Source organism: Dipodomys merriami, unplaced genomic scaffold, assembly GCF_024711535.1.
Source record: "Dipodomys merriami isolate MVZ:Mamm:240054 unplaced genomic scaffold, mDipMer1.0.p SCAF_84, whole genome shotgun sequence".
In the NCBI taxonomy this organism is placed as follows: Eukaryota; Metazoa; Chordata; class Mammalia; order Rodentia; family Heteromyidae; genus Dipodomys; species Dipodomys merriami.
In genome coordinates this window covers 5,858,189-5,928,314 of record NW_027206446.1, presented here as the reverse complement: position 1 = coordinate 5,928,314, position 70,126 = coordinate 5,858,189, and the positions used below count along the sequence as shown (strand labels likewise).

Below are 70,126 nucleotides of genomic sequence, written 5' to 3'. Positions count from 1 at the left end.
CTTCTATTTCCTTGAAGAATGAGGGTGGAATTTTGATAGGTATCGCGTTGAATTTGTAGATAGCCTTGGGAAGTATTGCCATTTTCACGATGTTAATCTTGCCAATCCAGGAGCATGGGAGGTTTTGCCATTTTTTAAGTTCTGTGTTGATTTCCTTTTTCAAGATTTTAAAGTTTTCATCATAGAGGTCCTTTACTCCTTTGGTTAAGTTAATTCCTAGGTATTTTATTTTTTGTGGGGCTATTACAAATGGAGTTGCTTTCCTAATTTCAGCCACACTTTTCTCATTATTGGCATATAGAAAAGCCATTGATTTTGGGGGGTTAATTTTATAACCTGCTACTTTGCCAAAGTTTTGAATCAGCTTGAGTAATTTGGGAGTGGAGTCTATGGGATTCTTTAAATACAAGATCATGTCATCTGCAAAGAGGGAGAGTTTTATTTCTTCTTTCCCTATTTGGATCCCCTTTATGTCTGCATCTTGTCTTATTGCTGTAGCTAGGCATTCTAATACTAGATTGAAGAGAAGTGGAGAGAGTGGGCATCCTTGTCTTGTTCCTGAGTTAAGAGGAAATGGCTTTAGTTTTTCACCATTGAGTATAATGCTGGCTGTAGGTTTGTCATATACAGCCTTTATTGTATTGAGGAATGATCCATGGATTCCTAATTTTTCCAGAACCTTCATCATAAAGGGGTGTTGGATCTTGTCAAATGCTTTTTCTGCATCTATTGAGATAAGCATGTGGTTCTTATTCTTGCTCCTGTTGATGTGATGAATAATATTAATTGATTTGCGTATATTGAACCAGCTTTGCATCCCTGAAATGAATCCTGTTTGATCATGGTGTACGATTTTTTGGATGAATTTTTGAAGTCGATTGGCCAAAATTTTGTTGAGAAGTTTTGCATCAATGTTCATCAAAGAAATGGGTCTATAGTTCTCTTTCTTTGATGAGTCCCTGCCTGGTTTGGGGATGAGGGTTATGATGGCTTCATAGAATGTGTTCGGTAGTGAGCTTTCTCTTTCAATTTCATCGAAGAGTTGGAGGAGTATTGGTGTGAGCTCTGCTTTGAAGGCCTTGTAAAATTCCACTGTAAAACCATCTGGTCCTGGACTTTTCTTAGCTGGGAGGTCTCTTATTGCTGTTTCTATTTCAATGCTTGATATGGGCCTGTTAAGCTGGTTTAACTCATCTTGGTTTAGTTTTGGCATGTCAATATTTGCTAGGAAAAGGTCCATTTCTGTCAAGTTCTCAAACTTATTAGCATAAAGTTTTGAGAAGTATTCCCTTATAATGTTCGGAATCTTGGTTGTTTCCGTGGTGATGTTTCCATTCTCATCTCTGAGTTTATTAATTTGGGTGTGTTCTCTCCTTTTTCTGATAAGGTTTGCTAAGGGTCTGTCAATTTTGTTAAGATTTTTGAAGAACCAACTCTTTGTTTTGTTGATTCTTTCTATAGTTTTTTTGGATTCTAATTCATTTAATTCTGATTTAATTTTGATTATTTCTTTCCGTCTACTGGATTGGGGTTTATCTTGCTGCTCTTTTTCAAGGAGGTTTAGATGTGTCATTAAATTGTTAGTTTCCGATCTCTCCAATTTGTTGATGTAGGAGCTCAGAGCTATAAACTTGCCTCTGAGTACTGCCTTTGCTGTGTCCCAGAGGAGCTGGTAATTTGTGTGTTCATTTTTGTTGAATAGCATGAACATTTGAATTTCCATTCTAATCTCTTCCATGACCCACTCATGATTCAGCAGTGTGTTGTTCAGCCTCCATGTGATACCGGACTTTCTTTGGTGGCTTTTGGTGTTGAGTTCTAATTTTATTCCCTTGTGGTCAGAGAGAATGCAAGGTATAACTTCAATGTTTCTGAATTTAGACAAGTTTGCTTTGTGGCCTAAAATGTGGTCTATTTTAGAAAACGTTCCATGTGCTGCTGAGAAGAACGTGTATTCTGATGCTGCTGGGTGAAATGTTTGGTAAATGTCTGTTAACTCTAGTTGATCTATGCAGCTGTTTAGATCTACGGTTTCTCTGTTGAGTTTTTGCCGAGTTGATCTATCTTGTGGGGAGAGTGGTGTGTTAAAATCCCCAACAATTAGTGTCTGCAGAGCATCTGCAGGGCAAATGACATAGCTAGCAAGATCAATAGAAAGCCCACCGATTGGGAGAAGATCTTTACTAGCCATACAACGGACAAGGGTCTCATATCTAAAATATAGTTGGAACTCAAAAAATTAAACCACCCAACAACAAATCCTCAAAGAAACAACTGCCCAATAAATAAGTGGTCGAAAGACTTAAAGAGAAACTTCTCTGAAGAAGAAAGAAGGATGGCCAATAGACACATGAAGAAATGTTCAACATCCCTAGCCATAAAAGAAATGCAAATCAAAACAACATTGAGATATCACCTCACTCCAGTTAGAACAGCAAAAATCAAGAACTCTAACAACAACAGATGCTGGAGGGGATGTGGACAGAAAGGAACCTTACTTCATTGTTGGTGGGAATGTAAACTTGTTCAACCACTTTGGAAAGCAGTATGGAGGTTCCTCAAAAGACTTCACATAGATCTCCCCTATGATCCAGCAATCCCACTTTTGGGCATTTACCCAAATGTTTACAAACAAGACCACACTAAAGCTACCAGCACAACTATGTTTATTGCAGCATTATTTACCATAGCTAAGATATGGAACCAACCCAGATGCCCCTCAGTAGATGAATGGATCAAGAAAATGTGGTATATATACACAATGGAATTCTATGCCTCCATCAGAAAGAATGACATTTCCCCATTTGTTAGGAAATGGAAAGGCTTGGAAAAAATTATATTAAGTGAAGTAAGCCAGGCCCAAAGAAGCATAGGTCCCATGGTTTCCCTTATTTGCAATATCTAGTATACGTATGAGTCAAGCAGAAAAGGTCAGATAATGTGATGTTAGGAAAACGAACCCTTAAATATGTATTTTAATGTTTTCGTTTCTTTCATGCATGTGTTTCTAACGCATTTATAAGATTATTTCTTTGTTGCTTTGTATGTCCCTCCCCCACAGTGTAACCCCCGCTTTCGCTATATTTGATGTCAGTATAACATGTGGAGTAGATGGGGACAAACAAGTCGTTTAAGGATTCAGGTGGACCTGTTACAACAATGAGAAGTACAAAATGTCATGTCAAAACCAACTTTACAATGTCGGTGTGGGGGGGGGTGGGGGGTATAATTGGGTGGGGGGAGGGGGGAGGCTGGGAAGGGAGGTGAAGGGTAAACAAAGGAGGAGGCTGCAATGCTTGGTAAGAAATGTATGCATTATCCTGCCCATGTAATTGTAGCCCCTCTGTACAGTATGTTCTCAAATAAAATAAAATACAATTAAAAAAAAATATCAAAGCCTGTCAGCTCACCAATGCCCCCAATCAACCGGTTCCAAAAGAGCTTGCCTCGGTGGAGATAGGCCAGGTGTGTAATGGGAAGTAGACTTCACAGAAATTAAAACTGGAAAATTTGGATATAAATATTTGCTAGTTTTTGTAGACACCTTTTCAGTATGGGTTGAAGCTTACCCAACAAAGCATGAGACCACGAACATCATGGCTAAGAAGATCCTGGAAAAAATCCTACCCAGGTATGGCTTCCCATCCACCATCGGGTCAGACAATGTACTGGCTCAAAAGTAAGTCAGGGAATAGCCGCAGCACTGGGGATGGATTTGAAATTGCTCTGTGCTTATAGACCCCAGAGTTCAGGGCAGGTATGAATGGGATTCTAAAAGAGACCTTAACTAAATTGGCCTTAGAGACTGGCGCAGACTGGGTATCACTCCTTCCTTTCACCTTGTTTAGAATAAGAAATTCACCCTATCGGCTTGGCTTTACTCCTTTTGAAATAATGAATGGACAGCCTCCACCCATTATCCCTAGCCTTCAGACTGAATTGCTTGCTGATTTGGATGATACTGAATTTCTGTGTAAGCTTGACTATTTACAGCTGGGGCATATGTGGCCCCAGCTTAGAGCATTATAATGTTCTGCTTCTATTCCTACCCCCCCCCATTTGTTTAAACCAGGGGACTGGGTGTTTGTTCGAAGGCACAACTTGAAATCTCTGGAACCATGGTGGAAGGGACCTTACATGGTGCTACTGGCTAGACCCACTGCTCTTAAGGTGGATGGCATTGCTGCTTGGATCCACTGCTCCCATGCCAGACCGGCTGACCCCTTTGCCCTGGACGACCATGGAGAAACATGGGAAGTCTCCAAGCATCCTACCCAACCACTCCGCATACGCCTCAAGAAAAGAAAAATGGACTGATTGTTATTGGTATACTCATTCAAGATCAAGAGCTGTTGGAGTTTAGTTTCGGGCCAGAGCTACAAGATTGTGGCTCAGGACCATAAGTCAAGGAGGGGAATGAAAGGTTAAAGTTTGAGGCAGTGACCACTTGTTGCTTGTTTCTATCTAGCAAAGCAACATATGGTGGTAATCAAAATACCTCGTTGATTGTGTGCCTTTATAAGACCTGCAAATCCTTAGCTCGGGGCTCTCCTCCTAGGCTCCGCTGTGTCGGAGTGTAGGAAGAGGCCTGAGCTGCAGCCCATTTAGATAAAACAGCTATAGAGTCTGACTCTTGGTGGTCTTCTTGGAGGGGGGCCTGTGACCTTGGCATAACACCTTCAGAAGACATGAAGTCAGAGACAAGGTCTTCAAAGGCGGCAGGCTCCTGATGATGGTGGGTATATTTGCATTAAGCAAGACACTGTGATGCACATGAACCTCCTGGAGATGCTGCAGCTGTCCTAGATGCTCCCTGATCATCCAGGGATACTGGAACTCCTTGTGAGGGTGAGGGTCCAAGTCGCCACCCGTATTGGGACAGTTGAGGATGTGAAGGTTCTTCATTCCACCCAAGTTAGGAGCAAGTTCTTTCCTAATTCCTGGATGCCAAAATTCACTCCCCACCAGTTCCTGGATGGAGTCCAGCCTCACCACAAGCAGAGCCTTCTGGATTTCAGAGATGGAGTCAGACCAAATCTGCAGCTTCCTGGAGCACAGCTGGACTCATTCTCTCCTCTCCCTGACCCAGTGTAGCAGGTGTGTTTGGAGAGCATCCTGGGCGCCATCTTCGATGAGCAGATGCATAATTTTCACCAAGGGTTTCTCTGCAGTCTTTGCTGAGCAGTGATTTACAGCTCGCCTGTCAGTCAGAACATCTGGAGGAGCGATGCGGGCATGGAGACATACCCCCATGTCCATATCTCCACAGATTGATAACTTGTAGTTTACATTGCCTGGGAGCTCCTTCTTGGCAAGTAGCAGATCCAGCCCATCCAGGACAGCCTTGAAGGTCTCCAGGTCGGGAGACTCTGCCAGATCCCTCAGGGGGAGGCAGGGGAAGGGCCAGGCCTGCCCCAGGTCCTTCAGCACCTCTGTGTGGCCCTGGGCATAGATCTCTATGAACAGTGAAGGGAACAGCAGCAGAGGAAGATCGTCTACAGCAAAGATGGCCAGGGCCTGGTTGCTCAGCAGACTCTGCATGGCTAGATGCTGGAGCGAGGGTGGGGCTCCAATGCTCATCTTGATGGACCAGATGTGGGCCAGGTGTGCAGGGCTCTCTGAATCCCAACAGGGCCAGGCACTCACTGTGCAATCCAGAATTCTTCTTCTGTTCTCTGATCCCTAGATATCCTTCACGCCCAACCCCAGCCTCACCATTGCATACCTGCCAATGAGAGAGCAGCTTCTGATGGAATTTTTGAGACACACCATGCACACCTTGGTTGGCTTTTGCACTTGAGATTAATTCAAATATTGATTTTAACCAAAAAGGGATAGGTTTAAAGGCCTGTCCCACACAGCCCAGCTTCTCTCTGTATTGTAAATCACACTTTATCAAAATGACCTCCACTTTTATTCCTTAATCCCTCCAGACATTCCCACAGATATTCCACTGCAAAGCCTGCAAGGAGAGAAGTCATCCGAATTGATAACATCCACAAAGCCTGCAGGAAATCTTTTCTCTGGAGTTCTTTCCCTCTCTGAATCCCTTCCTATTCTTCTTCATCCTTCCTTCCTTCCCTCCCTCCCTCCCTCTCTCCGTATATCCTTCCCTCCCTTCCTTTCTTGCAAGTTTCTTTTTAATCCCCATTCTAGACCTTGGGTAAGGGTTTATTTGTTTGTGTATTTGTGCCAGTTCTTGCATCTAGGTGCTATCTCTGAGCTTTGGTTCACAATGCCCGAACTCTACTACTTGAGCCACAGCTCCACTTCTTGCCACTTTTGGAGGTTCACTAGAGATAAGAGTCTCAAAGATGTCTGTGCCCAGGCTGCCTATGTATTGAAACGCTCAGATCTCCGACTTGCAGAGTTAAGGTTCTAGGTATGCACACTCCTCATTCTTTGGTGCTGAAAAATGATATCTTTCTACTCATGCTTTTTCATTTTTTTATTTTTGATCGATACAGAAAATTATAGATGGTAAGGGATTATTCTACAACTTAGGGGTTTTCTTACAACCATTCAGAAAAACAAAATCATGATCCAGTTCTTTCCAGGCAGAATTGACTCCAGATTCCTGCTGCTGTGTGCACAGGACACATGGAACCCCAAAGCACTCACAAACTCCTGGGGTTCCAGAGTTACAATTGAACTGACAAACTCAGGACCAGATGCCCTGTCTCTTCCATCTACACTGAACACGGGGGTCTGTGCCCCCTGGAGAATGCTCTTCCTGGCTTTCATTTCTGCTGCTAGGAAGCAATTCTAGAAGAGAGGTGCACAACTACAAAGACAGAGTACAAAGGCCAGAAAGATGCTCTTCTGTGAGCAGCCAGGAGCCATTTGACTCCAGGGTACAGAATCGGTATTTGTTCAGGTAATGACTGAATTTGGTACAGATCTGGACTTTATGGCTTGGTCCCATGTCCCTCAAAGTCTGTGCCAAGACAGCAAGAACCTGAGCAAATCTCTCCGGGTGGATGTCCCATGGCCACTGATTTTGAGGGTAGTAGCTCTCCAGAGGGGCAGGATAGAGCCCTCGTCTCAAATGACCCATCTGGGCCGTGTGGCACAGGAGGATCTTCAGGGCGGCCATGGAGATGTGGTTTCCATAGAAGCTGAAGAACATGAGCTGGAAACACTGGCTCAGGGCGGGCAGGATGGCCGAGAGCTGGACATCCGTGAAGGCTAAGTCCTCCAGGGCCAGGGTCTCCAGGGTGCCGGCCACTCCATGCAGCAGGTCTAGCAGGGTCTCAAGACTGAAGCAGACCGTGGACAGGCTCCTCAGACGCAGGTGCTTGAGCTGTTTGGTGCAGGGACACTGGAACAGGAACCTCAGGTGAGCTTCGGTCAGCAGACACGAACTCAGAGACAAGGTCTTTAAGGACGTCAGCATCCTGAGGATGGAGGGCGGCTGTTCGTAGTGGAAGCAGACATCGTGTACATAAAGCTCCTGCAGATGCTGCAGCTGCCCCAGCTGTGCCCCAAATTTGCAGGAACACCAGCCATTCCTGGAGCTGGAAGTGAAGAAGCTGCCACACATCTTGGAGAAGTTGAGGATGTGAAGGTTCTTCATGTGGCCCAGGTAAGGGGCAAATGTTTTCAGAAGTTCTTGACATGGGAAATTACTCACCAGCAGCTCCTGGATGGAGTCCAGTCTCACCACACGCAGAGCCTTCTGGATTTTATAGATGGAGCCAGACAGAATCCGCAGGTTCCTGGAGCACAGCTGGACTCGTTCTTTCCTCTTCCTGGCCCACTGGAGCAGGTAGGCTTGGAGAGCTTTCTGGGAGCCATCTTTGATGGTGAGATCCCTGATGACCATCAAGGGCTGCTCTTCAGTCATCATTGAACCACAGCTCTCTGTTGGTTTGTCAGTCAGGACATCTGGATAAGAGATTTGGGCCATTGAAGGGTAGCCCTGTATCCAGATGTTGGGGTGATCATTCCGCAGGAAGAGGACTTGCAGTTTCCACCGACTGGGGCGCTCCTTCTTGGCCAGTAGCAGATCGAGCCCATCCAGGACAGCCTTGAAGGTTTCCAGGTCTGGAGACTCTGCCAGGTCCCCCAGGGGGAGGCAGGGAAAGGGCCAGGCCTGCACCAGGGCCTTCAGCATCTCTGTGTGGGCCCTGGCATAGACCTCCACGAACAGCAAAGGGAACAGCAACACCGGTAGATCCTCCAGGGCAGAGATGGCCAGAGCCTGGTTGCTCAGCAGACTCTGCATGGCCAGATACTGGAGCGAGGGTAGGGTTCTGCGGCTCATCTTCACGGGCCAGAAGTGGAGTAGATATGGACCAGGTGTGCAGGACACTCTGAATCTCAGTAGGGCCAGGCAATCACAGCAGACTCCAGGCTTCTGCTCTTTTCTGGCTGTTTGGTATCTTTATATCCTAGCCCCACCCTCCCCTCTGTGTATCTACCAATGGGAGAGCAGATCCTGATGGGATTTCTGAGTAACACCCACCACACCCTGTCTGGGTCTAACCATCTAGATTAATTTAAACAGAGATTCTACCCAGACTGATAGGATTAAAGGCAGGACCCACTGAGCCCAGCTTCCATTTCAAATGTGTAACACACACACACACACACACACACACACACACACACACACACACACACACACACACACATCCGGCCTTTATTTGTTAACCCTTTGAGAAAGTTCCACAGATATTTCACTGCCTTGAGCCTGCAAATGTTCCAAGAACATCAGCCAGCCCAATCTGATAGCATCCACAAACACTTTTCTAGAAAATTCTTTCACTTCCTTCCTTCCTGTCCTCCTTTGCTTACGTTGCCCCTCCCTCTTTCCCTTTCTCTCTTTTCTCTCTTTCTCTCCCTCTTTCTTGCTCTTGCTTTTTCTCTCACCCTCTCTCTCTGTCCCTTTTTTCTTTTTCTATCCCTTTTTCTGCTCTCTCTCACCTTCTCTCTCACCATCCCTCCCTCCCTCCTGCCCCCTCTCTCTTTGTATGCAAATACTCAGGGCCTCTTGTTTTGATTTGGCTTTTTCCCTCAAGGCTGATGGCCGAGCACTCAAGCCACAGCTCTACTTCTGTTTTTTGTGGGTTTACTGGAGACAAGAATCCCTTGAACTCATCTGCCTCACTGGCTTTGAACCATGAACCTCAGAGCTCAGCCTCCTCTTTGCCCGGGATTACAAGAGTGATACACTAGGTGCCAGCAGCTAGTTTCTTTTGTAGAACAGGACAGAGGCCCTCTCTCTTTCTAAGGTCTCAACCTGTTGTGTTCAGTACATGCTGGGCCCAGCTGATATCACCAACCCTGCGGTTCAGCATCAGATTTGGAAGATAAGAAAGGGCATTTGACTGCTCTTTGTAAGTACCATCCACATAGCAGGACACACATATTCATTAATTCAGTTATTTTATTGATTCATTCAAAAAATGCTTTCAGTCTCTAAGAAGGCAAGATTATTTCTTCTTTTCATGCTTTCTGGTTTTCTCTTCTTTGTTCTTTCAGTGTGTGTGTGTGTGTGTGTGTGTGTGTGTGTGTGTGTGTGTGTGTGTGTGTGTGTATGTGCGTGTGTGTGTGTCTGTGTGTGTGTCTGTGTGTCTGTGTGTGTGTGTGTGTGTGTGTGTGTGTGTGTGTGTGTGTGCTTCTAGTGGGATTTGAACTCATGGTCTGGCACTGTCTGTCCCCCAGCTCTTTCCATTCAAAGCTGGCAATCTACCACATGACCCACAGATTCCACTTCCAGCTTTTGGTGGCTAATTGGAGATAAGAGTCTAAGAGGCTCTTGCCCAGATTGAAGGTGAACTGTGATCCTCAGATTGTGATCCCCAGACTAGTTATAATTACAGGTGTGAGCCACCAGCCTGAGCCTGAGGGGTGACTTATTCTCTTTGGGTTGTTGTTACTGATCTTGACTTTGAATGCAGAGCTCTTTTGCTCAAGGCCAGTACTCTACCACATTGACCCACAGCTCCACTTCTGGTTTTCTGGTGGTTCACTAGAGATGAGAGTCTCGTGGACTTTCCTGACCAGCTGTCTTTGAACTGTGATTCTCAGATTTCTAAGTGGTTTAGGGGCTAGAATTCTGGGCAGAAGCAGTACTCTGATTTTTGGATTCTGAGAAATGACATCCTTCTGCTTACTGTTCTTTTTTCTTTGGAAATGAATTAATTGATGTGTAGACATAGAAAACTGTACACAGTCAGAAGTTTGCTTACAACGATTTAGAAAGACAAGATCGTATTTGAGTTCTTTCTAGGCAGAATTCATTTGAGATTTCTGATGGTGGGTGCACAGGACACATGTACCCCGAAAGTACCCAGAAACACCTGGGGCTCCAGAGCTACAATTGACCTGAAAATCTCAGGATCATAAGGTAAAGCTGGATTCGGAAATCCTTACCCAAAAGACCACCAGAGACTGTCACCAATGTAAAAGCAAAGGAGTCTTTATTGCAAACTGAAGCTTGGTCTCCCTATTGCCCTCCCCCTCTCAACCCCTCTCCCCCCTCCCGCTGTGTACAAGTCAGCAGCCTACAATGCTGAGAGGCGGCCCCAAGCCCAGGGTTACAGCACCTGTTGTACACTTTTTAGGGAAGGCAGGGGCTTTGCATACATCATAGCATCTTGTAACAAATCACTACACACCATGGGAAAATCATAAAACAACTCCATAGTATGATTGGCGCACTACACAGAGAGAAAGGACCAGAAACAGGTTGTTGGTTAGATCCAGACATAATTTGCACTGGTTGGCTTGCACAGGGGAGTCTTCAAGAGGATGCATGCTAAACTGCAGGGTGTCCAGTTCAGAGAATGGTCAGCAGACTCCAGGAAGGCTGTTCTGGAATTTCAGATACCTTGACATCCTAGCATCTCTGGTTCCCAGGATAGTCTGTGCAAGGCTATTTCAGATACTTCGAGATCCTGGCATCCAGGGTTCCCAGGACTGTCTGTGGCTGGCTTAGGTCAAGGGCTAAGTTGCAGAACTGAGCTGGGGTCTTAAGTAAAAAGAGAGTTGCTCAGGTTGCTCAATAAGCCCTGTCTCTTCCACCCACGCTGAACATTTGGGTCTGTGGCCCTGGAGAATGCTCTTATGTCCTGGCTTTTACTCTGATGCTGAGAAGAGATTCCAGAAGAGAGGAGCCCAACTACACAGACAGAGCAGAAAGGCTGGGAAGCCCCTCCTCTGTGAGCACCCAGGAACCATCCGGGCCCAGGCTGTAGAACTGGCACTTGTTCTGGTGATGACAGAAATCAGTACAGATTTGGACCCTCTGGGTTGGCCCCAGGTCTCTCAATACCTGCCCCAAGCTTGCCAGAACCAGGGCAAGTCTCTCAGGGTCGATGTTCTCTAGCCCCCACTCCTGAGGGTGGTAGCTCTCCAGAGGGGCAGGATAGAGGCCTCGGCTTAAGTGGCCCAACCTGGCCGTGTGGCTCAGGAGGTTGTACAGGGCAGCCATGGAGATGTGGTTCCCATAAACACTGAAGACGCGGAGCTGGGAGCACTGGCTCAGGCCCGGCAGGATGGCCGAGAGATGGGCATCCGTGAAGGCACAGTCCTCCAGGGCCAGGGTCTCCAGGGTGCTGGCCATGTGCTCCAGCAGGTCTCGCAGGGACTCAGGACTCGAGTTATCCATGAACAAACTGGTCAGTTGCAGGTGCTGGAGCTGCCTGGTGCAGGGAGCCTGGGACAGACACCTCAAGTCGGCCTCCTGCAGTGCACAGGCGCTCAGAGACAAGGCCTTCAAAGGCCCCAGGCTCCTGAGGACGGCGGGCAGCTTTCCATAAAGGAAGAGGACTTCGTGCACATGAAGCTCCTGGAGATGCTGCAGCTGGCCCAGATGGGCCCCAATTTTCCAGGAATACCAAGAGTTCTTTTGGCTGGCAGTGTAGAAGTCGGCACGCATCTTGGAGAGCTTCAGGAGGTGAAGGTTCTTCATCTGGCTGAGATAAGGGGCAAAGATCTTCATAGTCTCTCGATTCCAGAATTCACTCACCACCAGTTCCTGGATGGAGTCCAGCCTCACCACATGCAGAGCCTTCTGGATTTCAGAGATGGAGTCAGATGAAATCTGCAGCTTCCTGGAGCACAGCTGAACTCTTTCTCTCCTCTCCCTGGCCCAGTTGAGCAGGTGGGCTTGGAGAGCATCCTGGGTGCCATGTTTGATGGTCAGATCCATGGTGATCATCAAGGGCTGCTCTTCAGTCATCCCTGAGCAGTGGCTCTCTGTTGGCTTGTCAGTCAGGATGTCTGGAGAAGAGATACGGGCCATTGAAGGGTACCCCCATGTCCAGATGTTGGGGTGCTCCTTCTGCAGACTGAGCACTTGCAGTTTCCACTGACTGGGGCGCTCCTTCTTGGCCAGTAGCAGATCGAGCCCATCCAGGACAGCCTTGAAGGTTTCCAGGTCTGGAGACTCTGCCAGGTCCCCCAGGGGGAGGCAGCGGAAGGGCCAGGCCTGGACCAGGGCCTTCAGCACCTCTGTGTGGGCCCTGGCATAGACCTCCATGAAGAGTGAAGGGAAGACCAGTACTGGCAGAGTCTCCATGGCAGAGATGGCCCAGGATGGGTTGCTCAGTAGGCTTTGCATGGCCAGATGCTGGAAAGAGGGTGGGTTCCTGAGGCTCATCTTGATGGATGAGATGTGGATCAGAAGTGGGCCAGTTGTGAGGGGCTCTCTGCCTCCCAGCACGGCCAGGCACCCACTGCAGACTCCAGAGCACTCTGCTTCTTTCTGGACCCTGGGCATCTTTATAATCCAACCCCACCCTCAGCACTGCAGATCCACCAATCAGAGGGCAGCCTCTGATGGGATTTCTGAGACACACCCAGCACACCTGGAAAGGTGCCACCTTGCAGATTAATTCAAACTAGGATTCCGGGACAAAACCAATGGCCCTATAGACTGGACCCACTCAGTCAAGCTTCTCTTTCAAATCTGAAATAAAATGGACACAGAGACTTCCCTCCCTTATATCTTGTTCCCTCCAGACATTTCCAATGTTACTCTGCCCTGAGCCAGCAAAAGGCTCAAAGAATATCACTCAGTCCAACCTTATAGCATTCACAACGAGTTCTACAAATTTCTTATTTCTTTCCCTTTTTTCTTTCCCTCTTTCCCTCCTTCCTTCTTTTTATTCTGTCTTTTTCCCTTTTTCTTTCTTTCCTTTCCATCCTCCTTTCTTCACTTCCTTCCTTCCTTTCTTCCTGTCTGCCTTCTCTTATGTCACCCTCCGTCCTCCTTCCCTCCCTCCCTCTCTCTCCTCTCTCTCTCTTTTTTCTCTGTCTCCCCCCCCTCTCCCTCCCTGTCTCTCTCCTTATATGAAGGTACTCAGGGCCTCTTGTTTTGACTTGGCTTTTTCCCTCAGGGCTGAGGCATACCACTCAAGCCACAGCTCCACGTCTATTTCTTGGTGGGTTTACTGGAGGCAAGAATCCCTTGGACTCATCTGTGTTGCTGGCTTTGAATCATGAACCTCAGAGTTCAGCCTCCTGAGTGCGTATGAGTACAGGTGTGATACACGCGACAGCAGCAGCTAATTTTCTTTTGAGTGACAAGACAAAGAGGCCCTCCCTCTTTCTAAGATTTTAACAGACAACCACAACTGGCACAAAAAAAACCTGAAACAAGCCAGCATCAAGGTCCAACATACATAGATCTAATTTTGCTGAAAAGATGTTGTGTAGGGGAATTGCCATCAAATACTGAATACTCCCTCATGAGAACATTAAATCTATTTCTTAAGCTCATGTGTACTCTTGGATGAGAATTCTCAGTAGTTAAACTGTAGTCACTGCGATTTGATGAAACATGACTTGAGAATAAGAAATATTCACCTCCTGTTCACCTAGCACACCAAAAAGAAGGAAGGCAGGAAGGAAAGAAAGGAGAGGAGGGGTGTAGGAGGGACGGAGGGAGGGAAGAAGGAAGGAAGGAAGGAAGGAAAGAAGGAAGGAAGGAAAGAAGGAAGGAAGGAAGGAAAGAAGGAAGGAAGGAAAGAAGGAAGGAAGGAAGGAAGTGAGGGAGGGATGAAGGGAGGGAGACAGGGAGGGAGAGAGGGAGAGAGAGGGAGGGAGGGAGGGAGAGAGGAAAGGAGGGAAAAAGAAAGAATATTGACTTAAACAGGACTTTGGTGGCTCACACCTTTAATTCTCCTAGTCAGGAAGACTAGATGTCAGGATGGCAGTTCAAAGCCAGTCTGACCAGAAGGTCGTTGAGAAGCTTTCTGTTAACCTTTAAATTTAATTGTGAAGATGATATACAGAAGGATTACAATTTGAGTACATTTCCTTTAAAACGGTGTCCTTCATTCCTTCCACTTTTTCTCCTTCCCACTGACCTCCCCTCCAAAGTGTAAAGTTCATTTCCCACCATTTCCACGCTTCCCCATCCTCTCCCAAATGAGATAAATGTGCATACAAGACAAAGGCACAGAAATAAAAAACAACAAAAAGAGGCAAAAAAGAAAAGAAAAATGAAATAAAAGGAACAGAGAATGCAATAAAATCGGGCTAGCTTCCATTTCTTAGAGTTCATTTTGATTAGCATCATTTTATATGATCCCATCATGCAAATTGAACCCTTGTGATCCTTTTCTAAGCATATCCTCCTTTCTTCTCACTGTGTGAGTATTTACAAGGCTGTTTGATTAATCATGTCCAAGTCTTTTACTATCCTTTGGATTTACCATAGATTTATATGCACATTTGAATGATAACAAATGAGGGAAACCGTGCATTCTGTTTCTTTGGGTCTGGCTTACTTTACTTAGTGTAATTTTCTCAAAGTCTTCCATTTCCACATGAGTAGGGAAATAAAATTCTTTCTAATGGAAGCATAAAGTTCCATGGGATATATATACCACATTTCCCTCATTCATTTATCCACTGAGGGACAACTGGATTGGCTCCATATCTTAGCTAGGGTATCAGTGCCGCAGAAATCAGGGTTGTGCTGTTTTAATGTGGCCTGATTTGGGCCATTTGCATAAGAATGAAGTTTTATGGATGGTTAGTTGGGGAACCTCCATACTGCCTTCCTTAGTAGTTACACAAGTCTACATTCCCCACCAACATTTGTAGTATTGTTCCCTTTTGGCCATATCCTCAACATCATCTTTTATTGATAGGGATTTTTGGATGTTTTTTTTTGTTTGTTTGTTTTTTGATAGTAGCCATTCTAATTGGGATGAGGTAGAATCTCAAAGTTGATTTGATTTGTATTCCTTTTATAGCTAGGAATGTGGAACACTTCTTCATGTGTCTATGGGCCATTCATGTTTGTTTTTCATAGAAATCACTCTTTAAATCTCTAGCGGGCTAGTCATTACTTTGAGATTTTGTTTTTGGTAGGGTTAATTTGTTTAGCTGTACTTACATTTTAGATAGGAGGCTCTAGTCAGATGAAATGCAAGTAAAGATGTTATCCCATTCTGTGGGCTATTTGTCTTGCTACTGTGTCCTTTGCCATGCAGAAGCTCTTCAGCTTTTTCAGTTCCATTCATCTAGTTATTATTTAACTTGTGGTGATTCTGGGTCTTTATTTAGGAGTTTTGGCCTATACCAAGGAGCCTTCCTGCTTCTCCTATCCCTTCCAGTAATATTTCCAGGGGGTCTGGTGTTCCATTGATGTCTGTGATCTAATGGGAACTGACTCTTGTGCGATGTGTTATGGAAGGATCTAACTTCAGTTTTCTGCATGTGGATAGCCAAAACTGCCAGCACTATTTGTGGCACAGGCTGTCTATCTTCCATCCTGTGTTTCTACTTCCATTCTGATCTTTTCAATGAACCACTTCTTCTGCAACAATATATTATTCACTCTCCATGAGTTATAGAGATTTTATGATGACTGGTTGGTGTGTGAGTGTGTGTGTGTGTGTGTGTTTGGTCAATAATGGTGGGGTGAACTCTGGGCCTGGGCACCGTCCCTCACCTCTTCAGGTCAAGGCTAGCACCCTACCACTTGAGCCACAGAGCTACTTATGGCTTTTTTCTGTTTATGTGGTGCTGAGGAATGGAACCCAGGGCCTCATGCATGCAAGGTAAGTGCTCTACCACTGAGCCACCTTCCCAGCCCATGATGACTGTTTATATTGAACTATAATAATACAGCATGTGGTCTGACAGAATGCTGGGAATAATTTTAATATTTCAGAACTTGTGCAGACTTTCTGCACAGACTTATATGTTATTTGTTTTGGAAAATATTCCATGTGCTTCTCAGAAAAATATGTATTCTGATGATGCCTGGTCAAATATTCTGTAGATGTCTGTGAAGTCTAGTCAGTCAATGCAGATATTTAGGGGATTTAGTTCTGAGGTTTTTCTGTTACACTTTATGGGTTCATTTATCCAGTGAAACAGTGGTATGTTAAAATCACCAACAATTACTATTTTTGATTCTATGGGGTTTTTTTAGGTCATATAGTATTAGTTTGATGAAGTTGGGTGCTCTGGTATTGGTGAATAGATATTTAGAATTGTTAGAAACTTCTAGAAGAGATCCCTTTATTAGTTTGTAATGCCCTTTGTCTCTTCTAATTTTAAATTGAAATCTATTTTTTCTGATATTATTATTGCTACTCCAACCTGTTTATGGGAGCAATATTCTTGAAAGGATTTATTCCAGTCTTTCACATTCAAAATGTTTGTTTTTCTTGGCAAGATGTGTCTTGCACATGGATAGATCTTGCTCTTTTATCCTACTAGTGAATCTATGTCATTGAATTAAAGAGTTAAGTCTATTAACATTGAGAGTGAGGACTAGGAAGTGTTGGGTAATCCTGCCATGTTATCCACCTTTTTAGGGACTCTGCCTTGACATTTCTCACTGTATTTCTCTGGTTTTCTGATCAACAGCCATATCTCTGCCATGACTTAGATTCCTATCTTCAATAAACTTCACAGAAAAAAAGAGGAAAGTACTGTTTTGGTTCAAATGTTGGAGCAAAAGCATTGAGGAAAAGAAGCTCAAAGACACTGGCCATGCCCTCAATTCAAGTTGTGAGATGAACAATAAAAAAAAGACAGGAAGGAAGGAAGTAAGGAATGAAGGAACGAACCAACGAACAAATGAATGAATGAAGAAAGGAAGGAACAAAGGAAGGAAGGAAAGAAAGAATGAGGGAAAAAGGAAGGAAGGAAGGAGGAAGGGAGGGAGGGAAATAATTTTCTAGAGAAAAGTTTGTGCATGCTATAAGATTGGGCTGGCTGACGTTCTTGGAACTTTTGCAGGCTCAAGGCAGTGAAATATCTGTGGAAATTTCTCAAAGGGATAAAAAATAAGCACAGAAAATGTGTGTGTAGGTTTGTGTGTGTGTGTGTATGTGTGTGTGTGTTACACATTTGAAATGGAAGTTGGGCCCAGTGGGTCCTGCCTATAATCCTATCAGTCTGAGTAGAATCTCTGTTTAAATTAATCTAGACCATTAGACTCAGCAGAGGTGTCGTGGGTGTTACTCAGAAATCCCATCAGAATCTGCTCTCCCATTGGTAGATACACAGAGGGGAGGGTGGGACTGGGGTATAAAGATGCCAAAGGGCCAGAGAAGAGCAGAAGCCTGGAGTCTGCCTTGAGTGCCTAGCCCTGCTGGGATTCAGAGAGTCCTGCACACCTGGTCCACATCTGCTCCACTTCTGGCCTTGAAGATGAGCCACAGGACCCCACCCTCGCTCCAGTATCTGGCCATGCAGAGCCTGCTCAGCAATCAGGCCCTGGCCATCTCTGCCCTGGAGGATCTACCGGTGTTGCTGTTCCCTTCGCTGTTCGTGGAGCTCTATGCCAGGGCCCACACAGATGTGCTGAAGGCCCTGGTGCAGGCCTGGCCCTTCTCCTGCCTCCCCCTGGGTGACCTGGCAGAGTCTCCAGACCTGGAAACCTTCAAGGCTGTCCTGGATGGGCTCAATCTGCTTCTGGCCAAGAAGGAGCGCCCCAGTCAGTGGATACTGCAAGTTCTCGACCTGTGGAATGAGCACCCAAAGATCTGGATACAGGGCTACCCTTCAATGGCCCAAATCTCTTATCCAGATGTCCTGACTGACAAACCAACAGAGAGCTGTGGTTCAATGATGACTGAAGAGCAGCCCTTGATTTTATTCATGGACCTGACCATCAAACATGGCACCCAGGATGCTCTCCAAGCCCACCTGCTCCAGTGGGCCAGGGAGAGGGGAGAACGAGTCCAGCTGTGCTCCAGGAAGCTGCGAATTCTGTCTGGCTCCATCTCTGAAATCCAGAAGGCTCTGCGTGTGGTGAGGCTGGACTCCATCCAGGAGCTAAAGGTGAATAAATTCTGGCATCGAGAAACCATGAAAAAAGTTGTCCCTTGCCTAAGTCAGATGAAGAACCTTCGCATCCTCCAATTCTCCAGGATGAGACTGACTGTCACTTGCAGACACAAGAATTTCTCATATTCCTACAAATATGCTGTACATCTGGGACAGCTGTATCATCTGCAGGAGCTGTATGTGCACGACGTCTTCTTCCTTTATGGACGACTGCCCACCATCCTCAGGAACCTCACCCTTTTGAAGACCTTGTCTCTGAGTTCGTGTCCACTGAACGAGGCTGACTTGTGGTTCCTGTCCCAGTGTCCCTGCTCCAGGCAACTCAAGCACCTGCGTCTGAGGAATTCGCCCCTGGACAACTTCAGTCCTGAGCCCCTGAGAGCCCTACTGGAGCATGAGGCCGGCACCCTGGAAACCCTGGCCCTGGAGGACTGTGCCATCACAGATTCCCAGCTCTTGTGCATGCTGCCGGCCCTGAGCCAATGCTCCCAGCTCAGCTTCTTCAGTTTCTATGGAAACCACATCTCCATTTCTATCCTGCAGAGCCTCCTGAGCCACACAGCCAGACTGGACTGTTTGAGACAAGGGATCTATCCTGCCCCTCTGGAGTGCTACCCCCATCATGAACGGTGGGTAGGGGACTTCGAACCTGAGAGATTTGCCCAGGTTCAGGTTCAGTTGGAGCAGTCATTGAGAGACATGGAGACTACTCAGAAGGTCCAGATCTGTATCGATTTCTGTCATCATCACAAATACTGGACCTTTTACACCCTGGGGTCTGATGGCTAATGGGTGGTCACCATCAAGAATCATCCTGGCCTTTCTGCTCTGCCTCTGTAGTCAGGAGCCTCTCCTGGGCTCTCATCTGAGCACTCCAAAATGAAAGTTGGGGTTGGGATTGTGGCTCAGTGATAGAGCGCTCACCTGCCTTGCAGGAAGCCCTTGTTTGATTCATCAGTACCACATACACAGAAAAAGTTGGAAGTGGAACTGTTGTTCATGTGGCAGAGTATTAACCTTAAGAAAAGAAGCTCAGAGACAGTGTCTAGGTCCTTCAAGTCATAGGACTGGCAAAAATAAGAAATAAAAAACAAAATGAAAGATCTGACATAAGAGCATTCTCCTGGAGCACCGACCCCAACACTCAGAATGGATGGAAGAGAGAGAACCTCTGTTTCTGGACTTTTCATTTCAAGCATAACTATGTTGGGCTACATGGGCACACATTATCAGGAATCTGTAGTGGATTCAGCCTGGAAAGAACTGGACCATGACCTTGTTTTTCTAAATGATTGTGACCAACTGGCTCATGTTCTAGGGCAGTCCTTGACTGTTCACAATTTGCTGTATTAATGAATCAATAAAGTCATTTCCAAAATAATACAGATAATGTTATTATTTCTCAGCACCAAAGTGTACAGTTTTCTGAGAGGAGACTGCCACGTGGTTCAGGAAGAAGGGAGTTCATTGGGGAGAGCCCATCTTGTGGCTTTCATGATCTGTTGGTGTGCACAGAGCCAACTGAGGGCAGGCACGAGGGGCTATGGCTACCAATGTAGAAGTGACCTATTAGCATAGGGTCCTCCCAGTACTCCCAGGTACATCAGTTACCTGGGTTTATAGTGGTGGGCAGGGACTTCTAGGTTGGTCTGCCTGCTGTCCCTTGGGGATAACAAAGGGTTGGAGAAGAGAGAAGAGAAGGGTCCATTGTTCCCTGAGCAGGCTTATCATTCCAAACTTTTGATAGTTAAAAAGGAGCACCAAATCTCTATAGCTACTTCCTGCTAGCAGGTGGAGTTAAGCTTGGGGATAGAAGGCAGAGGTGTCATGTGGTCCAGGAGGAGGCAGCAGTAACCCTTCCTGGGTGGTGAACACATGTAAGCATCCTTGGCTGAAATCTGAAAGAAGTCTTATGAGGCAGAGACTGAACAGTAAGTTAAAACATTACTGGAGGGCACACAAACACAGAGGGACCGGCAGCCATCCAGTCACAGTGGAAAGGGCAAACGGTGGATGATCTGGCAAGTCCCTTTCTCTTGAAATCCAGGTGGCCCTGTGACTGGTGGATCAGTCCCCTGACTACTTCTGACTGATTAATATCCAGCAACTGCATAGGGGAGAGCTAAATGGACTGGTTATAATAACCACTCCGAAGCTAGGGCTGGATTGCAGTGGTTAAGATCCCAGTGGGAGGCCTTGATCTTACTGTAACTGGACTATAGATACCTGGACTACAGATGTTTGCATGACAGAGTATGTATGGGAGACCCCTTATAAGTAGACATAGAAGGTATCAAGGTCAAGAGTGTAAGTTCCTGTCCACTTACAAGAAAGACGGGTATGGGCATTAAATAGGCATACTTATAAATATTTTCTTTTGACCTCCTGCCTCTGGTGAGTTTTGAAGGGCAAGCACAGAGTGACTCCATTTAGCATCTCGCACCATCCACCCTCATCTGTGCAGTTTTTTCCAAGTGTCTCGGGGTAGACCTCATCACCAGGACTAGCTCTGTCCTGGGGGTCTAGCAGATCTTTTCTGGCTAGGTGCTGAGATGGCATGTCCCATGGTGTTCTGTGCTCATCCTGGGCCGAGCTATCTTCCCTGCAGTCCAGTTGCAAAGCATTGAGGGGGAAAAAACCCCACAATCATCATGTCTCCATCCACCCAGACCAGGGCTTTCATTCTGGAGAAGGAACTGGAATTGAGCGATGAAATTCCAGGCACGGAAAGGCAGAAGAGGAGGAAGAAGATCATTGAAGCTTCAGCTCAGCGGGGACTCCGGCTGGCAGCTTACATGACAATAGTGCAGGCAGATGATGTGTTGTGGGTGACAAGCCTTATTATGCCGCAGTGGCCACTGTGTCCCTCTCCTTCTTTCAGACTCCCCTGGAGGTCTGGGGAGCATGCCCACAGACTCTGCAGCTGTGGTTCTCATCAGCAGAAAAACACGAGCTGTAAAACATGTTTGGTTATCTGCCCGTCCACATCCAGTGCTGTGACCTCATCCAGGAGAATGAGGCTCCAGGGAGGGAATCTTCCCGTTACTTTTAGAAACTTCACTGCAGCAAAAGGATGAATCAGTGAATGCAGCCCCAGGGTTGGGCCAGTAAAGGGGAACCAGTCTGCCAGCCCAGTAGCAAGGACTCCACCAGAGTCACCGGGACCTCACACCCTCCAAATTCCACATGGGGGGGAGGTCCCACAACTCCAGTCTGGCTGACCCACCCAGAACTTCAGTCGCCAAAGGCTGTATGAGAAATGAAAGGAACTTCCAAGAGCTGGTGGCTCATGTCTGTAATCCTAGCTACTCAGGAAACTGAGAGATGAGGATCTCAGTTCCAAGCCAGCCTGGGCGGCAAAGTCCATGAGACTCTTATCTTCAACAAACCACTAGATTACTGCAAGTGGTCCTGTGGCTCAAGAGGCGGAATGGGAGCCTTGAGCAATAGAGCTCAGGGACTGCACCCAGGCCCTGTGATAAAGTCTTATTGAAGGAATGAGCTCCAGTGTATTATCTCAGGTGCATCCAGATGTCAGGCTAGACCCCAGGTGTGCATGGACATGCTTGACACAGGCTGGAAAATGGGACCTCAGCCTGGCCATCCACATTCTATTGTAGGCCTAACCTGTAGGGGGCACTGAGGCTGAGCTGTGAGGCAGGAAAGGGTTAGGAGGTTGGAATGCCAGAAGGCTGAGAATTGGACCCCCAGAAAGTCAGCCAAGACAAGACAGATGGAGAGCTGTGTGAACCGTACAAAGCTTGAGACTTTGGAAGTAAGATCACTCCCTTCTGCTCCCTAAAGATAAGGCAGCCAATATTCTCTATGCGCACCTACCTTATCTTCTGTCCACATCTGCAATCATCGCCCCTGTACAGAACCAAAGTAAACTCTACCTCCTTGCTCAGAATGTATAAAAGCCTAATTCCAGCCCCATCTACTTGCACAATCTCCAATCCCACAGTAAGGTTGCTACCCCTCACTGTTGCTCAATAAATTCTCCAGCATGTTTCTTCTGTTCTCCTCCACCAGCAAGGAAACAAGTAGAAGGAAAGAAAGAAAGAAAGAAAGAAAGAAAGAAAGAAAGAAAGAAAGAAAGAAAGAAAGAAAGAAAGAAAGAAAGAAGAAAGGAACTAGCCTCCATGGGTAGCTATAGTTCAAACCACAAAGTAATGTCCTCACCCTGACTGCTTGTAAATGGCCTGACCCCAGCAGGCGGTGGGATTCACCCCAAATCAGGGAACTTGGCAGTCAGAGGTCACTCAGGGCTTAGGGATTTCTGGGTTATGCAGCCATAGTATTTGGGCAAAGACTGTAATGGCAAGCTCACATAGAGATGGAAGGCTCTGATTCCAGCAAGCTGAGGGCCAGAGAGGAAGGAAAGCGTTGGTAACACCACCTTAACTGCAGGACCACAGGGCTGAACACTTCCAGCCAGTGGACTTACATTGGCTGCCTAAACCTCAGTGCAGAGTACAGACAAGATCAAACAGACAAATGAACCAGGGCCTGGAAAGGTCAACAATGCACAGTAACAGTTGTCTCTTGAACAGCAAAGAAGAAAGACAAAAGAAAGAAGGATGTCAACAAACTGTGAGAGGCCATGTATAAAAATAAGCTCAAACAGCTCAATGATTTGAGGAACAAAATATAAGATAAGAGAAGATGGAGATATAATCCTAGCTACTCAGGATGCCCAGATCTGATGATTGAGATTCAAAGCCAGCCTGGGCAGGAAAGTGTCTGAGACTCTAACCACCAGAAAACTGGAAGTGGTACTTTGGATTTACCGTACATTTATAGGCACATTTGAATGATAACAAATAAGGGAAAACATGCATTCTGTTTCTTTGGGTCTGGCTTACTTTACTTAGTGTAATTTTCTCAAAGTCTTCCATTTCCACATGAGTAGGGAAATAACATTCTTTCTGATGGAAGCATAAAGTTCCATGGCATATATATATACCACATTTTCTTCATTCATTTATCCACTGAGGAGAAACTGGGTTGGCTCCATATCTTAGCTAGGGTATCAGTGCCGCAGAGATCAGGGTTGTGCTGTTTTAATGTGACCTGGTTTGGGCCATTTGCATAAGAATGAAGTTTTATGGTTGGTTAGTTGGAGAACCTCCATACTGCCTTCCTTAGTAGTTACACAAGTCTACATTCCCCACCAACATTTGTAGTATTGTTCCCTCTTGGCTATATCCTCAACATCATCTGTTATTGTTAGGGATTTTTGGATGATTTTTTTGTTTGTTTGTTTTTTGATAGTAGCCATTCTAATTGGGATGAGGTAGAATCTCAATGTTGATTTGATTTGTATTTCTTTTATGGCTAGGGATGTGGAACAACTCCTCATGTGTTTATGGGCCATTCATGTTTCTTTTTCATAGAAATCACTCTTTAAATCTCTAGCTGGCTAGTCATTACTTTGAGATTTTGTTTTTGGTAGGTTTAATTTGTTTAGCTGTACTTATATTTTAGATAGGAGGCACTAGTCAGATGAAATGCAAGTAAAGATTTTATCCCATTCTGTGGGCTATTTGTCTTGCTACTGTGTCCTTTGCTGTGCAGAAGCTCTTCAGTTTTTTCAGTTCCATTCATCTAGTTATTATTTAACTTGTGGTGATTCTGGATCTTTATTTAGGAAGTTTTGGCCTATGCCAAGGAGCCTTCCTGCTTCTCCTATCCCTTCCAGTAATATTTCCAGGGGGTCTGGTGTTCCATTGACTTCCCAGCCCATGATGACTGTTTATATTGAACTATAATAATACAGCATGTGGTCTGACAGAATGCTGGGAATAATTTTAGTATTTCAGAACTTGTGCAGACTTTCTGCACAGACTTACATATTATTTGTTTTGGAAAATATTCCATGTGCTTCTCAGAAAAATATGTATTCTGATGATGCCTGGTCAAATATTCTGTAGATGTCTGTGAAGTCTAGTCAGTCAATGCAGATATTTAGGGGATTTAGTTCTGAGGTTTTTCTGTTACACTTTATGGGTTCATTTATCCAGTGAAACAGTGGTATGTTAAAATCACCAACAATTACTATTTTTGATTCTATCGGGTTTTTTTAGGTCCTGTAGTTTTAGTTTGATGAAGTTGGGTGCTCTGATATTGGTGAATAGATATTTAGAATTGTTAGAAACTTCTAGAAGAGATCCCTTTATTAGTTTGTAATGCCCTTTGTCTCTTCTAATTTTAAATTGAAATCTATTTTTCTGATATTATTATTGCTACTCCAACCTGTTTATGGGAGCAATTTTCTTGAAAAGTTTTATTCCAGTCTTTCACATTCAAAATGTTTGTTTTTCTTGGCAAGATGTGTCTTGCACATGGATAGATCTTGCTCTTTTATCCTACTAGTGAATCTATGTCATTGAATTAAAGAGTTAAGTCTATTAACATTGAGAGTGAGGACTAGGAAGTGTTTGGTAATCCTGCCATGTTATCCACCTTTTTAGGGACTCTGCCTTGACATTTCTCACTGTATTTCTCTGCTTTTCTGATAAACAGCCATATCTCTGCCATGACTTATATTCCTATCTTCAATGAACTCCACAGAAAAAAGAAGAAAGTACTGTTTTGGTTCAAATGTTGGAGCAAAAGCATTGAGGAAAAGAAGCTCAAGGACACTGGCCATGCCCTCAATTCAAGTTGTGAGATGAACAATAAAAAAAACACAGGAAGGAAGGAAGGAAGGAAGGAAGGAAGGAAGGAAGGAAGGAAGGAAGGAAGGAAGGAAGGAAGGAAGGGAGGGAGGGAGGAAGGGATGGAGGGAGGGAAGGAGGGAGGAAGGGAGGGAAGTAGGAAGGGAGGGACGGACGGAGGGAGGGAGGGAGGGAGGGAAATAATTTTCTAGAGAAGTGTTTGTTGATGCTATCAGATTGGGCTGGCTGATGTTCTTGGAACTTTTGCAGGCTCAAGGTAGTGAAATATCTGTGGAAATTTCTCAAAGGGTTAACAAATAAGGGCCAAAGTGTGTGAGTGTGTAAGTGTGTGAGTGTGTGTGTGTGTGTGTGTGTGTGTGTGTGTTACACATTTGAAATGGAAGCTGGGCCCAGTGGGTCCTGCCTATAATCTTATCACTCTGAGTAGAATCTCTCTTTCAAGTAATCTAGATTGTTAGACCCAGCCAGGGTGTGGTGGGTGTTACTCAGAAATCCCATCAGAATCTGCTCTCCCATTGGTAGATACACAGAGGGGAGGGTGGGACTGGGGTATAAAGATGCCAAAGGGCCAGAGAAGAGCAGAGGCCTTGAGTCTGCCTTGAGTGCTTAGCCCTGCTGGGATTCAGAGAGTCCTGCACACCTGGTCCACATCTGCTCCACTTCTGGCCTTGAAGATGAGCGACAGGACCCCACCCTCGCTCCAGTATCTGGCCATGCAGAGCCTGCTGAGCAACCAGGCCCTGGCCATCTCTGCCCTGGACGATCTACCGGTGTTGCTGTTCCCTTCGCTGTTCGTGGAGGTCTATGCCAGGGCCCACACAGAGATGCTGAAGGCCCTGGTGCAGGCCTGGCCCTTCTCCTGCCTCCCCCTGGGGGACCTGGCAGAGTCTCCAGACCTGGAAACCTTCAGCGCTGTCCTGGATGGGCTCCATCTGCTACTGGCCAAGAAAGAGCGCCCCAGTCAGTGGAAACTGCAAGTTCTCGACCTGCGGAATGAGCACCCCAACATCTGGATAGAGGGCTACCCTTCAATGGCCCGAGTCGCTTATCCAGATGTCCTGACTGACAAGCCAGCAGAGAGCTGTCGTTTAATGATGACTGAAGAGCAGCCCTTGATTTTACTCATGGACCTGACCATCAAAGATGGCGCCCAGGATGTTCTCCAAGCCCGCCTGCTCCAGTGGGCCAGGGAGAGGGGAGAACGAGTCCAGCTGTGCTCCAGGAAGCTGCTGATCCTGTCTGACTCCATCTCTGAAATCCAGAAGGCTCTGCGTGTGGTGAGGCTGGACTCCATCCAGGAGCTAAAGGTGAATAAATTCTGGCATCGAGAAACCATGAAAAAAGTTGTCCCTTACCTAAGTCAGATGAAGAACCTTCGCATCCTCCAATTCTCCAGGATGAGAGTCAACGTCACTTGCAGATACAAGAATTTCTCATATTCCTGCAAATACGCTGTACATCTGGGACAGCTGCAGCATCTGCAGGAGCTGTATGTGCACAAAGTCTTCTTCCTTTATGGACAGCTGCCCACCATCCTCAGGAACCTCACCCTTTTGAAGACCTTGTCTCTGAGTTCGTGTCCACTGAACGAGGCTGACTTGTGGTTCCTGTCCCAGTGTCCCTGCTCCAGGCAGCTCAAGCACCTGCGTCTGAGGAGTTTGCCCCTGGACAACTTCAGTCCTGAGCCCCTGAGAGCCCTACTGGAGCACGGGGCCGGCACCCTGGAGACCCTGGCCCTGGAGGACTGTGCCATCACGGATCCCCAGCTCTTGTGCATGCTGCCCGCCCTGAGCCAGTGCTCCCACCTCAGCTTCTTCAGTTTCTATGGAAACGACATCTCCATTTCTGTCCTGCAGAGCCTCCTGAGCCACACAGCCAGACTGAGCTGTTTGAGACAAGGGATCTATCCTGCCCCTCTGGAGTGCTACCCCCATCATGAACGGTGGGTAGGGGACTTCGAACCTGAGAGATTTGCCCAGGTTCAGGCTCAGTTGGAGCAGTCAATGAGAGACATGGGGACTCCTCAGAAGGTCCAGATCTGTATCGGTTTCTGTCATCATTACAAATACTGGACGTTTTACACCCTGGGGCCTGATGGCTACTGGGTCATCTCTATCGAGAATCTTCCTCGCCTTTCTGCTCTGCCTCTGTAGTCAGGAGCCTTTCCTGGGCTCTCATCTGAACACTCCAAAATGAAAGTTGGGGTTGGGATTGTGGCTCAGTGGTAGAGCACTTACCTGGCTTACACGAAGCCCTTGTTTGTTTCATCAGTACCACATACACAGAAAAAGTTGGAAGTGGAACTGTTGTTCATGTGGCAGAGTATTAACCTTAAGCAAAAGAAGCTCAGAGACAGTGTCTAGGTCCTTATTTAAAGTCATTGGGCTGGAAAAAATTAAGAAAGAAAAAGACAAAATGAAAGATCTGACATATGAGCATTCTCCAGGAGCACTGTCCCCAACATTCAAAATGGGTGAAAGAGAGAGAACCTCTGTTTCTGGACTTTTCATTTCAATCATAACTATGTTGGGCTACATGGGCACACATTATCAGGAATCTGTAGTGGATTCAGCCTGGAAAGAACTGGACCATTACCTTGTTTTTCTAAATGATTGTGACCAACTGGCTCATGTTCTAGGGCAGTCCTTGACTGTTCACAATTTGCTGTATTAATGAATCAATAAAGTCATTTCCAAAATAATACAGATAATGTTATTATTTCTCAGCACCAAAGTGTACAGTTTTCTGAGAGGAGACTGCCACGTGGTTCAGGAAGAAGGGAGTACATTGGGGAGAGTCCATCTTGTGGCTTTCATGATCTGTTGGTGTGCACAGAGCCAACTGAGGGCAGGCACGAGGGGCTATGGCTACCAATGTAGAAGTGACCTATTAGCCAGGATCCTCCCAGTACTCCCAGGTACACCAGTTACCTGGGTTTATAGTGGTGGGCAGGGACTTCTAGGTTGGTCTGCCTGCTGTCCCTTGGGGATAACAAAGGGTTGGAGAAGAGGGAAGAGAAGGGTCCATTGTTCCCTGAGCAGGCTTACCATTCCAAACTTTTGATAGTTAAAAAGGAGCACCAAATCTCTATAGCTACTTCCTGCTAGCAGGTGGAGTTAAGCTTGGGGATAGAAGGCAGAGGTGTCATGTGGTCCAGGAGGAGGCAGCAGTAACCCTTCCTGGGTGGTGAACACATGTAAGCATCCTTGGCTGAAATCTGAAAGAAGTCTTATGAGGCAGAGACTGAACAGTAAGTTAAAACATTACTGGAGGGCACACAAACACAGAGGGACCGGCAGCCATCCAGTCACAGTGGAAAGGGCAAACGGTGGATGATCTGGCAAGTCCCTCTCTCTTGCAATGCAGGTGGCCCTGTGACTGGTGGATCAGTCCCCTGACTATTTCTGACTGATTAATATCCAGCAACTGCATAGGGGAGAGCTAAATGGACTGGTTATAATAACCACTCCGAAGCTAGGGCTGGATTGCAGTGGTTAAGATCCCAGTGGGAGGCCTTGATCTTACTGTAACTGGACTATAGATACCTGGATTACAGATGTTTGCACTACAGAGTATGTATGGGAGACCCCTTATAAGTAGACATAGAAGGTATCAAGGTCAAGAGTGTAAGTTCCTGTCCACTTACAAGAAAGACGGGTATGGGCATTAAATAGGCATACTTATAAATATTTTCTTTTGACCTCCTGGCTCTGGTGAGTTTTGAAGGGCAAGCACAGAGTGACTCCATTTAGCATCTCGCACCATCCACCCTCATCTGTGCAGTTTTTTCCAAGTGTCTCGGGGTAGACCTCATCACCAGGACTAGCTCTGTCCTGGGGGTCTAGCAGATCTTTTCTGGCTAGGTGCTGAGATGGCATGTCCCATGGTGTTCTGTGCTCATCCTGGGCCGAGCTATCTTCCCTGCAGTCCAGTTGCAAAGCGTTGAGGGGGAAAAACCCCACAATCATCATGTCTCCATCCACCCAGACCAGGGCTTTCATTCTGGAGAAGGAACTGGAATTGAGCGATGAAATTCCAGGCACGGAAAGGCAGAAGAGGAGGAAGAAGATCATTGAAGCTTCAGCTCAGCGGGGACTCCGGCTGGCAGCTTACATGACAATAGTGCAGGCAGATGATGTGTTGTGGGTGACAAGCCTTATTATGCCGCAGTGGCCACTGTGTCCCTCTCCTTCTTTCAGACTCCCCTGGAGGTCTGGGGAGCATGCCCTCAGACTCTGCAGCTGAGGTTCTCATCAGCAGAAAAACACGAGCTGTAAAACATGTTTGGTTATCTGCCCATCCACATCCAGTGCTGTGACCTCATCCAGGAGAATGAGGCTCCAGGGAGGGAATCTTCCCGTTACTTTTAGAAACTTCACTGCAGCAAAAGGATGAATCAGTGAATGCAGCCCCAGGGTTGGGCCAGTAAAGGGGAACCAGTCTGCCAGCCCAGTAGCAAGGACTCCACCAGAGTCACCGGGACCTCACACCCTCCAAATTCCACATGGGGGGGAGGTCCCACAACTCCAGTCTGGCTGACCCACCCAGAACTTCAGTCGCCAAAGGCTGTATGAGAAATGAAAGGAACTTCCAAGAGCTGGTGGCTCATGTCTGTAATCCTAGCTACTCAGGAAACTGAGAGATGAGGATCTCAGTTCCAAGCCAGCCTGGGCGGCAAAGTCCATGAGACTCTTATCTTCAACAAACCACTAGATTACTGCAAGTGGTCCTGTGGCTCAAGAGGCGGAATGGGAGCCTTGAGCAATAGAGCTCAGGGACTGCACCCAGGCCCTGTGATAAAGTCTTATTGAAGGAATGAGCTCCAGTGTATTATCTCAGGTGCATCCAGATGTCAGGCTAGACCCCAGGTGTGCATGGACATGCTTGACACAGGCTGGAAAATGGGACCTCAGCCTGGCCATCCACATTCTATTGTAGGCCTAACCTGTAGGGGGCACTGAGGCTGAGCTGTGAGGCAGGAAAGGGTTAGGAGGTTGGAATGCCAGAAGGCTGAGAATTGGACCCCCAGAAAGTCAGCCAAGACAAGACAGATGGAGAGCTGTGTGAACCGTACAAAGCTTGAGACTTTGGAAGTAAGATCACTCCCTTCTGCTCCCTAAAGATAAGGCAGCCAATATTCTCTATGCGCACCTACCTTATCTTCTGTCCACATCTGCAATCATCGCCCCTGTACAGAACCAAAGTAAACTCTACCTCCTTGCTCAGAATGTATAAAAGCCTAATTCCAGCCCCATCTACTTGCACAATCTCCAATCCCACAGTAAGGTTGCTACCCCTCACTGTTGCTCAATATATTCTCCAGCATGTTTCTTCTGTTCTCCTCCACCAGCAAGGAAACAAGTAGAAGGAAAGAAAGAAAGAAAGAAAGAAAGAAAGAAAGAAAGAAAGAAAGAAAGAAAGAAAGAAAGAAAGAAAGAAAGAAAGAAAGAAAGAAGAAAGGAACTAGCCTCCATGGGTAGCTATAGTTCAAACCACAAAGTAATGTCCTCACCCTGACTGCTTGTAAATGGCCTGACCCCAGCAGGCGGTGGGATTCACCCCAAATCAGGGAACTTGGCAGTCAGAGGTCACTCAGGGCTTAGGGATTTCTGGGTTATGCAGCCATAGTATTTGGGCAAAGACTGTAATGGCAAGCTCACATAGAGATGGAAGGCTCTGATTCCAGCAAGCTGAGGGCCAGAGAGGAAGGAAAGCGTTGGTAACACCACCTTAACTGCAGGACCACAGGGCTGAACACTTCCAGCCAGTGGACTTACATTGGCTGCCTAAACCTCAGTGCAGAGTACAGACAAGATCAAACAGACAAATGAACCAGGGCCTGGAAAGGTCAACAATGCACAGTAACAGTTGTCTCTTGAACAGCAAAGAAGAAAGACAAAAGAAAGAAGGATGTCAACAAACTGTGAGAGGCCATGTATAAAAATAAGCTCAAACAGCTCAATGATTTGAGGAACAAAATATAAGATAAGAGAAGATGGAGATATAATCCTAGCTACCCAGGATGCCCAGATCTGATGATTGAGATTCAAAGCCAGCCTGGGCAGGAAAGTGTCTGAGACTCTAACCACCAGAAAACTGGAAGTGGTACTTTGGATTTACCGTACATTTATAGGCACATTTGAATGATAACAAATAAGGGAAAACATGCATTCTGTTTCTTTGGGTCTGGCTTACTTTACTTAGTGTAATTTTCTCAAAGTCTTCCATTTCCACATGAGTAGGGAAATAACATTCTTTCTGATGGAAGCATAAAGTTCCATGGCATATATATATACCACATTTTCTTCATTCATTTATCCACTGAGGAGAAACTGGGTTGGCTCCATATCTTAGCTAGGGTATCAGTGCCGCAGAGATCAGGGTTGTGCTGTTTTAATGTGACCTGGTTTGGGCCATTTGCATAAGAATGAAGTTTTATGGTTGGTTAGTTGGAGAACCTCCATACTGCCTTCCTTAGTAGTTACACAAGTCTACATTCCCCACCAACATTTGTAGTATTGTTCCCTCTTGGCTATATCCTCAACATCATCTGTTATTGTTAGGGATTTTTGGATGATTTTTTTGTTTGTTTGTTTTTTGATAGTAGCCATTCTAATTGGGATGAGGTAGAATCTCAATGTTGATTTGATTTGTATTTCTTTTATGGCTAGGGATGTGGAACAACTCCTCATGTGTTTATGGGCCATTCATGTTTCTTTTTCATAGAAATCACTCTTTAAATCTCTAGCTGGCTAGTCATTACTTTGAGATTTTGTTTTTGGTAGGTTTAATTTGTTTAGCTGTACTTATATTTTAGATAGGAGGCACTAGTCAGATGAAATGCAAGTAAAGATTTTATCCCATTCTGTGGGCTATTTGTCTTGCTACTGTGTCCTTTGCTGTGCAGAAGCTCTTCAGTTTTTTCAGTTCCATTCATCTAGTTATTATTTAACTTGTGGTGATTCTGGATCTTTATTTAGGAAGTTTTGGCCTATGCCAAGGAGCCTTCCTGCTTCTCCTATCCCTTCCAGTAATATTTCCAGGGGGTCTGGTGTTCCATTGACTTCCCAGCCCATGATGACTGTTTATATTGAACTATAATAATACAGCATGTGGTCTGACAGAATGCTGGGAATAATTTTAGTATTTCAGAACTTGTGCAGACTTTCTGCACAGACTTACATATTATTTGTTTTGGAAAATATTCCATGTGCTTCTCAGAAAAATATGTATTCTGATGATGCCTGGTCAAATATTCTGTAGATGTCTGTGAAGTCTAGTCAGTCAATGCAGATATTTAGGGGATTTAGTTCTGAGGTTTTTCTGTTACACTTTATGGGTTCATTTATCCAGTGCAACAGTGGTGTGTTAAAATCACCAACAATTACTATTTTTGATTCTATCGGGTTTTTTTAGGTCCTGTAGTTTTAGTTTGATGAAGTTGGGTGCTCTGATATTGGTGAATAGATATTTAGAATTGTTAGAAACTTCTAGAAGAGATCCCTTTATTAGTTTGTAATGCCCTTTGTCTCTTCTAATTTTAAATTGAAATCTATTTTTCTGATATTATTATTGCTACTCCAACCTGTTTATGGGAGCAATTTTCTTGAAAAGTTTTATTCCAGTCTTTCACATTCAAAATGTTTGTTTTTCTTGGCAAGATGTGTCTTGCACATGGATAGATCTTGCTCTTTTATCCTACTAGTGAATCTATGTCATTGAATTAAAGAGTTAAGTCTATTAACATTGAGAGTGAGGACTAGGAAGTGTTTGGTAATCCTGCCATGTTATCCACCTTTTCAGGGACTCTGCCTTGACATTTCTCACTGTATTTCTCTGCTTTTCTGATAAACAGCCATATCTCTGCCATGACTTATATTCCTATCTTCAATGAACTCCACAGAAAAAAGAAGAAAGTACTGTTTTGGTTCAAATGTTGGAGCAAAAGCATTGAGGAAAAGAAGCTCAAGGACACTGGCCATGCCCTCAATTCAAGTTGTGAGATGAACAATAAAAAAAACACAGGAAGGAAGGAAGGAAGGAAGGAAGGAAGGAAGGAAGGAAGGAAGGAAGGAAGGAAGGAAGGAAGGGAGGGAGGGAGGAAGGGATGGAGGGAGGGAAGGAGGGAGGAAGGGAGGGAAGTAGGAAGGGAGGGACGGACGGAGGGAGGGAGGGAGGGAGGGAAATAATTTTCTAGAGAAGTGTTTGTTGATGCTATCAGATTGGGCTGGCTGATGTTCTTGGAACTTTTGCAGGCTCAAGGTAGTGAAATATCTGTGGAAATTTCTCAAAGGGTTAACAAATAAGGGCCAAAGTGTGTGAGTGTGTAAGTGTGTGAGTGTGTGTGTGTGTGTGTGTGTGTGTGTGTGTTACACATTTGAAATGGAAGCTGGGCCCAGTGGGTCCTGCCTATAATCTTATCACTCTGAGTAGAATCTCTCTTTCAAGTAATCTAGATTGTTAGACCCAGCCAGGGTGTGGTGGGTGTTACTCAGAAATCCCATCAGAATCTGCTCTCCCATTGGTAGATACACAGAGGGGAGGGTGGGACTGGGGTATAAAGATGCCAAAGGGCCAGAGAAGAGCAGAGGCCTTGAGTCTGCCTTGAGTGCTTAGCCCTGCTGGGATTCAGAGAGTCCTGCACACCTGGTCCACATCTGCTCCACTTCTGGCCTTGAAGATGAGCGACAGGACCCCACCCTCGCTCCAGTATCTGGCCATGCAGAGCCTGCTGAGCAACCAGGCCCTGGCCATCTCTGCCCTGGACGATCTACCGGTGTTGCTGTTCCCTTCGCTGTTCGTGGAGGTCTATGCCAGGGCCCACACAGAGATGCTGAAGGCCCTGGTGCAGGCCTGGCCCTTCTCCTGCCTCCCCCTGGGGGACCTGGCAGAGTCTCCAGACCTGGAAACCTTCAGCGCTGTCCTGGATGGGCTCCATCTGCTACTGGCCAAGAAAGAGCGCCCCAGTCAGTGGAAACTGCAAGTTCTCGACCTGCGGAATGAGCACCCCAACATCTGGATAGAGGGCTACCCTTCAATGGCCCGAGTCGCTTATCCAGATGTCCTGACTGACAAGCCAGCAGAGAGCTGTCGTTTAATGATGACTGAAGAGCAGCCCTTGATTTTACTCATGGACCTGACCATCAAAGATGGCGCCCAGGATGTTCTCCAAGCCCGCCTGCTCCAGTGGGCCAGGGAGAGGGGAGAACGAGTCCAGCTGTGCTCCAGGAAGCTGCTGATTCTGTCTGACTCCATCTCTGAAATCCAGAAGGCTCTGCGTGTGGTGAGGCTGGACTCCATCCAGGAGCTAAAGGTGAATAAATTCTGGCATCGAGAAACCATGAAAAAAGTTGTCCCTTGCCTAAGTCAGATGAAGAACCTTCGCATCCTCCAATTCTCCAGGATGAGAGTCAACGTCACTTGCAGATACAAGAATTTCTCATATTCCTGCAAATACGCTGTACATCTGGGACAGCTGCAGCATCTGCAGGAGCTGTATGTGCACAAAGTCTTCTTCCTTTATGGACAGCTGCCCACCATCCTCAGGAACCTCACCCTTTTGAAGACCTTGTCTCTGAGTTCGTGTCCACTGAACGAGGCTGACTTGTGGTTCCTGTCCCAGTGTCCCTGCTCCAGGCAGCTCAAGCACCTGCGTCTGAGGAGTTTGCCCCTGGACAACTTCAGTCCTGAGCCCCTGAGAGCCCTACTGGAGCACGGGGCCGGCACCCTGGAGACCCTGGCCCTGGAGGACTGTGCCATCACGGATCCCCAGCTCTTGTGCATGCTGCCCGCCCTGAGCCAGTGCTCCCACCTCAGCTTCTTCAGTTTCTATGGAAACCACATCTCCATTTCTGTCCTTCAGAGCCTCCTGAGCCACACAGCCAGACTGAGCTGTTTGAGACAAGGGATCTATCCTGCCCCTCTGGAGTGCTACCCCCATCATGAACGGTGGGTAGGGGACTTCGAACCTGAGAGATTTGCCCAGGTTCAGGCTCAGTTGGAGCAGTCAATGAGAGACATGGGGACTACTCAGAAGGTCCAGATCTGTATCGGTTTCTGTCATCATTACAAATACTGGACATTTTACACCCTGGGGCCTGATGGCTACTGGGTCATCTCTATCGAGAATCTTCCTCGCCTTTCTGCTCTGCCTCTGTAGTCAGGAGCCTCTCCTGGGCTCTCATCTGAACACTCCAAAATGAAAGTTGGGGTTGGGATTGTGGCTCAGTGGTAGAGCACTTACCTGGCTTACACGAAGCCCTTGTTTGTTTCATCAGTACCACATACACAGAAAAAGTTGGAAGTGGAACTGTTGTTCATGTGGCAGAGTATTAACCTTAAGCAAAAGAAGCTCAGAGACAGTGTCTAGGTCCTTATTTAAAGTCATTGGGCTGGAAAAAATTAAGAAAGAAAAAGACAAAATGAAAGATCTGACATATGAGCATTCTCCAGGAGCACTGTCCCCAACATTCAAAATGGGTGAAAGAGAGAGAACCTCTGTTTCTGGACTTTTCATTTCAATCATAACTATGTTGGGCTACATGGGCACACATTATCAGGAATCTGTAGTGGATTCAGCCTGGAAAGAACTGGACCATTACCTTGTTTTTCTAAATGATTGTTAGCAACTGGATCATGTTCTAGGGCAGTCCTTGACTGTTCACAATTTACTGTATTAATGAATCAATAAAGTCATTTCCAAAAGAGTACGCAGAAGGTTATGATTTCTCAGTACCCAAGTGTACAGTTTTCTGAGAGGAGACTGCCACGTGGTTCAGGAAGAAGGGAGTTCATTGGGGAGAGCCCATCTTGTACCCTTCATGATCTGTTGGTGTGCACAGAGCCAACTTAGGGCAGGCACGAGGGGGTATGGCTACCAATGTAGAAGTGACCCATTAGCATGGGGTACTCCCAGGTACACCAGTTATCTGGGTATATGGTGCTGGGCAGAGACTTCTAGGTTGTTCTGTCTGCTGTCCCTTGGGGATACCAAAGGGTTGTGCATCCACATATGCTTTCCCCTGGAGAAGAGAGAAGAGAAGCGTCCATTGTTCCCTGAGCATGCTTAACATTCCCAACTTTTGATAGTTAAAAAGGAGCACCAAATCTCTATAGCTACTTCCTACTAGCAGGTGGAGTTAAGCTTGGGGATAAGAAGGCAGAGGTGTCATGTGGTCCAGGAGGAGGCAGCAGTAACCCTTCCTGGGTGGTGAACACATGTAAGCATCCTTGGCTGAAATCTGAAAGAAGTCTTATGAGGCAGAGACTGAACAGTAAGTCAAAACATTACTAGAGGGCACACAAACACAGAGGGACCGGCAGCCATCCAGTCACAGTGGAAAGGGCAAATGGTGGATGATCTGGCAAGTCCCTCTCTCTTGAAATCCAGGTGGCCCTGTGACTGGTGGATCAGGCCCCTGACTACTTCTGACTGATTAATATCCAGCAACTGCATAGGGGAGAGCAAAATGGACTGGTTAAGAATTACCACTCTGAAGCTATGGCTGGATTGCAGTGGTTAAGATCCCAGTGGGAGGCCTTGATCTTACGGTATCTGGACTATAGATACCTGGATTACAGATGTTTGCACTACAGAGTATGTATGGGAGACCCGGTATAAGTAGACGTAGTAGGTATCAAGGTCAAGAGTGTAAGTTCCTGTCCACTTACAAGAAAGACGGGTATGGGCATTAAATAGGCATACTTATAAATATTTTCTTTTGACCTTCTCGCTCTGGTGAGTTTTGAAGGGCAAGCACCGAGTGACTCCATTTAGGATCTCGCACCATCCACCCTCATTTATGCAGTTTTTTCCAAGTGCCTCAGGGTAGACTTTATCACCAGGACTAGCTCTGGCCCGGGGGTCTAGGAGGCCTCTTCTTACTAGGTGCTGAGATGGCATGTCCCATGGTGGATAGGGAGTGACTGGCAGATCAAGTGAGCGTCGATGCCAAGAGGCCCTTTTCATTTCCAATTGAAGCAACGAGGAGAACTTCATAAATCATTTTTAAGCAAGGCTTACCTGGAACTTATTAACAATAAAAGTTAAGTTTGACCAAAAAATATTGGTAAGAGTTGTTTATCTTTCTGTGTGTCTGACTGTAAATGTTGCAGAGGATCAAATCTGTGACAACAAATCTCAATCGTGGTCATGATGAGAGTTTAGAAACCACAACTTATGGAACTGATTAAATTTAGCTGAATATAGCCCTGTAGGTTACTAATGAAGATTGAAACCATTGTTGGCACTGTATCCACTGTACCTTACATACTCGGGGAAACAGACCTTAAACAATGGAAAATAACATTTGAGTTATAGGTGTTTATTTGGAGGACCCCAAGACTCACACTAAGTCTCTCCAACCAAAAAGAGAGAAAGGAGAATCCACACCCCCTAAACCCTCCAAGAGACCTCCAACAGCAAAACAACTGAGTAAGAGAGAATCACAGGAACAGACAGAGAAAAGAAGGGTGGGGAAGCAAGTCAACTGTGCACACTAAGAGGGACCTCCCTGTGTACACAGGGCGGGAACATGTTTCAGCACCCCAGGCCTGGACAGCGCCCTGCAGCTGCTCAGCATCTCAGCACCATCAGGGATCTGTGGGAACCCTGATGTAGAAGAGTCCCACCTGGATAGAGCAGACAGGCTGAGACCAGGAGTGCAGCACCTCCCACAGCACACTGGTCAATCTACAACCGGTCCCAGGACCCTGCGTATGCTGCCAGGGGGGGGGCCCTCCTCCATAGAGGTCAACATTGGCGGTGACCAGCAGGGCTTACTGGACCCCCACTGCCCTGCCCAGGAAGGACTGCGGCACTGTAAGGGGACAGAGAGGACAGAAGCCTCCTCCACCACTACCCCCACCCAAACCTGCCAAGCTGGGGAGCTAAGCTGCACTCACACCTGGCAAAGCTCAGAGGCAAGTGTCCACCCCTCCCCTGCTAGCTGGGATGCCCAGCAGCAGAGGACGTCCACTCCCTACCCCCCCCCAGCACCCAGGGCACCGATGTGTGTGCCACGCCAGGCAGCAACCCTGTGGCTGGAGGCCTGGGCCTCTCTCCTCACAGGATCTGCCCACCCGGGGCACCTGAATTCCAGCTCCTGCAGGGAAAGAGCATACCTGACCCCGCGGCCAGCACACTCCCACGGGTGTTGTGTGTGCTGAAATCCCTGTCCAGTCTGAGGTGCCATAAGTGTGCGTGCTGACCGTGGGCGGAGCACGCCAGTATGCATAAGAAGCAAGGGATCAAGCACCCCTGGAGAGGAGAGAAACCACCCAGGGCCAAGGCACACACAACCAAAAACACACCCAGTGCACCCATCAAAAGCCCAACCCTTCTGAAAGTAATTACTACCCTGGAAAACCCATCAACCCGCTCATTCTTGGCTGCAGACTGGGCAGAATTCCTTTCAGCCAGCCTGTGACTGGAGATCACCACTGACAACCAACCAGGAACAAACCCAGAACCAAGCAAAGGCTGCCACCTATTGACCAAAATCAGTCAGAGTTTGGGCTTTGACTCTGCTAATCCCCAGATCCTCTGGTGAACATCGCAGCAAAAAAATTATAAAACGCATGAATCGTCAAGACAGAAAAACAACTCCATAGCCAGCAGCAAATCAGGAAAGAACTCTAGTGAGAGTAAAGAAGAAATGGAGGACAAATGATCAATGAAAGAGATGATGAAGGAATTGGCCAAAGAAATAGGGTGATGAATAGATCCACGATTCAAATACAAAGAAGAGATAGCCAAAGAATTTCAAGAGATACAGTCAAGAATAGACATGGTACATAGCTGTTAAAAATGAAATTAACACTTTGTGAACCGATATAGATATCATAAATGGTTCCATTTCCACCATGCAAAACAATGGAAGCCATAGTTGACAGAATGAATGAGATGGAAAATAGAATATCAGGAGCCAAAGACAAAATGCAACAGCTGGAGAAAAAGTCATAGATTTGGAGAAAATACTCAGAACTTACCAAAGAGAAGTCCAAGAACTGGCAGACAATGCCCAGAAATTCAAACTTTGTATAACTGGAATTGATGGAGGAGAGGGATACAGAATAGGCGGATGCAATACTTATTCAAGAGATTATTACCTAAAATTTCCCTAATCTTAAAAGATAAAATCTCACCTACATATCAGAAGTATACAGAACACCTAGCAAACAGGATCCAGGAGGAGCACTTCTAGACACATCATAGTAAAAAAAAGAAGAGAGGAGACCCAAATCCATAAGATCAGGGATGCCAGAGCAAAAATTACAACAAACATCCAAGACATCAAAATGATCATAAAGAACTATTTCCAGAATCTTTATTCACTAAACAAGGAAAACCTAGCAGAAATGGAACACTACTGCACTGATGGTGGGAATGTACACTAATATAACCACTCTGGAAAGCAGTCTGGAGGGTCCTCAGAAAGCTAAGTTTAGACCTCCCCTATGACCCAGCCATACCACTCCTAGGCATCTATCCTGAGCAACAGGAACCAGGATACAAGGAAACATGCACCTCCATGTTCACTGCAGCACTGTTTACAATAGCCAGGATATGGAAACAACTCAGATGCCCCACTACAGATGAATGGATCCAAACACTGTGGTACCTATATACAATGGAATATTATGCAGCCATTAGAAAAAACAAAATAATAGCATTTGCAGGGAAATGGATGGAACCAGAAGAAATCATGTTGAGTGAAATAAGCCAAGATCAGAGAGACAAACGGCACATGGTCTCCCTGATATGCAGATGTTAAATTCAAACTGCAACAAGATAGGACAACGTAAACAGGACTCAAGAAGCAAAGGACCTCTTCTTAATTTGTTGCATCATTGTTAGATGACTCCATGTTCCTGACCTCATGGTATATATACCTGCACACCTGAGGGAAGTCAGGAGGAGGGCAAAGCACCAGAGGGCAATGGATGAAAAAATACACCACAGGAGTCCATCGGCTGCACCGGACCTTGATGAACGTGAACTAAGCAACTCGAGGGCAGCGATGGGAGGGAGGGGACGAGCAAGAACGAGGGAATGGCTGACACTGAGCAGAAGGAAAGAAATGTATGTATTACCCGACTTGGAAAAGATAGGTGTAGTGTCAAAGTTTGTAGCGTTCCTAAGCTTTGTAGACCGTGACAATGGTTAAAATGTGTCTGTGACTTTAGGTAAGACCAACCCCCCCACAATACTGTGAAATTTACTTCTCACTTAATCTCAGTAAAGAAATAAAAGGTTCTTATTTGAAGGACCTTGACGTAAACAAACAGAATAACCTTTGATGTAGTCCTGCAACACTTTACACACTTGCCATTACATGAGCACTCACGTAAGGGGAAAGCTCTGGCACATTTGTAAGGTGCCCAATCTTCTGAGCTTCTTCGCGGTTTGAGTTTTAAAGCTCACATTTTTTCTGTTGGCCTGCAGAGCCAGTTAAGCAAAGATATGACAGAAGCACTCTAGTTTGGTAGAAAAGACTTCTTCTCACACCATGATGAGTTTTTATGCATTAAAATGAGGTTGTTTTCAGCAAGTTCATGACACACAAACACACCCACACACACACACACACACACACTTACTTACTTGAGCACAAACGTTTTGAGTCACGCTTAGAGTTGTTTTGGGGTGTTTTTTTTATAAGGATACTTGTTGGCTCAATTAGATTAGTCAGACTTTGCCAGGGAACCACACAGACATTCAGGTACAAAGAACAAAGAACAGGTTTATTGCTAGGAAAGGGGGACCAGCAAGACCCCTTCTCACAAGGGAGAAGTGAGAAGCAGCGCCGGCTATTGTCTGGGGTGACCTATGTAACCTAGGGGCTTAGGAGGGGCTGGGAGGGGCCAGGAGGCGGAGACCCTGGTGTGGACGTGCGGGCCAGGGGCTTCATCGTGGTGGACTAGGATGTATAGTAGACAAGGGTCCTGCAGCTGCCCAGACCTGAAGTCACTCTAAGGGGCTCTGGCGGCCTTCTAGGGTGGTAGCTGCCCCAGAGGAGTGCCATCCCAAGGTACAGAGGGCTGGAGGCTGATGATTTACTGACTTTACTACATGGGTCTGGTATTGCCTAGGAAGGGAGCATGCTGAGCAGTGGAGAGGGGAAGGAATGGACTAAGCTATGGGAAAGGACTCATTTTGCTAATTCTGTATAGAGGGGTTACAGTTATGTCAGCAAGGTAATGAGTCCATTTCCTACACTTGGGTTTTAAAAACAAAAGTTGGCTGTAATGTTCTGGAATTTCAGTGGCAAAGCATTTTTCCCCAATGTGTGATAGAACCACATGGTCAATGCCACAACAACAAAAGCTTAAAAACAAATACTTTTGCCAACAAAATATTTAATAGAATTGAATAGAATCTCCAGGCTTAAACATGGGCTGCCTGAGCTGGCTTGGAACTGTGGTCCCCCAATCTTAGTCTCCTGAGAAGCTGAGATTACAGATGTGAGCCACAGTCACAGAGTGCAGAGCCAAGTCCTCTCTACCTTTCATCCTTAAATACATTCCTGGAGGTGCTGATGATGGAGTTCGCCAACCTAGCAATCCAGAGGGGAAAATGCTAAGGAGACACAGCTGTTTAATGGCAGCAATGAAACTCTGGCAGGTGTCTTAACTTCCATCTGTGATGTGTGAACCGCCCTTTACTGAGTCACCTTCAAACTAGAATTCACCACAAAGGTCCAGCCATCCATAGACAGGGCCTAAGGACCTAATCTTAGCACAAGGCCTTCTTCTGCTCCTATACATACCACCAGGGACACGGAGATGACTGGTGAAGCCAATGGGCAGAAAGGAGGAGACAGACCACAGAGCCACACGTGATGCGAAGACTTCACCTCCAGCCATGTGCTCACTTGCTGTTATCAATTCATAATTCACCTGTTGCACTCTCAACTTTAACCACCAGTAATGGGGCAGATCCATGTTGTCCTCAGTGGTGACGGTTTTATTTAACTTGAAGAGCTTTCCAAAGGTGGGAAATGTAAGGTAAGAAATGGATGTGTATAATACTCTTAGAGAAAAACCCTCTGTGCCTCTGATCAGACAGAATAATATTTATCAAAATGAACTCCAGGAAATGGAAACAAGAGGTTTCTGTAGCTCTTGTTGTTTTGTCTTGTATGGTCATTTATCTGTCTTCGGGAGGGTAGACGACACAGAAATGAAGTACAAAGGGTGCTCACTGCACATGATAAGGGAAGTGAACTCTGCAGCTGGTGGGTGGGGGCTGGAGGGAACAACTGGGAGAGAGCACGGGAAGGGGGGACATTGTCCAAGAAGAAATATACTTATGATCTGACTTACAGCACTGTCGTCTCTCTGTCCATCGCCTTTATAGTAACAAAAAAAAAAAAAAAAAAAAAAAAAAGAAATGGATGCCTATACTTGTAGCTACTCGAGGCTGAGAGCTGAGGATCACAGGTCGAAGCCAGCCTGGGCTGGAAAGTCTGTGAGACTCATCTTTAAGGAACCAACAATATTCCAGAAGGGGAGCGGTGCTAAATTAGCAGAATGCTAAGCTTGAGTAGAAAAGCTCGGGGCCAGTGCTTAGGCCCTGAGTTCAAGTCCTAGGACTAGTACATGCACATGTGTGAATACACACACATACACAGTTTGCTTAGAAAAACAGAAGTGGTATAAGCAGTGGTTGTGTGGACAAGTCATTGCTTCTGCGGTAAGCAGAGAGGGCACCCCGAGGCCGGCCATCTCCTCTTCCCTGGGTACAAAGGGAGCCACAAGCTGCGGAGCACCTATGGAGGAAGTTGGGGAGCAGCCTGTGTTGGTGGGGGTGGAAACCTTTCTTGAGCACCCTCCTATTCTAGAAGCCCTTTCTCTCATGCCAGGGGAACAAAGAGGCCGTGCATACCTCTGCTGTACCCCCAGATACTTGGATCTACTTTCTTTGGGCCCTCAGGTTCTACCTCATGCTTCAGCCCCATTCTCTGTCGTAGATGTTTCCTCTGGGACCATGCTGGAAGTCCCACTGCACACCTGTGTGAAAGTCTGAGGTCTCTTCCCCAGCCCCTGGACACCAGGGTCAAACCCCATTTGATCCCCACACCCTGGATCTACCCCGCATCTAGAGAGAGCCACCCGAGGGCATGGCTTACACACTGTACCAATGACACACAAGGATCACGCCTATAATCCTGGCTCCTGAGGTAGCTGAGAGATGAGGATCCCAGAGGCTTTTAGTTCCAATGAACCAGAAAAAAAGGCAGAAGAGTAGGTGTGACTCAAGTGGTAGAGCACCTGCCTTGAACACAAAAGATGAGCAAGAGTGTGAGGCCCTGAGTTCATATCCCACTACTGTCATGATCAGTATGTAGCTAGGAGAGAGAGACAGAGACAGAGAGACAGAGACACAGACACAGAGACAGAGAGAGAGACAGAGAGACAGAGACAGAGACAGCGACAGAGACAGAGAGACAGGGACACAGACAGAGAGACAGACAGAGAGACAGAGAGACAGAGACAGAGACAGCGACAGAGACAGAGAGACAGAGACAGAGAGACAGAGACATAGACAGAGAGACAGAGAAGAGAGACAGAGACATAGACTGAGAGACAGAGACAGAGAGACAGAGACATAGAAAGAGATACAGAGAAACAGAGACACAGAGACCGAGACAGAGACACAGAGACAGAGACACAGAGACAGAGAGACAGAGACAGAAAGACAGAGGCTGAGACAGACACAGAGACAGACAGAGAGACAGAGAAACAGAGACAGAGACAGAGGCAGAGACAGACAGAGACAGAGAAAGACAGAGGCAGAGATCGAGAGATAGACAGAGAGACAGAGAGACAGACAGAGACAGAGACAGAGACAGAGAGGCATTAATGTAAGTCTGTATTTTCAGGCTTCTTCCTTCCATGGCTCCTTTCTCTTTCCCATGTTTCTGAAGCAGTCTTATATTGGTTTCAACGACTCTCCCCCATAGGCCAAAAAAGAGAGCTGGTGAAGGACAGAGTAAGGAGGTGGATTCAGGGCAGCCGGGGGCCGACAGCACCTGAGGACGTCTTCGGCGTCTTCAGGGTGCAGACACGGGCTTCAGGTTCAACGGGGAGAATTGTGGTTGGGGTGGGGGGACTGGGTGGGAAAGGTCTGCAGAGTGACCATTGCAGTCTTTGATGCAGCCTTTGTCCTTGGAGGAGATCCGTGGGATCGCTGTCCTTGATTCCCAGGATGGAGCAGGAGTGAGGTGAGCTCCTGAGTTTGGGTGTTCGTCTTGAGATGCTCAGAAGGAGGCATGTCTTGTAAGAGGAAGTTTGCCTGCCACAGGAGCTGCTGCTCCCAGAATTTTGTGTAGCTTGTGGAATAGCAAAGGGGCTGCAGCAGAGACCATCTCAGATCGCAGGGGGCAGGTATGAAGTCGGGGGCCGTTTAGTTAGCTCAGGCCCCAGCAAGAGCATCTCTTAGGTTTGCCTCTGACATTTCTGCATGTTTCTTTGCTTTTTTTGGGGGGGGGGAGAGGAAGAATGTATACTGGTTTCTTCCGATGTGAGCCATGTCTCTTGTCAGCAGCAAAGGCGAGAGTGAGCACAATGAAAGTCAGAACCTGCAGAGGAGCCACAGGCCATCATGAGCCCGGTGAAGCAGCTGTAAAGCCAGCTGGCCAAGTTCAAGGAGCAGGAGTAGAGTGAGTGAGGGGCTTGGGCACCAGGGGCCGAGCCTCCGGTGGGGGCCGGGCCTCTGGTGGGACCTGGGCCTCCTGGGGGGGCCGGGCCTCCGGTGGGGAGCCAGGGAGAGGAGGCTGTGGAGTGGGCAGGGTCTCCCCCACCTTGCACCAGGGGCCCGGGAGGTCCAGGGAGGCTTGATGGCATCTCTGAGGATTCTAAGTTCCACCCAAGAAACCACCGGTGGCTCACCCTGAAATACAGATTACTCAGGAGGCTGAGATGGGAGGATGGAGGTTCTAACCCTGCCTGTGCAGGAAAGTCTGTGAGACTCTTATCTCCAATTAATCTCACAAAAAAAGCCAGACGTGGAGCTGTGGCTCGGGTGGTAGAGCGCTAGTCTTCAGCACAAAAGCTCAGTGGCGGTGCCCAGGCCCTGAATGCCCTGTGTCTTTTCCTCCCCAGATGACAGAACAAAGGGAGAACAAGCAGAGGCTTCCTGGGCTGCCACATCCCCACGTGAGCCGTCCCTTGTCCCCACGCTGAACGCAGGGGGACAGCGTGACTGGCCTCTCCCATTGGGGTCCTTTCTCCTCTCTGAAAAGAAGACTTGAAAGGAGGAGCAGAACGGTGCCTATTGTTTACAAAGTGGCTGAGCTCCAAGAAGGACTGGTAACTGGCTTTCATGGTGCAGAAGCAGCGGCCAAAAAGACAAGCAGCTTGAACACAGCTCACGCGCTCAGTGCAAGTGGGGGCCGCCTGCTCCCAGGGCCGTGGAGGGTGGAGGAGCCAAGCGGCCGTAGGCTCGGGGATGGCAGAAACACTGTCTGCTGGATCCACGGGCGACGTCTCGACTGAAATACAGACAGCACTGCGTGGCTGGAATTTCTTTCTTTTCATCGTGGTCTGGGGAAGAAACTTTGGTGGCCACGTTTTGCTAAGGCAAATCACTGGATGGCTTCAAAAGCAGACTCTCAGAGAAAGGGTTCAGCTGGCCAGGTGCTGGTGGCTCATTTCTGAATCTCAGCTGGAATATGACGGCTTTTGTCCGAATACCAATGAATTGTTAGAGCAGCACAAAAGGGGATCTTCATGTAACTTGTTAAGAATGGGTTTTAAGGCAGGTTCAGGTGAAGACTGCAAAAGACTTGCAGGAAAGAGGCTACTAATAATTCCCGGGCAAGAATTCTAGAAGAGTGTGTATCTATTAAAATATACTGAAGCTGGACCTTGTGGCCCATCCCAGAATCCCTAATTTCACAGTGGACTGAGATCTAACTATCACAGTTTGAAGACAGCACAAGCAAGAAAGTGCATGAGATTCTCATCTTCAGGGAACTGGCAAAATGCTAGGAGTCAGGCTGTGGCTTAATTGATAGATAGAGGGCCAATCTTGAGGGAAAATGCTCAGCAACAGTGCCCAAGCTTTGAGTTCGGTCCCTAATACTGACACACAAAAATGTATATATAATATTAATATTAATATTAATATTAATATTGGGAATGTTTCAAGATGACCTGGAATATTGAAAAGTTAGGATGGTGGACTTCCTTGTCTGTTTTGTTTTGTTTTGTTTTTGGTTCAGTCCTGAGCCTTGAACTCTGGGCCTGGGAGCTGTCCCTCAGCTCTTCAGCTCCAGGCAAGTGCTCTACCACTTGAGCTACAGTGCCACGTCTGATTTTCTGGTGGTTAATTGAAGATAAGAGTCTCACAGATTTTCCTGCCCAAGCTGGCTTTGAACTGTGTGATCCTCAGGTCTCAGCCTCCTGAGTAGCTAGGATGACAGGCATGAGCCACCAGCATCCGGCTTTTCCTTGCCTTTTATAAACATGGAATAAATACAATTTGACTCATGATCATTGTGCTTAAGTAACTGTTTTTATTTATCTTCCTGTGGTTCAGGGCAAAGGAACGCAAGAATTCATTAACTTCACAAGAAAAGGCAGCATTGCATTGAATATCTAAAAATATTCAAAATGGCCACTGATGGCACACACCCATAACCCGAGCTAATCAGAAGGCTGAGATCTGAGGATTGAGGTTCAAAGCCAGCCTTAGCAGAAAAGTCCATGGGACTCTCATCTCCAATGAACCAGCAAGAGCCACGAGTAGAGCTATGGCTCCAGTGATAGAACATTGGCCTTTAGTAATAAAAAGCTAAGGGCAGCACCTAAATGCTGTTCATGTCCAGTACACATGTGATGTGTGCACATGTGTGCTCTCTCTCTCTCTCATACATACACAATATATATATATGTATATATATACATATATATATTCAGAAAGATCCTAGTCTTGTCCTCAAATTGTCTTTAGTTGATTCAGGCAATGAGAGCTTGGTAAGGGAGAAATACCCTGGCACAGTGGGATTATTTGGAAGATGAGCATATTATTATAATGCGAGAATATTAAAGAAAGGTTTTGTGGGCAGAGACCATGGATATGGACACTCAGAGCGGCTGTACACACTGACCCTGCAGCCTGGGTCTCCATACTACCCGTTACTGCCCCCAGAGTGCTGGGCGGATTTTGCTGTGAAAACCTTCAAGCTTTTGAGTTGTTTGGCTGTTGTTTTGGCAGCTCAGGAGAGAGGTGCCCAACGACACAGACAGAGCAGAAAGGCCAGGGAGACCTTCCTATGTGAGCATCCAGTTGCCATCCGGCCTCAGGTTATAGAATTGACACTTGTTCTGAGGCTGCAGAAATGAGTACAGATCTGGACCTTCTGGGTTGTCCTTTTGCCTTCCAAACATGTGCCAACCCAGCCCAAACTTAGGCAAATCCCTCAGTGTAGATGGTCCCAGGGCAATGGCACTGGCACTGTCCCCAGAAGGACAGGATAGAGTCCTCATCTCAAATGGCCCAGCCTGGCTGTGTGGCTCAGGAGGTCCAGCCCTTGTGATCCTCTCCTAAGAATATCCTCCTTTGTTCTCACTGGATGGATATTTGCAGTGCTGTTTAATTAATCTTGTCTTTTACCGTCCATTGGGTTCACTCGTAGATTTACAAGCATATTCTAATGATTACAAATGAGGGACACCATGCAGCCTATGTTTCACTTAGTGTAATTTTCTCCAAGTCTTTCCATTTCTGCATGAATGGTGAAATGTCGTTCTTTCTGGAGGAATCATATAATTCCATTGAGGGCTTCTGGATTGATTCCCTGTCTTATCTGGGCAAACCATGCTGCAGTGAACATGCTTGTGCTGGTGGCTTCCGTGTGTTCTGGATTGTGGTCCTTTGCATAAATACCCAGGACTGAGGTGCTGGGTCAGAGGGAAGTTTTATGTTTAGTTGTGTGTGGAACCTCCATACTACTTTCCTGAGTAGCTGAACAAGTTTACATTCCCACCAATATTTGTAGAACTGTTCCCTTTTGGTGACATTCCCTCTGTCATGTGTTATTTTTAGCTTATTTTTTTTTATCATGGCCATTCTAACTGGGATGAGGTAGAATCTCAAAATTGTTTTGATTTGCAATTCTTTTATGACCAGGGACATGGAACATCTCTTCGTGTTTCTACTGGCCATTCTTATTTCTTCTTCAGGGAAGTCTATAAGTCTCTAGCCCACATACTAATTGGGTTGTCATTTATTTGAGGTTTTGTTTTGGTGGGTTTAATTTCTGAGCTCTAATTATGTTTTAGATATAAGGTCCTTGTCTGATGCATAGCTAGTAAAGATCTTATTCCATTCTGTGGGCTATTTGTCTTGCTAGCTGTGTCCTTTGCCATGAAGAAACTCTTCAATTTATACAATTCCATTTATCTAGTTTTTCTTTTATTTTTTAGGATTTGGGATCTTTACTCTGGAAGTTTCTACAATGTCAAGGAGCCCTAATGTTTCCCATATACCTTCCTGTTGTATTTTCAGGGTATCTGCTCTTCCACTGATTTTTTTATCCAGTTGGAATTGATTCTGGTGCAGGATGATATAGAATGAAATCACTTCAGTTTTCTCTATGTGCATGGCCAATTTTGCCAGTACCCTTTCATTCCTCTGTTTTTGGCTCCCTTATCATATGTAAGGTGGTTATAGGTCTGAGGTCCATTTATGGGTCATGTCTTCCTTTGGTCCTAAGGCCTATTCTGGTGCCAGTATCACACTGTTTTATTGCTATGGATTTATAATAGAGTTAGAAGCTTGGTTTTGATATTCCACCAGCACTGTTCTTCCTGCTGAGGATTGTTTTTGGTATCCAATATCTTCTATTATTCCACATGAATTTTTTGGATTGCATCTTCCATATCATGAAAGAAGGTCATAGGGATTTTGATGGGTATTGCATTGAATTTGTAGATCTTTTTGCAGTATTGCCATTTTCCCAATGTTAATCCCCCAATCCAGGAACATAGGAAGTTTTTCCAGTTCCTTCAATCTGCTTTAAATTTTAAATTTCATCATAGAGGTTCTTTGTATCTGTAAGTCAATTGTTCTGTTGCGTTTTTTTATGTTATTGCAAATGGAATTGCTTTCCTGAATTTGGTCTTGCTCTCCTCGTGGTTGGCATAAAAAATACTACTGGTTTTTGATTATTAATTTTACACCCTGCCACTTTGTCAAAATTTCAGATTAGTTGCTGTAACTTTGGTTAGGAATTTATGAGGTTCTTTTTTTCCCCTATTTGTATTCCCTTTATGTTTGTGTTTTTCCTTATTGCTCTGGCTAGGAATTTCAATATTATATTGTTGAGGAGTGGAGAGAGAAGACATGCCTTTCTTGTTCCTGATTTTAAATGGAATGCTTTTCACTGATCACCATTGAATCTAATGCTGGCAGTAGGTTTGTCATATTCAGTCTTTGTTATATTAAGGAATGTTCTATGGATTCCTAGCTTCTCCAGTGCACCAGCAAAAAGCTGGAAGAGGAGTTGTGGCTCAAGAAGTAGAGTGGGAGCTGCGAGTTAAAAAGCTGAGGAATTACTTCTGCCTCCATGCTGGTCCCGCCTCCCACCTTTCCCTGTGTAATTTGGCTTAACACGAGTCCCCTCCTCTTTTATTATTTTTCCTTCCCCTCTCTCTTTCCATCCTGTGTGGGCTCACAGTTTGCTGTCCCCCCAAATAAACTCTTTTCTGCCTGGACCATGAGGTGGTTTCCTTTCAATGAACCTTACATCAAGAAGTATAGACATTCAGTCCACAGGACTGAATAAGTCTGGCAGGGAATGAGACAACTCCTCCAGAGCTGGTTGGCCACTGTATGATTCCAATAAAGATTAGAAGTGACAAGATTGCATGTAGGACAATTAAACTCAAGACAGAAAGTGACTGCAATGTGTCAGCTTCATTTGTAGGTATTTATTGGTGAGAAGTGATTAACACACAAATAAAACCACACAGATCTGCAGTTTAATGAGAAGTACATATCCATCAAAAAGTATAGTGCACCTTGGCACTCCTGCAGCACATTTCTGTAATCCCAGAGACTAGGAGGCTGAGAACTAAGGACCACAGTTTAAAACTCCAGGCAGCTGATAGTGGTAAAAGAACTTTATTCCCGATTAACCATCAAAAAAACAGATGCGGTAGTGTGGCTCGAGTGGTAGAGTACTAGCCTTGAGCAGAAAAGGCTAAGCAAGATTGTGAGACCCTGAATACTAAAACCAAAAGAAAGGAAATTAAGAGTAGAGGAATCTATTAACTTCGCACATGAACTGTATGAGAATTAAAACATATAACAAAGGTGTTTCTTATATATGGTGCTTGGTAAATAAGAACTTGAATCAGGATCCAATCACAGATCTTTCTAGATTTGATATGTATGATTTTAGCTGTGACAATGGCTTCTCCTGATAAGGAACTGCATAAACATGAGTAAAAATTGGGAGTTTGTATGTTTGTGTAACAATAAAAGCCACCCACCCCTCACTTTGAGCAACTGATATATACTCATAAAAAGTATTTAAATAATGAAATACCTAAACGAACATAGTGACCCCCATGTCTCACATTTGTAAAGCAAGCTACTCAGGAGGCTGAGCTCTGAGGATCGTGGTCCAAAGCCAGCCAGGGCAGGAACGTCCATGAGACTCTTATCTCCAATGAACCAGCAAAGAGCTGGAAGTGGATTGCTAGCCTGGAGCCTGGAGCCCAACAGCATTTAAGTCTTGTTTTTATGCCCCAGGACCACAAACACACACACACACACACACACACACACACACACACACACACACCAGAAGTGTGGCAAACACCACACAGGAGAAAGTAGTCCCCCCGTCCCCATGCCCCCCACCAATCATCTATGGTCAGGGGTCAGCAGTTACAGAGCCATGGGACGCAGAGACAGCCATTCTCAGAGCTGTACATTTCTGCTCTTATGCTATCTCTGCTTTGGGCCCCACTAACTGACAAATGATGACCCATCGGCCCTAACATCTCTGAATAAATGAACACTGACAATCTAAAAGCACCCCCCACCCCCAGTGCTACCCGAGCAGCTAAAAGCCTTTGGTACTTTTCTACCATCTCTATTGTATTAGTTGCTCCGCCACCATCCTCGAGGCAAAAGAAGGTAAAAGGTCTCAGTGATGCTCACAGACTATTATTACGAAGGGGAGTTCTTTCCCCACTCAGGCACTTTGCTCAGCTCCACTACGTAACCTACCTGCTACTTGCATTTACTTTTTGTTCCTCACTCCTTTTCCCTTCTTAATTTCCATCCTCAATAGGTAGTAGCACCAAACATTGGTTTATCTAATAGAGCAGGGTTTGCCAGCTGGAAGGGGTCACACACCGATAACAGCTTGATTCCTCAGCACCTTCACTACCAGTTCCCTGGATGGGTGCTCAGATATTCACAGGCTGTGTGTTGTGTAGCATTTTTAGAGTTTGTTTTGGTTTTTGGCTCTGGGCCAGTACTGAGAGCTGAACTCAGTAAGAAGTCTTTCTGAGGCCCCATTTCACTGATGATGGTTAGATATTAAGTAATCATACCTTTCTGTTTGTACATTTTCGTAGGTGTGGGACCCGGCTGTTGTGTGTACATCTGGTTGGGCAGGAAGCGAATGTCACTTGTAGAAGAGCAAATGATGTGTGGCCTCCATTCTCAAGGAAAGTTAGGTCAACTCTGAACTGGCTTTACATCCTGAGATTTGTCGTCCCAAATACATTGGGATGTCTTTTGGCATTTGGTTTTGAATTCTTTCTCTAGCTTTTCCACAGAATTTGACCTTCGTATGTTTGAGGTTGGTCAGGGGTTTGTTTCCTTGTTTGTTTTGTTGTGTTCTGTTATGCTAGCTGTGGGGCTTGAACGCAGGGCCTAGGTGCTGTCCCTGAGCTTTCCTGATCTTATGCTTAAGCCCCAGGCCCACTTCTGGCTCTTTTGGAGCCAGAGGTCCTCCAAAGCTGGCTTTGAACTGTGATCCTCAGATCTCAGATATCTGGAGTAGCTAGGATTCTAGGCAAAAACAGCACTTTCATTACATGGTTTTGAAAAATGAGCTCTATTTATGATTGATTGATACAGTAAATTATAGATAGTAAGGGATTGTCCCACATCTCAGAGGGTTGCTTATAACCATCAAGGAAAAGAATATTGTTTTCCAGTTCTTTTCAGGCCAGATACTCCAAGTCCTGAGGGTGTGTGCACAGGACACACACTGGGTACCTTCAGTCTCCATGATTTAGAGAATTTTTCATGATGGCTTTTGATGTTAAGCTCTAATTTTATTCCAATTTGATCTGAGAGAATGCAGGAGATAATTTCAACATTTCTGAATTTGCACAGATTTTCTTTAGAACCTAAAATATAACCCATTTTGTAAATTGCATGTGCTTCTGAATAGAACGTGTATTCTGATGCTGCTGGGTGAGATACTCTATAGACATCTGTGAAGTCTAATTGGTCAATGAAGTTCTTTAGTTCTGAGTTTTCTCTGATTAATTTTTGCTGGGTTGATCTATTGAGAGATGACTTGATGTATTAAACTCACCAACAATCTGTTCACTTGTAACCACATGTGTTTTAGGGTAAAAAGTATCAGTTTGATGAGATTAGATGCTCCAGCATTTGGCGTATAGATGTTTAGAATTGTTATGTCCTGGGCTGGGAAGGTGGCTCAGTGGTAGAGTGCTTGCCTTGCATGTATGAGGCCCTGGGCTCGAGTCCTCAGCACCACATAAGCAAAAAGAGAAAAGTCCGAAGTGGCGCTGTGGCTCAAGTGATAGAGCACTAGCCTTGAGCTGAAGAGCTGAGGGACAGCGCCCAGGCCCAGGGTTTAGGCCCCACAACCAGACCCAAAAAAAGAAAAAGAATTGTTATGTCCTCCTGTAGGAGAGATCCATTTATTAATATGTCACGTCCTTCTTAGTGTCCTCTCATAATTTTAATTTGAAGTCTATTTTTCTATCCGCTAGTGGTTTTGCTGTTCTGGCCTGTTTATGGGGCTCTTTGCTTGATAGATTTTATTCCAGCCTTTCACATTCAGAATGTTTGCTTCCTTGGGCAATGTGTGCTTTTTGGTGACAGAAGATAGGTGGATCTTGCTTTAGGATCCGGTTAGTCAATCTATGTCATTTAATTAGGAGTTAAGTCTGTGAATATTGACAGGACTGAGAAGTGTTTGGTAATTTCTGCCATTTATCTATCTTCTTTGGGGCCACGATTGTCTTTTCATACTGTATTTATATGGTCCTCTAGTAAACAGCTTTTTCTCTGCCAGTATCAAGCCTCTTATTTATAATAAACTCCCCAGAAAAGTGAGTAGTAATGTTGTGGCTCAAGTAGATCAGCACTACCTGACAATATGGAGGTAAGGGACAGCACCCAGGCTCAGAGTTAAAGTTCTAGGATGGACACAAGAAGAAACACAGAAGTAAGAAAGGAAGGAGGGAAGGAGGAAGGAAGGAATGAAGAAAGGAAGGAAGGATGGAGGGAGGGAAGAAGGGAAGGAAGGGAGAGGAGGAAGGAAGGAAGGAAGGAAGGAAGGAAGAAAGAAAGAAAGAAAGAAAGAAAGAAAGAAAGAAAGAAAGAAGGAAAGAAAGAAAGAAAGAAAGAAAAGAAGGAAGAAAAAGGAAGGAAGGGAAGGAGGGAAGGAGGGAGAGATGGAAGGAGGGAGGGAGGGACGAAAAGAAAGGAGAGGAGAGGAGAGGAGAGGAGAAAGGGAGAGAGAGAGGGAGGGAGGGAAAGAAATCCAGAGAACAATTTCCTGATGTCTTGTGGAGGTTATAACTTCGGGTAACTTCTCTCCTTGCATGCTTTGCAGTGGAACATCTGTGGAAATGTCTGGAGGGATTAAGGAATAGCAGTGGAGGTCATTTTGGTAAAGTGTGATTTACATTTCAAAGAGAAGCTGGGCTGTGTGGGATGGGACTTTAATCCTATCATTTTTTTGTTAAAATCAACGTTTGAATTAATATCAAGTGAAACACCCAACCAAGGTGTGCTGGGTGTGACGCAGAAATCCCATCAGAAGCTGCTCTCTGATTGGCAGGAATGCATGGTGAGGCTGGGGTTGGGCTTTAAAGATGCCTAGGGATGGAGAACAGAAGTAGAGTTCTGAATCCTGCAGTCAGTGCCTGGCCCTGCTGGGACTCAGAGAGCCCTGCACACCTGGCCCACATCTGGTCCATCAAGATGAGCATTGGAGCCCCACCCTCCCTCCAGCATCTGGCCATGCAGAGTCTGCTGAGCAACCAGGCCCTGGCCATCTCTGCCCTGGAAGATCTGCCTCTGCTGCTGTTCCCTTCGCTCTTCATGGAGGTGTATTGTGGAGCCCACACAGAGGTGCTGAAGGCCCTGGTGCAGGCCTGGCCCTTCCCCTGCCTCCCCCTGGGGGACCTGGCCGAGTCTCCAGACCTGGAGACCTTCAAGGCTGTCTTGGATGGGCTCGATCTGCTACTGGCCAAGAAGGAGCGCCCCAGTTGGTGGAAACTGCAAGTCCTCGACCTGCGGAATGAGCACCCCAATATCTGGATACAGGGCTACCCTTCAATGGCCCGACTAACTTGTCCGGATGTCCTGACTGACAAGCCAAGAGAGAGCCACTGCTCAGGGATGACTGAAGAGCAGCCCTTGACCATAGCCATGGACCTGACCATCAGAGGTTACATCGAGAATGATCTCCAAGCCCACCTGCTCCAGTGGGCCAGCGAGAGGAAAGAACAAGTCCATTTGTGTTCAAGGCAGCTGCAGATTCTTACTAGCTCCATCTCTGAAATCCAGAAGGCTCTGCGTATGGTGAGGCTGGACTCCACCCAGGAACTGGTGGTGAGTGAATTCTGGCTTCAAAGGTCCTTGAGAATGTTTACTCCTTACGTGGGCCAGATGAAGAACCTTCACAGCCTCACGTGCTCCAGCATGTGTGGTGACTTCTTCACTCAATCCCAGTATTCCTGGGAGATTGGGGAGCAGCTGGGCCAGTTGCAGCATCTTCAGGAGCTTCACATTCACGACGTGTTCATCTTAAATGTAAATGTGCCCGCCGTCCTCAGGAGCCTGAGGCCTTTGAAGGCCTTGTCTCTGAGCGCCTGTGTGCTGCAGGAGGCCGACCTGAGGTTTCTGTTCCAGTGTCCTTGTACCAGGCAGCTCCAGCACCTGCGTTTGAGAACTTTGCTAATACGAAATGCTGAGCTCCTGAGAGCCCTCCTGGGGCAAGTGGCCAGCACCCTGGAGACCCTGGCCTTGGAGGAGTGTTACATCACTGATGCCCAGCTCTCGGCCATCCTGCCCACCCTGAGCCAGTGCTCCCAGCTCCGCTTCTTCAGTTTCTATGGAAACCACATCTCCCTGGCCACCCTGCAGAACCTCCTGAGCCACACTGCCAAGATGGGCCATTTGAGAAGGGGGCTCTATCCTGCCCCTCTGGAGAGCTACAGCCCTGAAGTTTGGTTTGAAAGGAACTTCGACCCTGAGAGATTTGCTGAGGTTGGGGATGCCTTGGTGCAGACATTGAGAGATGTGGGAACAAATCAGAAGGTCCAGATCTGCACCAATTTCTGTCATTGCCAGAACAGGTGCCAAATCTATAGTCTGACCCTCGATGGTTCCTGGGCGGTCACAAAGGAGGGTCTTCCTGGCTTTCCTGCTCTGCCTATGTAAGTCAAGTGCCTCTCTTCCCTGGAATCTTTCTCAGCCTCAGAAATGAAAACAGGGACAGAAAGGCAGTCTGCAGAGGACACAAAATCTGAAGTTCAGTATTGGTGGGAAAGACTGGTCATCTGGCCTCAGCTTTGCAGTTCAATCATAGCTCCAGAGCCTTAGGAGTTTTGGAGTGTTTCCGGTGAGGGGGGTAATATGTGTCCTGTGCACATACCATCAGGAATCTGGAGTCAATTCAGCCTGGAAAAAGTGGAACACAGTCTTGTTTTTCTTAATGGTTGTAAGCAAACTCGTATCATGTGACAATCTCTTACTATCCATAATTTACTGTATCAATCAATCAAAAATAAAAAGATCAGAAAAGCATGAGTAGAAAGAGATCATTTTGCGGCACCATAGAATGAGAGTATTGTTTGTGGCTAGATTCCTAGTTACTCAGCAAGTCTGAGATCTGTGGATCACAGTTCAGAGCCAGCCTGGGCAGGAAAGTCCATGAGACTCTCAACTCTAGTGACCTTCAAATAACCTAGAGATGGAGCTGTGGCTCAAGTAGTAGAGTGCTGGCATTGAGCACAAAATCTCAGGGAGAGCATAAATGTGCCAGAACTGGCAAAAACAAACACATCAACCTAAACAAAAGTCAATCACACATAGATCAATTTCTGGAGAAAATGTATGAGAGAAAATTAAACATCCAATACCAAATGACATCCTATTAAATCCAAGAGAACTTTCTACTTCTCCAACATATTTGGCAATGAGAATTTTTTGTAATTAATGCTGTAGTGGTTGAGATTTGATCAAATGGGCCTTAAAAATGCAAACCATGGTCCCTTTGAACTTCTATAAGGAATACTCACTTTGTGCCCACCCAGGCACACCAGGCAACAAATCCAAAACAAAAACCAAGAAAATGTGCTCACACCAGGGTCCAGCATCTCTGGCCTCTAATTCTATTCATGAGTTTGATATCTGAGGATCTCAGGTAAAAGCCAGCCAGGAAGCAAAATATTTGAGAGTATTATCTCCAAGAGACTCCCCACAAAATTTCTAGGATTCCTAGAATCCTAGGCACTCAAGAAGTGTGATCTGAAGGTCACAGTTCAAACCCAGGTGGGCTCTAAATTGGTGAGGGTTTTTAGATTCAATAATTAGTGTTGTGGCTTAAGTGGTAGAGCACTGGCCTTGACATAAAACAGTTCAGGTACAGCCAAAGGCCCTGAGTTCACATGGCAGATTAGCACAAAATAAAAAAAGAAAGGAAGAAAAAAATGAATGGGAAGAATGCAGCTGGGGAGGAGAGAGAAAGGAAGAAAGGAAGAGGGGAAGGAGGAAAAGAGGGAATGAGGGTAAGGGAGGGAAGGAGAGAGAGAAGGAAAGAACAGTAAAAATAGATTTCCAGGTATCTAAGTTGGACTGGCTGCTATTGTTGGGTCCTTTGTAGGCTCAGGGCATTGGGTCATCCTTGGAAATGACTTGAGGATTTAGGGTACATGGGTGGGAGAACTTTTGTATTCAGTTTGTCATACATTTTAAAGAGAAGTCAGGCAGTGTCGGTTTTGCGGGGTACATGTGTCCTGTGCATACACCAAAGTAATCTAGTGTGAGTTCAGCCTGGAAAGAACTGGAACAGGATCTTGTTTTTCTAAACCCCAAAATTCCAGGGCAGTCCCTGACTGTCAACAATTTACTGTAGAAATGAGCCAGTCATATTTATTTTAAAATGAAAGAGAGGAAAAGAGAAAGTGCAAAGACATCATTTCTCAGCACCATAGAATGAGAGTATTATTCTTTTCTCCAATCTTAGCTACTCAGCAAGTCTCAGATCTGAGGATAACAGTTCAGTGCTAGTTTGGGCAGGAAAGTCCTTAAGTCTCTCATCTCTGATGAACCTCCAGAAAAGCCAGAAGTGGAGCTGTGGCTCAAGAAGTGGAGTCCTGGCTTGGAGCAGGAAAGCTCATGGACAGCTCCCAGGCCACAAGTTCAAGCACCACAGCTAGAACAATATAACACAATAAAACAAACAATAGAAACTACATGATCTACATCAAACATACATAGATCAAGTTTGGGAGAAAAGTTTGGAAAAAATTCAAAACTTAATGCCAAATACATCCCATGAAAGCAAGAGAACTCTTTCTGCTTCAACAGTATATTTGGAATGACAAATCTCAGTACTAAAGCCAGTTCAGATTTGATCAAAGACACCCTTAGAATACAAGCCATACTTCATTTGCTCATCAACTTCACAATAAAATTTCAAAAATTTACAGAAAAGAGACTCATAGAATTTTCTGGCTTCCTGCTGTGAACTGCCATCCTCTGATCTCAGCCTGTTAACTAGTAGAGTTAAAAGCAGGAGTCACAGAATCCCAGTGTGAACCTTTCAGTGAGTATGTGTGTGTCCCTGGGTGAGCAGGAGGTCAATATTTCTTTGAGTCTCTTTCTGGTAAATTTTTGAAATTTTATGGTGGAGTTGATGAATGGAGGGATTATAGTTGCATGATTAAGACAGAGAAGTCTGTGAGACTTTATCTCCATTAAACCACCAAAACCTTGACACTAGAGTTGTTGCTCATGTGTTTAATCACTAGCTTTGGGGGAAAAAAGCTAAAGGACAATACCCAGGCCCCACACATACAAACATATGGCACACACACACACACACACACACACACACACACACACACACACACACACACACACACACACACACACACACAATCTAAATACCTAAAGATCATCAGGGAAATGGGGCTCAGAGAACTTGCTTACTGAGTTCAAATCCCAGTACTGGCACAAATCAAAAACCAAAATAAACTCTAAAAGAAGTTACATAATGACCAGCACAATTTATTCTGTCAATCAATCCATAAACTTACTTTCAAAAGAAAGAAAAGAATAGGTAGAAGGATAGTATTTCTCCGCACCAAAGTGTAAAGGTTTCTGAAGAATAGGTAGAAGGATATTATTTCTCCGCACCAAAGTGTAAAGGTTTCTGAGGCTAGATAGCCACATGGTTCAGGCAGAAGGGAGTTCACTTGGGAGAGGCCATCTTCTGGCCTGCAGGATATATTGGTGTGTAGAGAGCCAACATATTCTGGGGAGATTAATTATATATGAGAGAGTGGGAGGAGTGTTGCTGCAACCAATGTGGAAGTGACCTCAGAGCCTGGGGCTAATGTTTGGCAACTTGTAGCGAGAGCATGATGTACTAGTTAAGAATAACCACTCAGAAACTAGGGCTAGACTGGAGCAGGCAAAGATCCGGTGGGAGGCCTTGATCATTCCTGTAACTGGTCTAGCTAGAAGCTTGGATTACAGATGTCAGGACTATAGTGTACAGACAGGAGACCCACTGTAAATACAAATAGCAGGTAACAAGGTCAAGAATAACTCCCTGAGCCACACGGCGAGGCTGGGCCATTTGAGATGAGGGCTCTATTCTGCCCCTCTGAAGAGCTACCTTTGAGGGGCTTGGTGGCTAGGGAACATCAACCCTGAGAGATTTGCCCAGGTTTGGGCTGGTTTAGTCCAGGCATTGAGTGGCATGGAGATATCCCAGAAGGTCCAGATCTGTATCAATTTCTGTTATTAACAAAACAAATGCCACTTCTACAGCTTGGGCCCAGATGTTTCCTGTGTGGTCACAGAGGAGGTCTTGCTGGCCTTTCTACTCTGCCAGTGTAGTAGGGTGCTTCTCTCCTGGAATCTCTTCTTGTCATCAGAAATGAAAGCCTGGACAGAAGTGCATTCTCTAGGGGGCACAAACTCCATAGATCAGCACAGGTGGAAAAAACAGGGGGTCTTGTTCTTAGCTTATCAGTTCAATTGTAGCTCTGGAACTCCAGGAGTTTCTGAGTGCCCAGGGGGTACATATGTTCTCTGCACCCAGCATCAGGAATCTGCAGTGAATGCATCCTGGAAACAACTAGAACACAATCTTGTTTTTCTTTTTTGTTTTTTTCTTTTTTGGTCAGTCGTGGGGCCTGAACTCTGGGCTTGAGTGCTATCCCTCAGCTCTTCAGCTCAAGGCGAGTGCTCTACTGCTTGAGCCACAGTGCCACTTCTGGTTTTCTAGTAGTTTATTGGAGATAAGAGTCTCGGACTTTTCTTGCCCGGGCTGGTTTGACCCATGATCCTTAGATCTCAGCCTCCTGAGTAGCGAGGATTACAGGCATGAGCCACCGGCGCCCAGATGATTTTGTTTTTTTAATGGTTTTAAGTAAGCAAAGCTCTCCATTGTGGGACAATGTGTATAATTAATATGTATAGTTTACTGTATCAGACAATGAAAAATAAAAAGAATGGAAAACCATGAGTAGAAAGATGTTATTTCTTGTCACCAAAGAGAGTATTGCTTGTGGCTAGAATCTTTGCTACTCAGCAATTCTGAGAACTGAGGATCACATTGAAAAATCAGGCTGGGGAGGAGAGTTCTTGAGACTATCATCTGTGGTAAACCTCCAAATAACCTGGAAGTTGAGCTGTGGCTCTAGTAGTGTACTGCTGACATGGAGCACAAAAGTTCAGGGACAGCCCTGGTGACAAAGCTGGCACAAACAAACAAGCCTATGAACAAGGACAAACAGATATAGATCATGTTCTGTGGGAAAGTTACAGGGTAAATTTCAACATCAAATACCATATGGCCTCCATTGAGGGCAAGATAACCCTTTCCACATCTCACACCTTTTGGAGTAAGTATTCTTAGTAGTTTACACCATAGTGATTGAGATATGATCAAATTTGCCTCGAGAATGCAGGCCACACTTCATTTGCTCTTCTACTGGAAATATTCAATTCCTGTCCACCCAGAAACACCAAAAATTTAAAAAAAAATGAAAGAAAGATTCACACTGGCATCTGGTAGATGCTACCTGTAATTCTACTAGCCAAAGGCTAAGATCAGAGGATGGCAGTTAGAAGCTAGTCTAGCAGGAAAATCAGAGACTCTTTCTTTAAAATTATTAAATTATTTTCTTAAGTTGAGGTACAGGACTACAGTTTCATGATTCAAGTAATGACTACGTTTCTTCTTGTACAGTGTCACCCCATCCTGCATTCCTTTCCAAATGACATCCCACTAAAGCCAAGAGAATTCTTTCTCTTTCTCCAATATTTGGGGATGAGAATTTTCCGTACTTAAAGCTGTGCTGGTTGAGATTTGGTCACATGTGTCTGAAGCATGCAGATGACAGTTCCTTCGCACTTCTATATGAAGAATTCACTTTGTGCTCACCTAGACACATGTCTCTTGCTTTTAATTTGATTCCGGAGACTGAGATCTGAGGATGTCAGTTAGAAACCAGCCAGGCAGGAATGCATGTGAGAATATTATCACCAAGAAACTTCTCACAAAAATTCTAGGATTCCTAGAATCCTGACTACTCAAGAAGTCTGAGATCTGAGGGTCACAGTTCACACACACACTGGGCCAGTAACAGGTGAGACATTTTTGGTTGTTTTTTTGGGGGGTCCGGTTGTGGGGCCTGAACTCTGGGCCTGGGCGCTGTACTAAGCTCTTCAGCTCAAGGCTAGCGCTCTACCGCTTGAGCCACAGCACCACTTCTGGCTTTTTTCTTTTTGCTTATGTGGTGCTGAGGAATCCAACCCAGGGCCTCATGCACACAAGGCAAATGTTCTACCAATAAGCCACCTTCCCAGCCCAGTGAGACGTTTTTGGATTCAGGATTTCTGTTATGGCTCAAGTGGTAGAGCACTGTCCTTGACTTAAAGTAACACATAAGCAGCCCCTAGGTCCTGGCTTTAAGTCCCAGTCCAGCACAAGATTTAAAAAAGGAAAAGGCAGCCAGGAAAGAAAGAAGGGAGGGAGGGAGAAAGGAAGGAAGGAAAGTAGAAAGGAAAGCAGGGAGGGAGGGGGGAAGGGAAGAAGGAAGGAAAGGAAAAGAAAATTTCTTAGAGATATGTTGGTGGATGCTATAACATTGGGCTGGCTAATATTCTTGGAATCATTACAGCCTCAGGATAGTGAAATATCTGTGAATGTTTTTCAACGGATTAACATGTAAGTGTGGGAAATGCTTGTTTGACTGTGTTATAAATTTTAAATGGAAGCCTCACCAACCCGGTCACACCTATAATCCTATCAGTCTGCTTAGAACCAATGCTTCAATTAATCCAGCAGACTGGGTGCGAAGGGCCTGTCTCAGAAATCCCATCAGAGGCTGCTCTCTGATTGGTAGATATGTAAGGGCGAGTGTGGCTTTTAGTTATAAAGATGCCCAGAGACGAGAGGAGAGCAACAGAATCCTGGGGCCTGCAATCAGTGTCCAGCAGAGAGCCTGCACTGCTGGCTCAAATCTGGTGCACATCCCATCCATGAAGATGAGCCGCAGGACCCCAGCCTCGCTCCAGCATCTGGCCATGCAGAGTCTGCTGAGCAACCAGGCTCTGGCCATCGCTGCCCTGGAGGATCTACCGGTGTTGCTGTTCCCTTCGCTGTTCGAGGAGGTCTATGCCAGGGCCCAAACAGAGATGCTGAAGGCCCTGGTGCAGGCCTGGCCCTTCTTCTGCCTCCCCCTGGGGGACCTGGCAGAGTCTCCAGACCTGGAAACCTTCAACACTGTCCTGGATGGGCTTGATCTGCTACTTGCCAAGAAGGAGCACCCCAGTCGGTGGAAACTGCAAGTCCTCGACCTGCGGAATGAGCACCCCAACATCTGGATACAGGGCTACCCTTCAATGGCCCGAATCTCTTATCCAGATGTCCTGACTAACAGGCCAACAGAGAGCAGTAGTTTGTTGATAACTGAAGAGCAGCCCTTGATTATACACAAGAACCTGACCATCAAAGATGGCTCCCAGAATGCTCTCCAAGCCTACCTGCTCCAGTGGGCCAGGGAGAAGCAAGAAAGAGTCCAACTGTGCTCGAGGAAGCTGCAGATTGATTCCAATTCCATCTACATAATCCAGAAGGCTCTCCTTGCAGTGCAGCTGGACTCCATCCAGGAGCTAAAGGTAAATAAATTCTGGCATCGAGAAACCATGAAAAAATTTGCTCCTTACCTGAGCCAGATGAAGAACCTTCGCATCCTCAAATTCTCCAGGATGAGTGCCAACTTCAACACTTCCAGACACAAGAATTTCTCATATTCCTGCAAATACGCTGTACATCTGGGACAGCTGCAGCATCTGCAGGAGCTGTATGTGCACAAAGTCTTCTTCCTTTATGGACAGCTGCCCACCATCCTCAGGAACTTCACCCTTTTGAAGACCTTGTCTCTGAGTTCGTGTCCACTGAAGGAGGCTGACTTGTGGTTCCTGTCCCAGTGTCCCTGCTCCAGGCAGCTCAAGCACCTGCGTCTGAGGAGTTTGCCCCTGGACAACTTCAGTCCTGAGCCCCTGAGAGCCCTACTGGAGCAGGCGGCCGGCACCCTGGAGACCCTGGCCCTGGAGGACTGTGCCATCACGGATCCCCAGCTCTTGGGCATGCTGCCTGCCCTGATCCAGTGCTCCCAGCTCCGAGTCTTCAGTTTCTATGGAAACCACATCTCCATGTCTGCTGTGCAGAGCCTTCTGAGCCACACGGCCAGGCTGCCTCATTTGAGATGAGGGCTCTACCCTGCCACTCTGGAGAGCTACCCCCCTCAAGGCTGTAGGGTTGGGAACTTTGACTCTCAGAGATTTGCCCAGGTTCAGGCTAAGTTGGCACAGGCATTGAGAGACATGGGGACTACTCAGAAGGTCCAGATCTGTACCAATTTCTCTCATCGTCACAAAACATGCCAATTCTATACCCTGGGGCCTGAAGGCAACTGGGTGGTCACCATGGAGCGTCTTCCTGGCCTTTCTGCTCTGCCTCTGTAGTCAGGTGCGTCCCTCCTGGGCTCTCTTCTGAGCACTCAGAAATGAAAGTTGGAGTCTGGAATTGGGTCTCAGTGGTAGAGTGCTTGCCTAGTATGCATGAAGCCTTGAGTTCATTTCCTCAGTCCCACTCAGAAAAAGCAAGAAGTGATGCTGTTTTTCAAGTTGCAGAGTACTAGCCTTGAGCAAAAGGAGCTCATGGATAGTGCCCTTGTCCTCAGACCAACTCCCAAGACTGGCAAAATAAAAATAAAAAAGAAATGAAGGCTTTGGTGTAAAAGCACTCTCCAGGGGGGCATAGACCCCAATAAGTCAGTGTGGGTGGAAGAGAGAGACCTGTTTCTGAGCTTTTCTTTTCAATCGTAGCTATGTTACTCCCGGAGATGCTGAGCACTTTTGGTCTACATGGGTACACATCCTCAGGAATCTGGAGTGAATTCAGCCTGGAAGGAACTTGACCATGATCTTGTTTGGCTAAATGATTGTGAGGAAATCCCCCCCAGGCCTGGGGCAGTCCCTGACTGTCCACAATTTACTGTATCAATGAATCAATAAAGTCATTTCCAAAAGAATAAAGAATAAGAAGGTTATCATTTCTCAGCACCAAAGTGTACAGGTTTCTGAGAGGAGACTGCCTCGTGGTTCAGGTAGAAAGAGTTCATTTGGGAGAGCCCCTCTGGCAGCTTGCAAGATATGTGGTTGTGCAGGAAGCCAACTTAGGGAGGGAAGGAGGGTTTGCTGCAAGTGACCTAGTGACATGGGGGGCCTCCCTATGTTCCCATTTACGTGGGTTTAAGGTGTTGGGCCAGGGGCTTCTCAGCAGATCCATGTGCTGTTCTTCGGGGAGAACAAACATTTGGGCATCTTCTTATGGTATCCCCTGGAGAAGAGAAAAGAGAAGGGTCCATTCTCCCTGAGCAGACTTAACATTCCAACATTTTGATAGTTACAAAGGGGTGTTGACTATCTATAGCTACTTCCTTTTGTCAAGCAGAGTGGACGTTAGGGGTAGAAGGCAGGATTTCATCTGGTCCAGGAGAAAGTAACAGTAACCATTCCGAGGTGGTGAATGCATGTATATATCCTTGGCTGAAATCTGAAAGACATCTTATAAGGTAGCAACTGAACAATAAGACAAAACATTATCAGAAGGCACACAAAGACAGATAAAAGGGCAGCCATTAATTCACAGTGGAAAGGAAAGATGTTGGATGTCATGGGTACTTGTCTCTCTTGTAAGCCAGATGATCCTGGAGCTGGTGGATCATGTCCCTGAATACATCTGACTGATTAAGGTCTGGCAACCGCACATAGGACAGCACAATAGACTAGTTAAGAATAAAAATTTAGAAGCTAGGGGGATTGGAGTGGTTAAGGGCCTGGTGGGAGTCCTGCATCATTCCTGTAAATGGGCAAAAATGCCTGGATTACAGACATTTGAACTACAGAGTATGGATGGAAAAACACCGTAAATAGAAATAGCAGGTATCATGATCAAGAATGTAAGTTCCTGTCCACTTACAAGATAGGGATGAGTATTAAATAGGCATACTTATGATCTATTTTCTTTTAACCTCCTGACTCGTGAATTTTGAAAGGGCAAGCACAGAGTGACTCTATTTAGGATGTTTTTGCCAAGGGCCTCTGGTAGACCCTCGTCACCAGGACTAGCTCTGTCTTGGTGGGTCTAGGAGGTCTCTTCTCCTCATTGCTAGGATGGCATATCTTCATTGACTGATGGCATGTCTCATGTTGGATGAGGGGTGATTGACAGATCAAATGAGAATCAATGCCAAGAGTCCAAGAGTGGTCATTGTCTAAAAAAGAAATGTTCTCATGAGCTGATTTATTTCATTGTCAAATCTCTGTCCATCAACTTTATAATAATGATTGCAAAAAAATATGATGACTCAGATTCTAGCTATTCTTGAGGCTGAGATCTGAGGATCAGAGGTAGAAGCCACCTTGGGCTTTAAATCCTGAGATTTTTATCTCCAATGTACCAACATAATTCCAGAAGTGGAGCTGTGGCTAAACTAGAAGAATTAAGCTTGAGCAACAAAGCTCAGGTCCAGTGACTAGGCCCTGAGTTCAGCCCCAATACAAGCACACCCAGACACCCAGACAGACAGACAGACAGACAGACAGACAGACACACACACACACACACAAACACACACACACACACACACACCATACTACACACACAATCTGCCTAGGAAAACAGATGTACAAGTGATTGCTGTGTGGGCAAATCATTTCTCCATAACAGCTGTTTCTGTAGGAAGCATAGAGAGCAACCCAGGGCCAGTCCTCTTCCCTGAGTACAGCAGGAGGCTGGAGCTGCCAGCAAACCTGGGGTGCACATTGGAGGAGAGCCTGTGGCAGCTCAAGTTGAAACATTTCCTTGACCAGCTTCCTATTCTAGAAGCCTTTTCTCTCATACCAGGGGAAAGAGAAGCAGTGCATACCTCTGCTGTACCCCTAAATACTTGGACCTCATTTCTGCAGCCCACCCCACTGATCCTACCTCATGCTTCAGCAACATTCTCTCTCCTAGATCTTTCATCAAGGACCTGAGAGACCCACAGCACATTTGTGTGAACATTTGAAATCTTTCCCCAACTTCTGGGGACCAGTGTCAAAACCCCATTTGATTCCCTTGGCCCTGCTCTGCCCCTCCTCTGGACAGAGGCTGCCTTAGTGTGTGGCTTAGATGTTGTAATATTAGCACACAAGGCTCATGCCTATAGTCCTGGCTACTTGGGTGGCTGGGAGCTTAGGATCCCATACACTTTTAACTCCAGTGAACCAGCAAAATTTGGAATTGAATGTGTAGATCAAGTGGTAGAGCACCTATGTGAGCAAAAAAAATGAGCATGAGTGTGAGACTGAGTTCAAACTCCTCTACTTGCATGATCAATAGGTCTATAGATAGGTAATAGATAGATAGATAGATAGATTGATAGATAGATAGATAGATAGACAGACAGACAGACAGACAGACAGACAGACAGACAGACAGACAGACAGACAGACAGACAGACAGATAGATAGATAGATAGATAGATAGATAGATAGATAGATAGATAGATAGATAGATAGATAGATAGATAGATAGATGCAATAATGCATTGTGTAATTTCAGGATTATTCATTGTAGGTCTCCGTTTTTATCCCTGAGTTTCTGTAAGCAGGTTTCTAGACCCCAGGCCCAGTCCTGGAGAGTCTTACATTATTTCTGGCCATTCATCCCCATATGCCAAATAAAGAGAGGTGGTGAAGGGCAGAGAAAGGAGCTGGATTCCAGGGCAGCCAGGGACAGACAGTGCCTGAAGACGTCTTCAGCATCCTCAGGGGTGCAGACATGGGCTTCATGTTCAATAGGGAGACTTTGGGTTCAGAGGTGATAAAGGTCTGAAGAATGAATAGGAGCGAGGTGAGCTCCCGAGTTTGGGCTGTTTTGAGATGTGCAGAAGAAGGCATTGCACAAGTGAGGGGCTGTTTGTGTTCCATAAGATGCTTCTCTGACGGGGGAGGGGGGAGGCTGGGAAGGGATGTGAAGGGTAAACAAAGGAGGAGGCTGCAATGCTTGGTAAGAAATGTACGCATTATCCTGCCCATGTAATTGTAACTCCTCTGTACAGTATGTTCACAAATAAAATTAAATTAAATTAAAAAAAAAAGATGCTTCTCTGAGAATCTTCTCGGGCCTTCTGGAAATATGTGATGGCAAAGTGGATGCACCAGAGAAAAATCTCAGATCGCAGAGCACAGACACAAAGTCAGGGGGCATTGAGTTAATCCCTGGGCTCCAGCAGCAACATCTCTTCACTTTGCCTCTGACATTTCTGCACGTTTTTTGCTGTTAGGAAAAAAGTTTACACAGGTTTCCTTAGATATGAGGCATGATCCTTGACAGCAATGAAGGTAACAGTGAGCAAAATGAGATTCAGAACCTTCAGGAGAAGCTGGAGGCCACCAGGAACCTGGTGATGCAGCTGTCAGGCCATTGGCCCAGCTTCAGGGATAGGTGAGGGTTGGGGCAGGGGCTTGAGCAGAGGGGGAGTTTCTTCAGGTGGAGCGCACTGGGGAAGAGCCTGTGATTCAGGGACAGGGCCAAAGGTGAGGAGTGTGGGGGAGGAGCTTTGCCAAGGAGGTGGGGTCACCTCCACCTTGCCTTATGGTCTCTGGAGATTCAGGGGATATTGATGGAGTCAATGATGTTTCTAAATTTCAGTAAAGAAACTACTGGATACCCATGCTCTGAAGAATCAGTGAACCTGAGGATCACAATTCAAAGCCAGCCTGGGAAGGAAAGTGTGTGAGACATTTATCTTCAATTAATCAAAAAAAAAACCACAAGTGGAGCATTGGCTCAGGTGGTAGAGCACTAGTCCACAGCACAAAAGCTCAGTCACAGCACCCAGGCCCTGAGGCTCCTGTGGCTTTTCCTCCCCAGATGACAGAACAAAACAAGAACAGAGGCTGGACTTACTGGATTCCAAAAACCCGCCCCCACACGTGAACCATCACCTGCCCCATGCTGAATGCAGGGGGGCATTAGGGCTGGCTTCTCTCATGGGGTCTTTCCTCCTCTCTGAAAAGAAGACTTGAGATGAGGAAATGATCGGTGCCTATTGTTTAAACAGTGGCTGAGCTTCAGGAACAATTGGTAGCTGGTTCTCAATGGTGGAGAAGCAGCAGCTAAAAAGACAAGCAACTTGAACACAGCTCCTGCGCTCAGTGCAAGTGGGGGCAATCTGCTCACAGGGATGTGGCGGGTGGAGGAGCCAAACCGCCAGAGGCTCAGGGATGGCAGAAACACTTTCTGCTAATCCATGGGACTGTGACATCTTGTCTTATAGACAAATGGCACTATATGGCTAGAATTACTTTTTCATCAGAGTCGAGGGGAAGAAATTTGGTGGCCACGTTTTGCTAAGGCAAATCACTGGAGACTCGCAGAGAAAGCGTTCAGCTAGCCAGGTGCTGTTGGCTCACTCAGGTAAGCTCAGCTACTCAGGAGCCCGACATGTGAGGATGAGATTCAAAGCCAACTGGGGCACACAAATCCATTCGGCTATTAACTCCAACTAGCCAGCACACAGAGGGAAGCAGAGCTGTGGCTCAAGTGGTAGAGAACCAGCCTTACTGAGAAATGTAAATAAGGGACAGCAATCAGACCTGGAATTCAAGCCCCAGTACTGGCATACACACACACTCTCTCTCTCTCTCTCTCTCTCTCTCTCTCTCACACACACACACACAGAGACAGAGACAGAAAGAGAGTGTGTGTAATTGCTTCCAATTTAGCATTTGGTGCATAGCTCCTTAAGCTGACAACAGAACTGGAATGAGATGGCTTTAGCCAGAAAGCAAATGAATTCTGTGAGTGCTCAGCCAAAAGTTTATCTCTGCGTAAGTTGTGAAGAATGGGTTTTAAGACAGGTACAGGTGAAGATTGTAAAAGACTTGTAGGAAATAGGCTGCTAAAATAATCCCAGGCAAGAATTCTTTGAGAGGGTGTGTATCTATTAATATATGCTGATGCTTGTCCAGGTGGCTGACTGATGTAATCCGAGATTCTCAGGGGACTGAGATCTAAAGATCACAGTTCAAAGCCAGCAGGAACAAGAAAGCCCATGAGAGTCTTATCCTCAGTGAATCATCAAAATGTTAGAAGTGGAGCTGTGGCTAATGCAGTAGAGGACCAATCTTGAGTGAAAAACCTGAGTCATCTCCAAGGTCCTGAGATCCAGCCCCAATACTGCCACAAAAAAAAATGTCTAGTACAATACTGAGATTAATTATTGGGAGTCCTTCAAGGTGAACTGAAACATAACTGAAAGTTACGAAGGCAAACTTCCTTTTCCGTTATAAATGCAGAATAAACACATTTGACTAATGCTTAAGTAATTTTTTTTCATCTTCCTGTAATTCCAGGAGGTAGGGTGGGGTGGGGGGAGGGACCAAAAAATTCATTAAATTCACAAGAAATGTTATGCCAAAGTCTCAGGACCCCACCACAAGAAGACCACCGAGAGTCAGACTCTACAGCTGTTTTATTTAAATGGGCTGCAGCTCAGGCCTCTTCCTACATTCCGACACAGCAGAGCCCAGGAGGAGAGCCCCGAGCTAAGGATTTGCAGGTCTTATAAAGGCACACAATCAACCAGGTGTTTTGATTACCACCACATATTGCTTTGCTAGACAGAAACAAGTAACAAGTGGTCACTGCCTCAAACTTTAACCTTTCATTCCCCCCCTTGACTTATGGTCCTGAGCCACAATCTTGTGGCTCCAGCCCAAAACTAAACTCCAACAGCTCTTGATCTTGAACAAGTATACCAATAACAATCAGTCCATTTTTCTTTTCTTGAGGCGTATGCGGAGTGGTTGGGTAGGATGCTTGGAGACTTCCCATGTTTCCCCATGGTCATCCAGGGCAAAGGGGTCAGCCGGTCTAGCATGGGAGCAGTGGATCCAAGCAGCAATGCCATCCACCTTAAGGTCAGTAGGTGAGCCAGTAGCACCATGTAAGGTCCTTTCCACCGTGGTTCCAGAGATTTCAAGTTGTGCCTTCGAACAAACACCCAGTCCCCTGGTTTAAACAAATGGGGGTAGGAATAGAAGCAGAATCTTATAATGCTCTAAGCTGGGACTA

At 46.0% G+C, this 70,126-nt stretch overlaps 8 protein-coding genes across 8 annotated transcripts in view; 6 read left to right on the top strand and 2 right to left on the bottom strand.

Annotated features, from left to right (window-relative positions):
* Nucleotides 1–6,784: 6,784 nt before the first annotated feature.
* On the bottom strand, nt 6,785–8,266 carry LOC138820100 (PRAME family member 12-like). Its single transcript, XM_070011746.1, has one exon. The coding sequence runs from the start codon at nt 8,264–8,266 to the stop codon at nt 6,785–6,787; it is 1,482 nt and encodes a 493-aa protein (XP_069867847.1).
* A 2,862-nt stretch (nt 8,267–11,128) lies between these two features.
* On the bottom strand, nt 11,129–12,730 carry LOC138820099 (PRAME family member 8-like). The gene has a single exon (XM_070011745.1). The coding sequence runs from the start codon at nt 12,728–12,730 to the stop codon at nt 11,129–11,131; it is 1,602 nt and encodes a 533-aa protein (XP_069867846.1).
* Nucleotides 12,731–17,631: 4,901 nt separating this feature from the next.
* Nucleotides 17,632–19,059, top strand: LOC138820097 (PRAME family member 12-like). The gene has a single exon (XM_070011744.1). It carries the CDS (start codon nt 17,632–17,634, stop codon nt 19,057–19,059), a length of 1,428 nt encoding a protein of 475 aa, XP_069867845.1.
* A 6,565-nt stretch (nt 19,060–25,624) lies between these two features.
* Nucleotides 25,625–27,103, top strand: LOC138820096 (PRAME family member 12-like). Its single transcript, XM_070011743.1, has one exon. It carries the CDS (start codon nt 25,625–25,627, stop codon nt 27,101–27,103), a length of 1,479 nt encoding a protein of 492 aa, XP_069867844.1.
* A 6,527-nt stretch (nt 27,104–33,630) lies between these two features.
* Nucleotides 33,631–35,109, top strand: LOC138820095 (PRAME family member 12-like). The gene has a single exon (XM_070011742.1). It carries the CDS (start codon nt 33,631–33,633, stop codon nt 35,107–35,109), a length of 1,479 nt encoding a protein of 492 aa, XP_069867843.1.
* Nucleotides 35,110–54,168: 19,059 nt separating this feature from the next.
* Nucleotides 54,169–55,632, top strand: LOC138820094 (PRAME family member 8-like). The gene has a single exon (XM_070011741.1). The coding sequence runs from the start codon at nt 54,169–54,171 to the stop codon at nt 55,630–55,632; it is 1,464 nt and encodes a 487-aa protein (XP_069867842.1).
* A 6,342-nt stretch (nt 55,633–61,974) lies between these two features.
* On the top strand, nt 61,975–63,207 carry LOC138820093 (PRAME family member 12-like). Its single transcript, XM_070011740.1, has one exon. It carries the CDS (start codon nt 61,975–61,977, stop codon nt 63,205–63,207), a length of 1,233 nt encoding a protein of 410 aa, XP_069867841.1.
* A 4,160-nt stretch (nt 63,208–67,367) lies between these two features.
* LOC138820092 (PRAME family member 12-like) overlaps nt 67,368–70,126 on the top strand; it is a 13,391-nt gene continuing 10,632 nt past the window's right edge. The window contains exons 1-2 of the mRNA XM_070011739.1: nt 67,368–67,451; nt 69,907–69,972. Coding sequence (XP_069867840.1) covers nt 67,368–67,451; nt 69,907–69,972 — 150 coding nt within the window. The remainder of the gene's footprint in view (nt 67,452–69,906; nt 69,973–70,126) is intronic.

Excerpts from the sequence above, each read along its gene's own strand:
- LOC138820100 (XM_070011746.1), bottom strand. The coding sequence starts at position 8,266 with ATGAGCCGCAGAACCCTACCCTCGCTCCAGTATCTGGCCATGCAGAGT.
- LOC138820099 (XM_070011745.1), bottom strand. The coding sequence starts at position 12,730 with ATGCCCAGGGTCCAGAAAGAAGCAGAGTGCTCTGGAGTCTGCAGTGGG.
- LOC138820097 (XM_070011744.1), top strand. The coding sequence starts at position 17,632 with ATGAGCCACAGGACCCCACCCTCGCTCCAGTATCTGGCCATGCAGAGC.
- LOC138820096 (XM_070011743.1), top strand. The coding sequence starts at position 25,625 with ATGAGCGACAGGACCCCACCCTCGCTCCAGTATCTGGCCATGCAGAGC.
- LOC138820095 (XM_070011742.1), top strand. The coding sequence starts at position 33,631 with ATGAGCGACAGGACCCCACCCTCGCTCCAGTATCTGGCCATGCAGAGC.
- LOC138820094 (XM_070011741.1), top strand. The coding sequence starts at position 54,169 with ATGAGCATTGGAGCCCCACCCTCCCTCCAGCATCTGGCCATGCAGAGT.
- LOC138820093 (XM_070011740.1), top strand. The coding sequence starts at position 61,975 with ATGAAGATGAGCCGCAGGACCCCAGCCTCGCTCCAGCATCTGGCCATG.